The sequence below is a fragment of the Xyrauchen texanus genome, chromosome 2 (assembly GCF_025860055.1).
Source record: "Xyrauchen texanus isolate HMW12.3.18 chromosome 2, RBS_HiC_50CHRs, whole genome shotgun sequence".
NCBI classification, from domain to species: Eukaryota; Metazoa; Chordata; class Actinopteri; order Cypriniformes; family Catostomidae; genus Xyrauchen; species Xyrauchen texanus.
Window position 1 is genome coordinate 55,073,586 of NC_068277.1, and position 72,089 is coordinate 55,145,674.

General features: G+C 39.9%; 2 protein-coding genes across 2 annotated transcripts; both read right to left on the bottom strand.

Annotated features, from left to right (window-relative positions):
* Nucleotides 1–17,073: 17,073 nt before the first annotated feature.
* Nucleotides 17,074–34,376, bottom strand: LOC127659836 (carboxypeptidase Z-like). The gene is made up of 11 exons (XM_052149788.1): nt 33,975–34,376; nt 33,603–33,632; nt 31,963–32,337; nt 23,590–23,805; nt 21,894–22,123; nt 19,835–19,996; nt 19,548–19,700; nt 19,088–19,223; nt 18,290–18,429; nt 17,959–18,058; nt 17,074–17,646 (listed from the first exon to the last, which is right to left on the bottom strand). Exons 1-11 carry the CDS (start codon nt 34,057–34,059, stop codon nt 17,309–17,311), a joined length of 1,965 nt encoding a protein of 654 aa, XP_052005748.1. The 5' UTR covers nt 34,060–34,376; the 3' UTR covers nt 17,074–17,308.
* Nucleotides 34,377–36,710: 2,334 nt separating this feature from the next.
* LOC127659893 (G-protein coupled receptor 26-like) lies at nt 36,711–39,165 on the bottom strand. The gene is made up of 3 exons (XM_052149871.1): nt 38,194–39,165; nt 37,985–38,098; nt 36,711–37,120 (listed from the first exon to the last, which is right to left on the bottom strand). Exons 1-3 carry the CDS (start codon nt 38,937–38,939, stop codon nt 36,883–36,885), a joined length of 1,098 nt encoding a protein of 365 aa, XP_052005831.1. The 5' UTR covers nt 38,940–39,165; the 3' UTR covers nt 36,711–36,882.
* Between the last annotated feature and the right edge of the window lie 32,924 nt (nt 39,166–72,089).

The window sequence follows — 72,089 nt, forward strand, 5'->3', positions numbered from 1 at the left end:
TTGGCTGTGGGAGGCGTGGAATGCTCAGAAGCTGAAACCAGGATTGAGAGAGGTGGTTCCTCTGAAAGCGAATGTCTCCAAAACTATCCCCACATACTCCCTCCATGTATAATCTCCGGTCTTCGACAATTCCCTCCAAAGGCATGTTGGTAGTCTGATCCGATAGACTTCCTTCAGGGTAGTGTCATCAAGACTGGTGTGGATGGCTACAGTGGAGAAGAAATGGGAGAACCCGAATTGTCAATCCTGCCTGGCTTAGTTCCTTGAAGTATGCCGCTAGATCAATTTTTTGTCAGTTGTTCTGTAACGAATAGGAAGGAAGTTCAGGAGCTGGATCAGGGGCGGCAAAAGAGTTTAATGAACAGAAAAAAACAAGTACAAAATAACGGGTAAACACAGAAACAAATAAAACATCCACGATGGGAAACAAAAACATAAACAGGAGAAAACATCCACGAAGGGCATGTGCAAAACACGGTAGGTTAATACACATACAGGTACAACAACTGACAAAGAACAAGCAACCAACAGGGCATATATACAAAAAGACTAATGAGAAAATGAAACACAGGTGAGGACAATAGAAGACAGGGAATTATGGGAAGTTTAGTCCATGGGGAACAGATGACAGAGGCAAAACACAGGGCAGACAACAGTGAATCATGACAATAATCATGATATCAAAAGCCGCTAAAAAGTGTGACTTCTCATGAATTAGCATTCCCATAAGTCCTTTACACGTTCATTTGAATTACATGGGTTTAACGTGGTGGTGAGGAAGACAACCCTTCCTTCCAATGACCAGGTGCTCTGTCTTACCACGTCTGATGTGAGGAAAACTCTACATAGAGTCAACCCACGGAAGGCTGCTGGACCAGACAACATTCCTGGCAGAGTGCTCAGAGGATGTGCAGACCAGCTGGCAGATGTTCTTACCGACATTTTCAACATCTTTCTGAGCAGTGCCGTCGTTCCAACGTGCTTCAAGGCCACCACCATCGTCCCCATGCCAAAGAAATCTTCAGTGTCCTGCCTCAACAACTACCGTCCCGTCGCACTCACACCCATCATCATGAAGTGCTTCGAGAGGCTCATCATGAGGCACATTAAGACCCAGCTGCCCCCCTCACTAGACCCACTGCAGTTAGCGTATCGTCCCAACCTTTCAACAGACAACACCATTGCCACCACCCTCCATCTGGCCCTCACCCACCTAGATAAAAAGGACACGTTCGAATGCTGTTCATAGACTTCAGCTCAGCTTTCAATACAATCATTCCTCAGCACATGATTGGAAAGCTGAACCTGAAAATTATGTTCCTAAAACTTCAAAGCACTTTAACATGTATTGGTAACTGCCAAACAATGTTTCATATTGCCTAATGATTTGAAGCACCCATATGCCTTAAAATGAAGATGGTGTACTTTGTAGGATACCATGTGTTGACTTGGTTCTGTGCCACAAACTTGTTAACTTCACAGTGAACATTTTATCGTGAATGCTTTGTAGAATTCAAAACTATTCATTCGATTTCACAGAAAGATTTGATGTCAGAAAATAACAAACCACAAAGAACGACAAGAATAAGGATAATAGGCAACTCAAGGAATATCAGTAAAGTGATGTTCCTCGACTGGAAATGTATAGGTAATCGATGTCTTTTTGTCTTAAATCAAAAGCATTATGTTCTCTGGTGCTAAAACATGATATGAAGTGTTTGCTGGTAAATGCAATTTTTTTCTGAATATGACTGTGGCAGGGTGGAGGGCGGGGTCAGGTCGTAATCCTACACACCCGGTCCCGTATTAGGCTAATTATGCCTCCGTGAGGGATAACGGCTGACTGCAGGGGATTGTGCGGGAGAGAGAGATCGTTAGCTGACATGTCCGTCATGTGTGTGTTTGTGTCTTCTTTTAAGTTTATCATTAAACCATTATTTATATTATCAAGCCGGTTCTCGCCTCCTCCTTTCCATTGATCCCTTTACACTGGAGCCGAAGCCCGGGAAGGAGGAGGGATACGCCGTAGTAGAGTTCGCGCCACTACCGTCCACCCCAACGGAGCAGCCGCGGCCATCTGCTGGGGGACGAGGAGCCCAGCTGCCTGAAAGAGGACAATGGCCGCCAACCGCGAGGGGAGAAGGGGCTCCTAACTGACCGCCTGGAGCGGTCAGGGCCACTGCCAGGGGCGCAGGAGTCACCTACCGGCAGCTGAAATGCAACGGGGTTTAAGACTGCAGAACGCAAGCAGGGAGGGGCTCACTGCCAACCCCCTGGAGCGAGAGAACCGCTGCCAGGGGCAGGGGAGACCCCTTCTGTTCCCCGAGAATGCGGCGAGGCGTTCTGTCCGCCAGGGGCTGGAGGACTGCCTCTGATCCACCCGGAGAGGCGAGTAAGAGTTTTATTTATTTTTTCATTACTCTCTCCTCTCTCTCTCTCACTGTCACTATGCGTTGGCCTTTACCCTCTTTTACATTTTACAGTTTTTTGGGGGTACTACTCTGTTACAGGAAGTAACATTTTAATTATTTCTGTTTCCCTCCCCTTGTCCCCTCCCTCGTCCAGGTAGATGGGGATGACCTGCCGGCAGACTAGACGTAAAGCACGCCCTCCCCCAGGGAAAGGGGGGGGGGTGTACGTCAGACTAGGGGCTCCCCAGCCTGAGAGAACGAGGGAGGAATGTTACAGGGCGGAGGGCGGGGCTGGGTCGTGATCCTACACACCTGGTCCCGTATTAGGCTAATTATGCCTCCGTGAGGGATAAAGGCTGACTGCAGGGTATCGTGTGGGAGAGAGAGATTGTTAGCGGACATGTCCGTCATATGTGTGTTTGTGTCTTCTTTTAAGTTTATCATTAAACCATTATTTATACTATCAAGCTGGTTCTCGCGTCCTCCTTTCCACTGATCCCTTTACAATGACATGCTCCATATCTAACTTTTATGTGTATGTGATTTTAAATTAAAAACATCAAAAAAGTTTTAAGATTTAAAAATGTTTTTAGAACGTTCAAATGTTCAAAGATTTTAAAAGGTGAGATTCTGCTTTCCTCTGTGGTCTAGCATGTAAAGGAATATTGGGTATGTAGCCTCTCATTAGCGAAAGTCTTTGGTCTTTAAACACAAATTGATTCAAGGTGAGAAATTTGTGACTTATTTTGATTGATGTGACCAAAAAGGGGATTAAAAATTCATTGTAGTTGTTTATTTTTTCCTATAGGGCAAAGTTAGGATCAAACTCCATTCTGTTCACTGAAAGCATTGATGAGGTTAAGTTAGCAGATTGCACTGCAAAAGTGAAAGTGCTATTGTAACACAGTTAAAGGATGGGAAAGGAGGAGGCGAGAACCGGCTTGTCAACATAAATTATATTTTAATGAGAAACTTAAACTCAAAAACACATAAACAAACACACATGACGGACATGTCCGTAATTCTCTCTCTCTCGAACCATCGTCACCGGCCGCCTTTATCCCTCGCGCGCCTCATCAGGCTGATTGGGGACCGGGCGCGCGATATTCCGACCGGCCCCGCCCCCTCCGCTCCACAGCTATTTACACAACAAAGATCTGACAGTAAATAAATCCTTGCACATGTAATATCTCAATTGAAGTTGGAAATGTCTTTGAGTTATGCTCAAATGACAAAAAGAAAATACTTTTAGTTCCATTCTTATTATACAAGACAATAATAAATGACAATTTACAAACAACAAGTCTTGGTTTCTCTCAATATTTGACTGCACCCTACAGTAAAGTGAGTTTTCATCTAGTATTATTTGCAGTGAAATGAGCATTGGTGTAAGTTATGCCACTGCCCAAACCTTTTAAATAAAGCATCTTGGTATTTTTTTCTAGCCCTGCACTTAGCATATCTTCTAGTTATTCCAGTTGATGTGGTTAATTATTTGCCTCACGCTTATGTATGTGAAAAGCATTTAAAAGAAATGAAGGTTTCTCTTTAAAATTTGTATAACTAAATATAACAGAATATTTGTACATAATGCAATCGACTGAAATGCTGGGTTTCATTCTCAGAGTATTGTTAATGTTAATGTTTCTTTGCGTGGGAGTTGTCTCTTGCCTATTTCTAGCAAAAACGTCATGGTTACTATTGTACGAGACGTTGTGTCAATTGTAGTGACACAAGGGGTCTCTTCTGAGAGCTTGAGAAAAGGCCAATGTCAAGTTGGCAGACAGAATTTGCATGCCCAGCCCCCAGACATACGGGTATAAAGGGAGCGAATGCCAGACAGGTTTTCATTGAGGAGCCGAGAATATGGTTACGGCGCATTACTGTGGTAGGAATAGTGACGTGGCAAGGGGAACACAACGTCTCGTTCCTTCCATCATGGAACGGAGGTTACAACAGTAACCATGATATTCCCCTTCTGTCACTCACTCGACATTGTGTCGATTGTAGTGACACAAGGGGAGCCACTTAAAAAACGCCATGCTCTAATCTGTTACGTGGCTGCTGAGCCAGGTGCAAGCAGGCTGTTGCGTGCTAGAAGCAGCTGGGTCGGCTGCACGTAACCCTCCCCAATGCCCCCAATAAAAGATGTCATATACCGCACTTAGGTTCCCCGTACCTTTACGGTAACAGGCGACATGACTTGCATGGCAGCCAGCCGGCCTGGGGCTATCTTAATGCTATAGATGCGTCAGGGAAGGTGTCCTTTTCTGTTCCTATTCTTTCAGGGGGAAAAGGCCCTGCGGAGACCACAACCTGTGAAAACGGTAACTTGTGGCGAATACGCAGAGGGGTTGGCAAGCCACCCGTGGACATGGTACGGTGGTAGATCCTGCCTAACAAGGGAGGCACTGACCGTACTGCACATCTCTGTGGGTCTTCAGATCTGGAAGAACACCAATTTGTGAACAGAAGCCACTTGAGTGCAGGTAGATGGATCTCTGGCTTGGTTGATCGTGTCTACAACTGCAGGTGGTAGACCACTTAAGTCTTCCTCTTCCTGTCCAGGGGCAGATGGTGCCCCATTCCTGAGAATTGAGGTCCTTCCTCAGGGAAATTTGCCAGGGGGGTGCTGTCGCGAGGAGCGTGAGATCCGAGAACCAGGTCCGAGTGGGCCAGTCAGGAGCTACTAAGGTGACCAGCCCCCGGGGCCAGCTGTGTGCCAGCACGTCTGTGCCGAGAGGGGCCTCCGTTAGGGAGTACAGTGGGAGTTGTCTTGGGGGGCAAAGAGATCTATCTGTGCCCTGCCAAAGCAGTCCCAAATCAGCTGGACCACCTGGGGGGGAGCCTCCACTCTCTGCAGAGTGCAACCTGTCATGACAGCATGTCCGCCATCGTGTTGCGGTCGCTCGAACGTGAGTGGCGAGCGGCGACCTGGGTCACGGCTGACTCCAAAGGAGGAGATGGTGGGCAAGTTGTGACATGTGACGGGTGCGTACGTCGCCTTGGCGATTTATGTATGCTAGCAAGGCGGTGTTGTCTGAACAGATCAAGACGTGCTTGCCCCGAATCAGCAGGAGAGATCTCCGCAGGGCACGTACTACACCCCAACCCAGTTGAGAGACATCTGTGGTGACCACGACACGTCTGGACACCTGCTGTAGGGGGACAGAGGTCTGTCCAAGGGTAGAAAATCTGACGGCAAGAAGGGGTGATTAACACAACATCGAGAACTACATCCTGAAAAGGAGTGCATAGATTGGGTTTTGCACTTATAATTTTACTATGCTAATTCTGTACAACTGGAGTCTATCTTAAGCTTTGAGAACCTGTTTAAGTCTAAAGTTATTTTTCTTCAATAAAAAATAAATAAAATAAAAAACCTTTCTCAACATGTAAAATTTTGTTTAATTGAGAGGCATTCAAAAGCTAAATAAATTTCATGCTTGATTTAATATCTAATGAGACTCAGGAACTCTACATTGTCATACACAAATGTATTTATTTAACTAGAGCTTAATTCAGGAACATCAAAATACAAAGAAATAGGAAAATCAATAAGGGTGAGTAATAGTTATGTGAATGTCACAGTGGCCATATAACATGTTAAACATGTGAGGTAAGATAACCTGCTGTTTGACACGCAGAACAGTTGTGCTTGTTTAGACTAATTAGCTCAGTCCTGTCATCTCCATTATGAGCAGCAAGAACAAGAAAACATGAGTGCAAAGCATCCCTAGGGGTCAGCGTCCACAGAAGCCTGCATGGATTAAAGCACCACAAGAACCCAGGAAGCATATATGAATCTGGGCAGACAAATTCTGCCAGATTTAGTTTTGACATGACCATATATTATGCACATCTATGAGTATCTTCATCAGAGCTATGGACTCTATATTAACCACAAAAGCAAATAATCACATCAGTGAACCCAAATGGCAATTTTTTTTTTTAAATGGAATCTGCATACTAAAAGGTCATGTGCAGAGGATTAAATTAAATTAACATCTGTACTGTATATGGTGCAGAAAAATCCTTCGGGCTCTTGTTGGTGTTTATTGTTCAGTGTTTGCACTTCATTTTAAGCATATTATCATGCCATGCTTTAAATGAGTAGCAATGATAACATAATAACATTAATAATAATAATAGTAAAAACAACAACATCTGACTGTTGATATCACAGTATAAAGCTTTTAAAGCCCAACCTGTCAACCTTGTTTGATTAGCAGAAATGTTCATATAAATTAATTGACATTTTTAAAGTTCATATGTATAATCACATGCTTATGTGAATGTGTTTGACAATTAATAGTCATTCACGACCAGTGAGCTAAAGGAACTAACCATCTGATACTGGTTATAACTATTTTCATACAATGGTCTTTTGATTTTTAAGACACATTATTATTGGCTCAGTGTCAGCAATTCAATGTAAATTTGTTTGTGTGAAACATAATCCCATTGAGCACAATTGCATCATATATATTATATTATTTGAGTGGTGGTTTCTATATGTTTTCACATATGCCATGATACAGATGATATCATGATGGTGCTTTGATCTAGACCTACTATTTCACCATGGTACTGAATGATAACCGTACTCCATGGAACATGTCCAAAATAATTTATTGTCATGGTACTTTTAGTACTTTAAGTGCATTCCTGTTACTACTTTTATTGTACGTGTGTATGTACGTACGTATATATGTATATACTCTTTTTAGTTGGAAAAGGTATTTATCAAGATGTATTTACATAGTCGTTCCCAAGCTTCACTGATGCAGGTATTGAACTTACCTAAAGACCATCGTCTAGGATGCATTTAAACAGGGGTGTAAATTCTGGGGTGGGATGGAAATTATTATTGTAGTGGGCCAGTGGTGGCTCAGTGATGAGTGAGTGTAGGTGCGGTGAATTAGAAATCAGGTAAAGAGGAGTGGAACGCTGAGGGAGGTGGAGAGCCCGAGAGAGGTGTGACAGCACTTTTGACCAAAAAAATAAAAGACCAAACTCCAATGTTGTGTTTTAAAATGTTCTCATTTATTAAGTTCTCATTTGATTAAAATTATATGAATTTCATTAGACAGTTCTTTTTATTAGATAACATGAAATTCAACTTTAAAACCCTGAATTCAGGGAAAATAAAACAGAAAACAGAATTTGGAACAGACTCCAACAGTTATTCACAGTATTTGGTAATAGCCAAGTTCTTTGACTTAGGGCTGTTCACACCGAACTCGATATTGCGTCCGTTCCCACTGTTTTTCAGTTGTTTTTCTGTAAACATGCGCTTGCAGGACGTGTTTGACCATTGCGCCGTGTCTCACTTTTTTTCAGCATCTCGCACAGGAGCGCAACGTTTTTAGACGTGATGTCAAGTAAAAAAACGAAACCTGTCTCAGGAGACATCGAGGACCTGAAGCTGTCTTGAGAGAATTTATCATGAGCACTATCTACTCCACTTGCTCAAGTTCAGTTGCATTTCTTTAAAAGGTTGGTGTTTTTTTAGCATCAATTATCACTGTACCACTAGCTTTACTACAGCAATTTGTCAAGAATGTTTAGTGGCGCATGTGCAAGATTTGCTTTGACAGTATGCATACCCAGTAAGTGTTTTTAGCCCTATGCTAGTGCAACATTACTGGAACAATCCTTAATGCATCAGGGCATCAGACAATTTGTGATCCCAGCAGAACACTTCACATACAATTTCATGTTGCATCTTCGTCTTCCCACTGGCCACCCCATAAGCTTAGTTAAGCAGAATGTCATGTTGATTCCTTTTATGGTTTTTAATATCACAATTTCAGTGTCAAAGTATTTCTCTCTCCCCAAGCAACTGTTTGTATCTCTCACATTGTCCAATGAAATCTCAGCAGTACTTGCCTGTCATCTAGTATAGCACTGAAAGCCCATTCTTTGTTCTGTCTCTGATCTGTGATGCTATTCGATTATAAGACATCCTCATTCATAACACTGCTTGGCATCAATGAGAATTAAAATTATTAATTAAAGATCAAGTTACAATAAAACATTTTTTTTTTTTCAGATTTGGTTAACCAGGGTGCAATTAAAGAGCTTAAACTGGGCATCTGTTTATCCAGCGATGGAACTAAAATGAAGCTGAGAGATGAACATAGAAATGCTTCCAGGCCCCAGGGATCCATCCCCTCCCCCACAGCTTCCTGGCTGATTTTTAAGTGTTTTATCTGAGGGAAAGGCCAGTGGCATTTTTTTTGTGTATTATTTGCGTTTCATGTATTATTTTCACCTTAATCCCTCCAAGTCAAGACACTGCTGTTCAGAAACACAAAACAGGTCAGTTTTTCAAGGGACTATATTTTTTCATAATTTAAACAGAAAGCAAACCTTAAAATTGTATTTTGTATTGAAAAAAAATATTTTTTAAACAAATATCTACAACATTTTATGTTTTCTGGTTTACGTATTTTAGTCACTCTCTATATATTAATACTCTGCTGATCATCTTAAATATATTTTTATGATTATCATCTAATCTGATGGTATATCATATGTATGGTAAACCGTATGGTGTGGAAAAATCTACATAGTGCACCTAAGAGTTATCCTGGGAAATACGTAATGTTCTTCTTATGTAAGCAGGTGAGATGCTCTAATCAGGACAGCAGGAACAGCAGAAGCTTGCAGGCAGCATCTAATTGCCAGTGTTAGGTGTAATCTGATTACAAAGTAATTGGTTACTGTAGTTGAATTACATTTTAAGTCAAAAAGTTGTATAATGCATTATATTTTAAATTCCAATACTCAGATTACAGTTACAACAGAAATTAAGAAGTATTATGGGCTAAGGAGAGAGGACATTTATGCATACGTACATAGTCTAATCAGAAGATTAGATAGCACAGAGAAAGCTAAGCATTTTTAGAGCCCTGAAATTATATTCACACTCACTGAGCACTTTATTAGGAACACCAGTTCACCTACTTATTCATCTAATCAGCCAATAATGTGGCAGCAGTGAAATGCATATAATCATTTAGATATGGGTCAGGAGCTTCAGTTAATGTTCACATCAACCACTAGAATGGGGAAAAATATGATCTCAGTGTTTTCGACCGTGGCATAATTGTAGGTGCAAGATGGGAAAAAAAACATCAAGAATGGCAGTTCTGCAGATTGAAATGCCTTGTTGATGAGAGAGGTCAACGGAGAATGGCCAGACTGGTTCGAGCTGACAGAAAGGCTAAGGTAACTCAGATAAAAACTCTGTACAACTGTAGTGAGCAGAATAGCATCTCAGAATGCACAACACGTCGAACCTTTAGGTGGATGGGCTACAACAGCAGAAGACCACGTCGGGCACTTTATAAGGACCAAGTGTTCCTAATAAAGTGCTCAGTGCTCAGGCGCTCCTCCCCCTCCACAACCTGCGAGAGTAAGGCGCCCAGTCCTTTATCTGAAGCATCCTTCTGTAATGGAAAACCATTTCCCGGCAGCTCTGCAGAATTAAGAGCTGGGTATGAGTCTTCTTTTGTATGAGTGTCCTGCGTCACTCTTTACAACCGCCCATTGATAATTGTGAAATAGGGATCTGAAAGTGGGATGTTCGGGTGGAGTTGTTGACCATCAATTACTCTCACTAAGTCAAAGGCGTGCTTGAGGGTTGTGTCTCCGGCCCTGCCTCTCCCTCCAAAGCATCAAACACTTCACATCTCGTCATTTTTATGCAGTACCATCCGTGCATATTCCCTTTAATACACTTTTAAACTCAGGCCAATTAGTCCCCAAGATCAGCAGATGGGTGAGGCGGGAACTAACCGCGGCCTACCCTCTATGCTTTGTTCCCCAAAATGTAATTACCAGGCTTCACCTCGAACGTTGAACTGGGTGTGATGGCAGGGCTCCTCGCCTCCGTGGGGAACACACAGGGGAAGGAGAGAGAGAGAGAGAGAGAAGAAGAAGAGGGCTCTTTTGCCCTCGGGTACGTCGCCATATGGTCCTCTGCTATTCGGACAGCTTACTCCAGCGACGCCAGGCGGTGGCACTGGACCCACTCCACCATTCCCTTTGGCAGCCGAAGGATAAGTTGCTCCAGTACCACCTGGTCTAGAACTCCCACAACGTTGCGGTTCCCTGCCAGCAGCCATTTCCGGCACCATCTCGGAGCCGCTGGGAAAAGGCAAACGGGCGGTCGGACTTCCCCATCTTCAGAGACCGGAAGAGCTGCAGGTATTGTTCCGGGCTTCGACCCACCTGCTGCAGGATGGCTTTCTTTAAATTGTTGCAGGCCAGGAGGTTATTGCTGGCAGTTGTTGGGCAGCAAGATGGGCTTCCCCGGACAAGAGCGGGAGGAGCCTAGCCGCCCATTGATCACGCGACCAGCTCCAGACCAAAGCCGTCTGCTCAAAGAGGTCTAAGAATGCTATTGTGTCTTTTTCCACCCCCATATTGAGGAGAGTGGGTGGAGGCAGGGGGCTGTGGTTGTCCGGGGTCACGGCAGGGGCTCTCTCCTGGCCAAGCAGGCTCCGGATCGCATGCCGGTCCTCCGCTTGAGCTCGCAGGATCTTGAAGAAGCGACGATCCTGGTCCTGGCAAAGCTCAAGCAGGGATTGTTGATGAGACTGTTGAAGGCTTGCGAGGCACTGGAGGATCTCGGCCAACTGCTAGGACTCCATGGGACATACTTCGGATTGCGGGTTTCGGCACCAGTGTAAAGGTAATCAAGAGACGGGAACAGTGAGACAGGTAAGGCTCTTTATTTTCTGCCTTCAGTTCAAAACTTAGCTTCACAAACACTTTAGAAAAAACTTTAGCTTCACAAACACAGACGCTGCACTCTACTCTGGCTCTCTCTCACCCTCTGGCAGTCTTGGCTGTTTATATGCCGCACTTCCCATGCTCACTGGAATTAGAGACAGGTGTTAGACATAATTTAGCTCAGGTGCAGGCGTCATTACCACCTTCCCTCTCCTGACCACGCCCTCGCTACCACATGAATATGTTAGGCCTTCATGTCTTTAATTGTAAGTGACTTAGGCAAAACCAGTTGGTATCTTTTGGATTAAAGGATCTCTATGCTTTTTTTTATTTATTATTATATTACTACTATTATTTTAAGGGAATTACCTTTACTCAGTCAGACCTGATTTGTTATAGATGAGGGATTTTTGACAATGACAATCTTTTGGTTATGTAAGGACTCATGGACGACTTGCTGCATTGCTTCACATATTTTACTTAAGTTTGCTCAGGGCTGTAACAAATAGAGTGGCTTATTATCTCCTGCTGAAGTGGTTGTCTGCACATGTACATTCCCATAATTGCTTCCACTGGACAAGTAGACTGAATTGGAGGTGACACTAAACATTACTGAGGAGTCAACACTGTTTTTGGAATGAATGACTAGTTTGACTAAGCATAGTAGATTGCCCTTGTAATTCTAATAAAAAAAAGTCACAGGTTGCTAGGGCAGGGTTCTGCTAAACACCTCCAAATGGATTGTTTCAAAGAAATATCTAATGTCAAAGGTTACCTATGATTACGAAAAATCTAAGCAATACAGTTTATTATTTGAATGTTTTATTTCTTTCTTGGGGGTCCATTCATACCGTGTATAAGAGCTTGAGTTTGGAATCATTGAAGTGAAAAAAGTGGAAAATGCTGAGCTAACAATTGACTAAATGTGATCAGCCTGACACTAATTCAGCCCGGCAGCACAGAGCAGTTCCACACAACTTTCTCAGCCTGTCTATGTAATTGGTGACCTGGTGGAACCCCACCTAATGGTTCAGCTAGGGGAGAGCTTCTACCCCAAAATACACAGGTCAACCTATCTCATGAATGTCTTTCTAAACCATGTGACCTTACAAGCTCACATCATAAACAGAAAAGTTTAGTAAGTGATTTTATCACACTTAAAACATGTTAACATGCATATTGTTTACTTTTGTCACTTGTGGCTATCCGTCTCAGTTACTGTTGTAACCTCCATTCCCCGATGGAGGGAATGAGACAGTGTGCCTATGTAGTGATACTAGGGGTCATTCTTGAGGGCCCCAAACTCTCTGGTGCCTGGTGGAATTTGCATTTCCCGGAAATACAGGTATAAAAGGAACTGGGCCACACATTCAGGTTTTGTGCTGAGGAGCCGAGATGATGTCCCGGCCATTTCAGCGGCTAGTACATCGTTGTTGCAAGAGGGACACAACCTCACGTTCCCTCCATCAGAGAATGTAGGTTACAACAGTAACCAAGACATTCCCCTTCTGTCACTCACTCAACGTTGTGTTGATGCAGTGACACTAGGGGGTCCCTATAGCAAAAACGCCACAACAGCTGAACCGTGTTACATGAACTGCTGATGCAGGTGCAAGCAAACTGCTGCGTGCGTAATAAAAAAAGGCCCTACAAGACATCATGTAATTCCCCCCACACTGAGGGGTGAAGCGACAAAACTAGCATGGGAGCAGGCCGCGCCAGCCGTGGCCTTTTCTCTCTCAGAAAATGCTTGCAGGTCCCCAACCCTCTTGATGGAGGTAAGCGCAATCAGGAGGGCCATCTTCAAGGAGAGGGCTTGCAGCTCGACTGACTCTAGCTGCTCCAACGGGGCCCAGGAGGACCACTGAGAGATCCCCTGAGGGGAAGAGGTGTGGCATAGTAGGATTGAGCCTCCAGGCGTGTCTGAGGAACCTGATGATCAGGTCGTGCTTTCCTAGGGACTTACCGTTCACCACGTCATGGTGGGCTGCTATGGCGGTCACATATACCTTCTAGGTGGAGGGGGACAGCCACCCCTCCAGCCTGTCCTGCAGGAAGGAAAGCACTGACCCGACTGCACATTTCTGGTGGTCTTCAGCTCGGGAAGAACACCACCTCATGAACAAACCTCACTTCAGGGCATAAAGCTGCCTCATAGAGAGAGCTCTGGCCTGACTGATCATGTCTACCACTGCCGGTGGTAGGCCAGCTGTGTGCCAGCACGTCTGTCCCGATGGGGGCTCCCGTCAGGGAATACAAGAGCAGGCAGTGGGAGGATTCCCAGGTGAACAGGTCTACCTGTGCTTTGCCAAATAGACTACAAATCAGCTGGACCACCTGGGGGTGGAGTCTCCACTCTCCTTGAACTCCCCAAATCGCCTCCAGCGGCAGCCAGGCCGCCCTCGTACACATAGGTAGAAGGCGCAGCGTGGGGGGGGGGTAGGCGGCTGGAGTGACTTTCCCCCTGGAAGAAGGAAAGCCGCGACTGCAACGTTGCCATGGTCATGTTCTCGCAATGAGAACACGAACCATCCATGAATGCTGCCTCACTGTGATCTCAGCCCTGACATGTGAGGCAGCCCGTGGCCGGAGAAATAACTGCCATATCCATGAATACACAAAAATGGAAAGGCATCTTTAAAAAAAAAATAATACCAATGTGCTGCTCTAATAGAGGAAAATATAATCTTTGCAGAAATATATACGCTCTTAGTAGCGCTGTCGAAGCGCCAAGGGGCGTAATCTGCACTAGGCGCGCAGAAGGAGAGCAAGCCGCTGGAATGTGCCATATATCCAACAGCAAATGCTTCTTTCTGAGGAGAATGAAACAACAGTGGGATTCAGCTCGTTGATACACAACCGCTCAGCTTCGAAGAAAAATTCTGAATGAGTTGCTCATTCCAGCTACTTTTATACCCATATGTGTGTGTGGGGGGGGTATAAAAGTGAGAAAAATCATTTTCTCAAAGATTAGAGCTGTTTGGGTAACGTAATACATGTAACGGGGTTACGTATTTAAAATACAAATTCCACTTCAGTTACAATTTAAATAATTTGTATTTAGAATACAGTATTTAGAATACATATTTAGTCCTTTCAGATGGAAAACATTTGCGATCCAAAGTGCATTTGAACAGCGGTGAAACACTTTCTTATGATGTGTTACATTCATACGAGCAGACAGACAAGTAATTTGAAGTAGGTTCGGAGCAGAAGAAATAGAAATAAACCTTGTGTTTAGCTAAGCTAAAATGTTATTTCTAGCATATTCTTGATAATCATTTTTGTATTGTTTTCCTGAAAAAATATCTAAACATCCTTAAAATAAGATCAATATGGTTTATCTTGTTTTAGAATCAACACTGAATAATATATTTAGGTTTTTCAGAGAATGTATTTTTAACATGTGTATTTTGTCATACTGCACTGACAGAGTTTTTATAGTCAAAACAAGTAAAAAAATCTACCAGTGCTGAAGAAGTAATCCAAAGTATTTAGAATACGTTACTGACATTGAGTAATCTAACAGAATATGTTACAAATGACATTTTACGGCATGTATTCTGTAATCTACATTTAAAAAGTAACCCTCCCAACCCTGGCTATACTTTAAAAACTGTGAGTATTTTAAAGTTTATGGATTAGCCCTTTCACTTCCATTGAAAGTGCCTCCCTCTAACCCAGATATTTGCATTTTTTTAAGAAAAGGAGGGACAGGTCAAAATGTTTTTTTTGCTGTGATCAACAATATGCCACAAATGCTGTTGACTGAGTGAATATCAAGCTTATTGAACCCCTAATATTCCTTTAATGGCAATGCTTTGTACAGTCAAATGTAACACTAAATTCAAATTTACTTCACGTTGTTTGTCATGCTGGGTCTATGTTTAAAAGTTCTTGGCAATCATAGTTTCCTCATTATTCAAATATCAGCACTTACATCTGTATTGTGGAGTCATGGTGACTGAAGGATGTTTGTGCCTCCTAGTGATGGCTGGTTTTTCTTTTCAAATCAATTTGTCTCCAGTGAGAGTAAATAATTGCAAAGCAAACAAATCATCTCTGCCACACTGAACTTTCTTCCATACTCAGCCTCATCTGCCTTGGTTTCAAGCTCACTTTTTCATGCTCAGTGTCACTGTGGTTATGCTGTCCTTCATGGCAATAACAAATTTGTGAGAAATTGCAAGCAACAGGTTTACAGTAAGCCTCAAGTAATTATTGTTGGAATAAAGTAGTGGATAATATCATTATATGAAAGAATAATTCAAATAATCCTAAATCAAACTCAGGAAAATAAAAATTAGGCTATTGTCACTCATTATGTTTAATATTAGGACCAACACCAGGCTCTTTCTCTTTCTCTAAATATATATTGTGATATATGATATTTCAAAATAAATAAATAAATAAAATATCTTCTGTTTCTGTAGAAATATTGAAATATAAAATTTTAAATGTATGTCAATAAAGTAATCTTTAAAATTCAAAGTTACATTTCGACTCAGTTCACGTATTAGCACATTAGAATAGTTTGTACCAAAAAATAACTGTAAATACATTGGCCTAATTTAAATATATGACGACTTTCAGAGGTGCAAAAGACATTATTTGGTCATTTTTTCCTTAACAACTTGAACAGCAGCCTATAAAAAGCACAGTTTAGGTTGTTAGTTTTTTATATATATATATGTGTGTTACAGTTCATTGGTGCATTTTTCTGAGATTATTATCGGTACTTACCACAAATGACAAAATTACTTAAAAAAATAAATAAATTAAATGCAACAGATTAAAATATCACAAATTTAGTCGGCTACTGTAGATCATTTTATTAAAAACAAATGGCAAGTCATAATGATTATAAGTTTATCACATTTTAAGTAAAATTGCATCATTACTTGGATTTACTGCTTAAGAGGAGGGAATCATTATCAGGTTCATGAGCTTGGTGTTGCTTAGTCATGAAAATGTTACAGATACAACGGTGCCACTGAAGTAGATTGACTCAACCTTCTGAATCATGAGACAAAACTGACTCATCTACAGTAACTGGGCCACTGTTGTGATTTAAATGTGTGTAGAATGTGAGTCAGAACAATAAAACATGTATTATGTGCATATTAGTATTTATGCAATAGGGTCAGGATATTGGCATGTTGAAAATATAGTCAAATAATAATGTAGGCTTAAATAGTAGGCTATACATTTATCCCGTTCCCACGATATTTTCATTGGTTTATGATTTGTACAGCAGCGACCTCTGTCGTTAAACAAAATTTTTTCCAAACGCACATTTTTTACCCTTTTTTCCTCCTACCATTCATGTTCATGTAGGCGAGTAACGGCGCGTCCCGGTACACTTGCGTTCTGTAACATTACTGCGACGCTGCCTCTGGCGTTTTTAGCACAACAAGGCGTTAAGTTCATAATGTAATTAATATTCATGAGTTAAGTAGCCTACATAAATACACTTTTTTTTTAACACACTTAATTTGTATAATTATTAAAATAGCTCAGGTAGAGTTTGATGTCTCATTTATTTATTTATTTTTTTGTATATAATATATATGAATTAATTGTATATATTAATTCACCCTAATTACACTTTGTGATTACAGGCTAATTTTCTCAGGTCATTTATTTATTTAAAAATAAATGTGGCTACTTTTATATATATATATTATTATTTTTCTTAGCTGTTAGGCTAAATATCAAAAGAACATCGATTGAAATCTAGAATAACCTCTGTTGCTCAGTTATTGTTGGGGACATTCATACTTTACAGACATTGCAGAGTTTATGTTACATTACAAATTCAGAACATGAATACAGTTACTTCAATTTTTCAGACCCTTAAAATAAGAAGCACAGAAATGTTTTATCAACTTTAAATGTTAAAACATTTATTGACAAGCATTACAGGTAATATTTAGCAACTGTTTGGAATTATTTTGGTCTTTAATGAAAGATGTTACAATAAAGCTTGATTTTACAAGAAGTACTTTAACCACATAAGAGTTTTACTCTTGATAAAGTGTTTTTACTATTTCTTATAAACCATTATTGATAGTGAATCTGATTTAATGTGAAGTCCTGAAATAAAGATTCAGAGGCTCCATATGTTTTTAAACAAACCAGCAGATGGAACTCTAGTGACTTCTAAGTAGCCAGGTGGGTGATTGGTAAGAAGAGCGTGTGAAATAAGACCACCACCATGGCTTTTCCTGTCTCTCCTCTTCTCCCTCCACTGGGTCCCTGATTTGATCTTGAGCAAACTGGTTGAATGGGTCAAAGCGCTCATAGGCATCAACAGATGTGTCAATGTCTGATTCTAGTGGGGCCCTTTTGAGCACAAAATCTACACGTCCGGCTTTCTGCATTTGAGCAGGGAGGTGGACCCTTTTCCTAGCCTTGGAGTACCCTGGTGCAGAGGCTGTCAGGATGTGGATTCCAGGCATCAGAAGTCTCCAGTAATCCCCATTCTCAGCTTATAAGTGAAGGAGAAAATTAGTAAAATCATACATTCGGTGATGCTGCCTAATTTAAATTTACCTAATGTACGTTATAGCTTATTTGCTTTAAAACAACATCAATGATGATAATAATAGGCTTTATAATATATTTAAAATTATATACTTATATATATCATATATCATATATATATATTTTTTTTTTTCACAATAAATTACAATTATTAATGATGGTTATAATAATAATTAACTCTTAATATATTGAATTACCAGTTGATTTAATGTGTTCCTACATATAGAGCCTGAAACAAAAAGCTTGACTGGCACACCTGTTTTGATGTCATGCCTTATCCCCTTGACGGACACAGTAGCTCCTTTGATCCTGTTCCCATCTTCATCTTTCACAATACCTTTAATCCCCTGATGCACCTGTAAAACAATCACTTTGTGGTGTATCATTTACACTTCAGTCTGGCTGTCACAGGCATGAATGGATTGATTCCTCATTTGTTCATTTTCTTTTCACATTGAAGAGGAAAATGAATAAATGGCACACAGAAGGCATATAAACTACATATGCGGTGTAAAGGGCTTGAGGAACCAAGTGTTTCTCCATTAGCATGTGCTCTCTCTTTAATCTGAAAGAAAGAATGAGCTCACCGCCTCCATAAAACTCAAAAGAGCCTCTTTATTTTCTTGCCAGCCTGTGTAAAGATCCTCCTCAGCTGGAAATTTATCACAGCCCAAATCTACTGTGATCTCAAAGCAGTTTGTGTGGAGATAGCTGAAATCTGACATTCCTGCACAAGATTCAAAAAGGATATGATAAACATTCAAAAGCACTCACCCACATAGCTTAGATGGTGAACCAACAACTATGGTCATGCAAAATCTTTTCTTAAAGGTGTCACGTCATGAGGAATAAAATGTTTTTACATATACAGTAAGAGGTCATTCTACTATAAAACCACACTGTAAATTTCAGATCTCAAAATGTCCTCCCCAATGTAATAAAAGCATGCAAAAATGTCTCTTTCTCTACTTTCGTGACTTCCCCACATCACTAGGGGGCTCATTAATTCATAACCATAAATGTTCGCCATACTTATTTAAAGGGATAGTTCACCCAAAAATTTCAATTCTGTAATTTACTCACCCTCATGTTGATCCAAATCAACATGATTTTCTTTTCCTTGGTAGAACAGAACATAAAACAAAATGTTAGGTAGAATGTTCATCCTCAGTCACCTTTCATTTTCATTGTATGAAACAAAGATGCAATGAAAATGAATGGAGACTGAGGCTAAAATTCTGCCTAACAGTTTGTTTTATGTTCCAACAAGGAAAAAAGTATTACGGGTTTGGAACAACATGAGGGTGATTAAATTACAGAATTGTCATTTTTGGGTGAACTATTCCTTTAATAAGCAAGGCAGGTGTAATGTCATCTAACCTTACCTCCTGCAATGCTATACCATTCGGCCCCATTGACTATGCCACCTTTATCTGCAAACATTCCTCCACACCTCCCTGTGTCTTTGTGTGACATGATGGCATGAGCATCTGCATATGTTCTGGCTAACTTCTTAAACACCTGAAAGTGAAATTATGCACACTAAACATCTTAGAAGTGTTGTTTTTGTGCTTTGGATATAAAAACATTGAGTGTTGGAGCCAAGGGAAGAAATATAGACAGTGCACAATATATTGGCAGGGTATACCGTATATACCATATGTACAATGAATTTATGCCAGAAATGTAGTTCTTTGTTTTAGACTTTTTATTACTTTAACAAATATTATATAAGATGTTTTTTTATAGTGCACAATACAGATTTAGCCTAGAGATGTACATTCTGTACAATGTTGTTAAGTCATACCTGCACAGTTGAGATGATTACAATTTAAAAGCACTGACCTGTTCATCTGGAGTGGGAGAGAACATGTTATTTTCTAGTTTTGAAAGGTCATATGGGTAAGAGACCACCAGATCTCCACCATGAAGATTAGCTGATAGGACAAATGGAATTGAGCGTATCCATTTCATTACAGCATATGTTTCTGGAGCAATCTGTGTAAACCACACATAGCAATGTACAATGGAGTTGTGTCTATATTTGACACAATAACAATCTATCATTAAACTGTGTTTGTGACTGTTACTGTCAAAATTTAGATGTCATTTGTAACAATGTGAACTCCTACCTTACCAAACCAGTAAGAATTGGGGATGGGAATGTGGTCAGTACGGTGTTGTTTGTATCTGAGTCGGTTGTGGACAATAGAGGTGAGGTCAGGGAAGTTTCTATTGAGGTCTATATTGTGTGCATTGGCTCGGCCGATGAAATCCACTCTGGGTCTGGCAACCTGCATAGTTCACATTTGAAATGAGAAGGTTGTTATATAAATACTGTATGTATGTATATATTTACACTGGCGGCCAACATTTTGGAATAATGTACAGATTTTGCTCTTATGGAAAGAAATTGTTACTGTTATTCACCAAAGTGGCATTCAACTGATCACAATGTATAGTCAGGACATTAATAACATCAAAAATTACTATTACAGTTTGATTTTTATTTTACAGAACATCTTAAACTATTTCTCATCAAAAAATCCTCCATGTGCAGCAATGACAGCTTTGCAGATCCTTGGCATTCTAGCTGTCTGTTTTTCTAGATACTCAGGTGACATTTCACCCCACACTTCCTGTAGCACTTGCCATAGATGTGTCTGTCTTGTCGGGCAGTTCTCACGCACCTTACAGTCTAGCTGATCCCACAAAAGCTCAATGGGATTAAGAACCATAACACACTTTTCCAATGATCTGTTGTCCAATATCTGTTTCTTTGCCCACTCTAATGTTTTCATTTTGTTTTTCTGTTTCAAAAGTGGCTTTTTCTTTGCAATTCTTCCCATAAGGCCTGAACCCCAGAGTCTTCTCTTTACTGTTGTACATGAAACTGGTGTTGAGCAGGTTTAATTCAATGAAGCTGTCAGCTGAGAACATGTGAGGTGTCTATTTCTCAAACTAGAAACTCTGATGTACCTTATCCTATTGTTTAGTTGTACATCTGGCCTTCCACATCTCTTTCTGTCCTTGTCTTTGAAGACTGTAGTGTACACTTTTGTATGAAATCTTCAGTTTTTTGGCAGTTTCAAGCATTGTATAGCCTTCATTCCTCATAACAATGATTTACTGATGAGTTCCTAGAGAAAGCTGTTTTTTGTTGCAATTTTTGACCTAATATTGACCTTAAGACATGCCAGTCTATTGCATACTGTGGCAACTCAAAAACAAACACAAAGACAATGTTAAGGTTAATTTAATTAAATAGCTTTCAACTGTGTTTGATATAATGGAAAGTGATTTTCTATGACCAAATTAGCAATTTAGCATGATTACTCAAGGATAAGGTGTTTGAGTGATGGCTGCTGGAAATGTGGCCTGTCTAGATTTGATAAAAATTATTTTTTCAAATAGTGATGGTGCTGTTTTTTACATTAGTAATGTCCTGACTATACTTTGTGAGTAATTTTAAACTCTAGGCAGGGAAAGTTCATTTCATGCACAATGGTAATTTAAAGTGATTTAGACATGAAAAAGTGATTTAGACAAGGAAAAAAAACAAGAAAGAAAAAATTAATTAAAGTTTAATAATAAAAAAAGAATAATAAAGGAAATAAAAATAATACATAAAAGATGTAAACAGAAAAAAACATAATGCAAGTACAGTGCTTAGTCCAGTCTAAAAGATATCCAGGCCAACTCTATAAAGATATCATCAAAGAAAACTCTCATCCCAACCATGGACTCTATATCCCTCGTCCATCTAAAAGTGCAAAAGAACTAGCAGACTCAGGAACAGCTTTTTCCCCTTAGCTATCAACCTGCTGAACGCAGTAGCCAGGCACTACCCACCCCCACACACACTCCCACCAAACAAAACTGCTGACTGCTCTATTGCACATTCTTGCCCTTTCTTAATACTACTTAATACAATACTTCTTATAATATATTACTAATCGAATCTACTCAGAGAATATTCAGGTAAATATACGTGTTTTCAGTCTTGACTGGAAAACGTCTGTAAAAGCAAAATGCTTAGGGTATTCAATTTAATCTGAAAAAAAAAAAAAACGTATCAGTCTGAAAAACAAAATGCTTAAGATATTTTAAATTTCAATAAAACATTTATATGATGTTCCTTTTCTAGAAAAAGAATAATGTCAAGACTTCCCACAACTCATCTGTCTTTACCTCATCATAATCAGAATCACTTCCACTCTGCACCTCAGCAGAGGCCAGCTCGTATCCATCAGGATTCATGGATGGGAGGATGTGAATACGAGTGGTGTTGATAAGAGTCTGGATCCGGCTGTTACCAAGCAGGTATTCAGAGCACAAGTTCTGGGCAAGATAGATCAGAAGCTCTTTGCCCATGGCCTCATTCCCATGAATGTTTCCAATGTATTTGACCTCTGGTTCCACTACCCAAAAAAACACAGTAGAGGGAAAAGTACAGTAAATGGACTGTTTGTAGTAGTTCAGATTTAAAGGTGCACCCAGTCATTTTTTCCTCATTAAAAAACTTTGAACTCCTAAAGATATGAATTGTAATTTTGCAATATATGTAGGAAATCATGAACACTCACATTAAATTGAAGACTCCCTTAATCTCAATAACCGTACTGTTATTTGACACTTTCATTCATTGATTAAAGTAATCATGACTGACTGTGACAACTAAAATTCTACAATGGCATCTGTAACTGAAACTATTGATTTAAAATTATTCTTCATCCAAGCTGCTAGGTATCAGATGACACAAAGACAAAAGTTTAGTGCACCTTTAATGACTTTGAGAAAACAATTCCAATAAAGAACACATTTCTGGAAATTACATGGCAGAAACTCCATGTCACCATTTGTCAGTAAACTTTTGGATAATTTATTTTCTCTTTAGGAAAATGTGTGTGAATGTTTAAGGGGTAATGTTTAGAGACTGTAATTAAAAACAATTGTTGCCTGAAACTGTATAAACAGTGTTCTTATTTTATGTTCAGCTTCAGTGCTGTAAATCAGAATGTGGAAGAATCCCCAGAAATTTGCTCAAAATGAAAATTCTGTCATCATTTACTCACTCTCATGTTGTTCCAAACCCATATGACATCGGATTTTCTTTCTTCCATGAAACACAAAAGGCAGAATGTTAGCCTTAGTTCCCATCAGAAGTAGACCGTAGAAGTAGATATATCGGTTTTACTGATTCATCTCTTTTTGGAACAATCGGTTATCGGCAAAAATATATGCCGATAGTTGCCAATCCTCCAAAAGATTCGACATTTCGAACAACTTAATTCTTAACAGTGGCCCCAGAGGTGAAATAAAAACAATCACTGACTAACAATATTCATCTATACATTCATCCTCACTTAAATGCAAATTCGGTTATTTTGATTAGATAAATCATGTGATCTAAATTGAAGCAAGGGCATGAAAAGAAAATGAAACTAAAAACTTGCACCGTCAGCACATGCATCATGTCTCCAACTTCATATCTTGTGAATAATAATCAAAAAACCACATCTAATGAAAAATTCTCTGATTTTGGTTGCAGAACAAACTGCATCTGGGATTTTATTCATTTTTCACTCTTGTAGCCTCTGTATCTGTGCCCATCATAGTAAGGAAATCTAAGAAAAAAATGTACATTCAAAAAATGTATTAAAAAAATTATCGGCTGATTAATCAGTTATCTGCCTTTCCACCACCTGAGATATCGGTATCTGCAAAATCCACTATCGGCCGACCTCTAGTCACCATTCACTTTCATTATATGGAAAAAATATGAGGATGAGTAAATAATGACAGAATTAAATTTATTTGGTGAACTATCCCTAAGGAATTGTTTTGTCTGTTTTTTTTGCTAATCCTGTAGATAGAAGTTACTCACATAGTTCATGTTCTCCAGGGTTGCTTGAAAACTCAATCACAAGCAGATCTTTTCCTTCAACACTTTTACCAATACTGTATGTTCTGGAGATGTGGGCACAGCGTGCTGCTGTTATCTTCATAATATTAAACATTTGTGTGATGGAGTGATAGGTGAACTTTATAGTTGTCAAAGGATCCTCTGGTGGGACACTAGCCATGAACATCTCCTGCTTCTCTGCAGATGAGAAATGACTAAATGTTAGTGACTGTAACCATAATAAACTTTTCATTACAGGAAAAGCACAAACAGAAAATTGTGTGACATTTTTCAACACCAAATTCGATTCAAATGAGAAGCCAAATATATGACTAACCAAATCAGAACTAACAACAAAGTACTCACATCAAAAGGCTGCAATCTATCCTCTATGAAAATAAGTAAATACAATAAAGCCTCTAAACGTTTAGACCTTTTCAAGTAGAAAAAGACAACTAATTAGGCTAATTGTGATCACACTAAACTAAAGGTTGCAGAACATCTGCAATACCACAGTAAACATTTTCTATAATTCTAAGAAATGTCAAGCTGCCTAATCACCCTTGGTTAGAGATAGAAAAATGTTTGCTGTAGCCTCAGTTGCCACAGACCAATTACCAAAAGATCAAAGATGAAGAATAATGCTTTGTTGATCAAAACTGTGTCTAGGAAACATTATGATATGGAAATAATTAAAAAAGATTACAGGCTGTGCGAAACATCTGTTTATGTTTTGGGTTGCTTTGGGAATCAGTGGCATACAATAAATTCTGCAGTAAAAGAAAAAGACAGCATGTGCCAAAAATTAAACAAGCCTTTAACTAAAACCTTAAAATAAAGATTGTGCCACTGATTTAACATTTATTATTGTATTCGCACACATCATAGCCCACAACACCATTGTGTTACATTTCCAGGAACAGTAAATAAGGTATTTCTTCAACTTCAACCACTTTTGGCACTGCATGTGGACATATAGAAAGTAAAGTCTTGGTAAAACATTTTTCAAACTCTCACAATTTTTTTCAATTTGCCTACTAACAATTTCCAACAGTGTATGTACATGTGCCACAGGATATTTTCAGTTGTTTCTGAAAATCTTTCTGAAAGATGAAAATGTCATCTTAAATACTGTATTGTGTTCAATAGAATTCTGTTTTGGAAATGACGGTGATGGAAATTAAAATTGTTTTAATTGTTGCTAAGGATAATTACATAGCTTACATTTAATGCATCATAAATACACAAAATTAAATAATGTTTTCACACTTTCTGCACAATTTGGCAAAATTATAGATAAAAAAAAGTTATATTTACCATAATTTATCTTTTTTCAAACTTTGCTTGTCTCTTATATCACCTCAAGCAGGCTCTTTGCACACTAACTTTAAAAAAAAAATTGTATGGTGTGGTGGAAATGATGACAACTGTGGGACAGTTGTAATTTTTGTAAACGCAATAGAAATCACTTTCACAAAACTGATATTTCACTTTTAATAAACCATTATTATTTATTTTTTTAGATAATCATTAGGGCAGGCTATTGATACAGATTTCCTGATTCTATTAAATTCTGATTCATTTATAAACTCAATTCAATTCACTTTGATTCCAATTTCTATTCGATTCCATATTGATTCATATGGGTATATTTCAGTTATAATGCCCCTTTTACTTAAATATGAAAGACACTCTCTCCCAGCTAATGCTGTTAATTATACAGGAACCTTCTAACTAGGTTAATTTGACAAAATATTTTTTATTCGTTTTTCATCATATTGGTCACATATTAGCTTTTTTAAAATAAATAAATCCAAGTATCCAATCAATAAATATGATATTATATTGCATATGTAAATTTTTGATACATGTTTATTGTTTGATTGCATCTTTTGTACTATTTATAAATATTTACATTGATTTGAACACACGCTAAAACTCCGTACCGGTACTGTCTCTTTAAGATAACGAATCGGTTACCTAACATAACCTCGGTTCTCTCTAGATGAGGGAACGAGTATTGCGTAAGCTAGCTTACGCTACGGGAAAGATTCATCTTTTCTGAGATATTGAAGCCAAACAATTCTCCTTAATTTTGTATCATTTGTCAACGCAGTGCAGCAACTGCAGACCTTGAGCGGGCTAGCTAGCGAGCTCATTGGTTGCTCTGCGGCAACTGCTGCAGCCTATAGACGAACTTGGGCGAACTTCGCGTCCAATGAGAAGCGTCCATGCGCTACTGCATCAAAGCCCGCCAAAATGGGCGTGGCTAGAGTGCATATAAGCGTAGTTCGTGAGGCTGGAACCCTGGTTTTCATTGAATGAAGCGAAAGTCAGCTCGTGGCGCGAAGCACGGCCGGCTACGCAATACTCGTTCCCTCATCTAGAGAGAACCGAGGTTACGTTAGGTAACCGATTACGTTCTCTTACGAGAGGTTCTCTCATATTAGCGTAAGCTAGCTTACGCTACGGGAACCCATTGTCAATGCCGTCGCGCTCAAGCATCCACTGCATGAGCCCGGGGTGGGGGACCCGGGGAGCCCTTGTGAGTGGGGAAATAATATTTGGCCGGCAAGAGTGCGGGCCAGTGTGTGTGTAATACATAAGCACATAGTGGGAAGGGAGCGGCAGAGCGGCGGTGCCGGTCTGTGTGGAATGAGTCCCATCAGTGCAGCTCACCAGGGGAGCTGTAGCGTATTAAACCGCTAGTAGTTTTGCCTGCAGGGCGGGCACTTCCAGATTGTAAAATCTGACAAAGGTGGAGGGAAGCCCAGCCCGCTGCCACACATATGTCGTGAATGGAAATCCCGCTGGACCATGCCCACGATGAGGCCATGCCTCTAGTGGAGTGAGCCCTAATGCCCAACGGGCATGGCAGGTCTTTTGACGCGTATGCGGCAGCAATAGCGTCCACTATCCATCTAGACAGTGTCTGTTTCGAGGTGGCGAGACCTTTGGTGCGCCCTCGAGCGAAACGAAAGCTGCTCAGAGCGTCTGAAAGAGGCGGAGCGCGCAGTATACAATCTCAGTGCTCTGACTGGGCAAAGGAGATTGGCGTCGCGTTCGCTATCGGATGCTGGCAGCGCCGATAGGAAATGACCTGTGCTCTGAAAGGAGTACCGATCACCTTGGGAACATAGCCGTGTCTAGGCTTTAAAATGACCTTGGAGTCACTTGGTCCGAACTCAAGACACGCAGGCTGACAGACAGCGCGTGAAGGTCTCTCACGCGTTTGACTGATGACAGGGCAGTCAGAAAAGCGGTTTTGAGTGAAAGGTATTTCAAATCCACGGATTGAAGCGGTTCGAAAGGGGGCTTTCATAGTTTCGAGAACTATAGAAAGATCCCAGATAGGAACCGATGGAGAGCGCGGGGTTCATCCTTCTAGCTCCCTTGAGGAAGCGGATGACCAGCTCGTTTTTCCCAGTGACTGGCCGTGCAGGGGTTCAGCGAGCGCCGCGGCGGCCGCCACATACACTTTGGCGTGGATGGGGATCTGCCCTTATCCAGCAGCTCTTGTAAAAACACGAGCAGCGGCGACACCCCACATGTCCGTGGGTCCAGGTCTCTGTCGGTGCACCATTTTGAAAACACAGACCATTTTGGCGCATAGAGTCTTCTCGTGGAAGGGGCTCTAGCGTGTATGATGGTGTTTATTACCCCTTCTGGCAGAGCGACGGGTAGTCGTTGATCACCCGCGTGCAGCGCCCAGCGCTCTGGGTGGGGATGCCAGATCGTGCCGCGAGCTTGAGAGAGGAGATCTGCTCTCACTGGGATGGGCCGCGGCTGTCAGTGACAGCTGCGTAAGCTCCGGGAACCATGTCTGATTCTCCCAACGCGGGGCTATGAGGAGCACCGAGTGGCGTGTTTCCCTGATCCTCTGCATTACCTGTGGCAATAGCGAGGCGGGAGGGAAGGCGTAAAGCGGGCGGTTGGGCCAGTCCTGGGCCAGCGCGTCCTCGCTTCGAGAAAAATATTGGGCAGTGAGAGTTCTCTTCTGGCGCTAAAGAGGTCTATCTCTGCTCTGCGAATATGCACCATAACTTCTGGACTGTTTGAGCGTGCAGGGACCATTCCCCTGGAGGAATATTGTCTCTGGACAGTCTGCCTGGGCCGTCGTTCAGGTGGCCTGGCACGTGCGTCGCCCTCAGCGGCGCAGGTGGCACTGGGACCAACTCAGTATGCGTTTCGGTCAGATGGAAGAGGTTCCTGGATCTGACACCGCCCTGGCGGTTTAGGTAGGATACCACAGATCTGTTGTCGAGCGGACCAGGGCGTGGTGACCCTGAATGACCAGGAGAAAGCGCACAAGCGCGTACTCGACCGCTATCATTTCCAGACAATTTATGTGAAGGAGCTTTTCCTGAACTGACCATAGGCCAAAACCGGAGAGCCCTCACAGACCGCGCCCCAACCCGTGTTGGGCGCGTCTGTCGAGATGACTTTTCGGCGAGATACAGCTCCCATCGTCACTCCCGCTGATACCATTCGGCCACTGTCCAGGGCTGCAGAGCTGAAATACAGGTCTGAGTCACCTTGATCGGCTGGCGGCCTGTGGCCCAAGCCCGGCGAGACGCGCGGTGTTTAGCCAATGCTGAAGCGGGCATGCAAAGTAAACCTAGCTGAAGTACTGCTGCGGCTGAGGCCATGTAACCTAGCACTCTCTGAAATTTTTTCAGAGGCGTGAGGCTGTTCATCTGAAAGGACGCGGCTAGTCGCTGAACACGCGCGCTGTGTAGATAAGCGAGCCGTCATTGCCACGGAGTCTAGTTCTATTCCAAGGAAGGAAATTGCCTGACTGGGCTGTAGTGAGCTCTTGGTCCAGTTGACTGCAAGACCCAAACTGTTCAGATGGCTGAGGAGAACTGTTCTGTGAGACAGAAGCTCCGTATGTGACTGTGCGGCGATCGAACTGTAGCAAATAGCCCTGTTTTATTGTGCTTAACACCCATTTGGATATCCCTGGGATAGCTTCCCACGCTTTGAAGCGTAACGCTAGAGGGTGAATGGCCAAATCGCCCTGATTGTTGCACACAGCGCGCTGAACAGAATGTGTGAGCGTGCTTACTGTGCTTATGCATGACTGCTCGCAGACAGCAGGGACAGGCTGTTCTGTGAGTGACTTCCCGATTGAGGTGAATGGGGAAAGAGTCACATCTGTTAAGTGATCTTGCGAGCATAGTCACGAGCACGGGACTTACATACAGAGAAGTGTTTGCTGGCCGTGTGACAGAGCGGGCAGAGAATGGGCGCCGCGCGTATTCGTGAGCGTGTTTATTGACTCTAACACTCGGCGGGCTGTGTCCGCTTTATGTGAGTGGGCTCTGATCGGGACACGGAAGTGTAATGCTTGTGTGTAGAGGTGAACACTGGATTGTGGGCACATTTTCTACACATAAGGCTGGTCGTGTGACAGAGCGGCCAGAGAAGGAGCGCAGCGCGGATTCGTAGGCGCGTTTATTGACTCTAACACTCGAGCAGGCTGTGTCCGCTTTATGTGAGTGGGCTCTGATAGGAACACGGGAAGTGTAATGCTTGTGTGTAGGGGTGAACACTGGATTGTGGGCACATTTTCTACACATAAGGCATGTTTGCTCTTTACAAGATTTCTTTGGGTCGGCGTGAAAATGGAGTTTGAGTGCAGGCAAGCGGGCAGTATCACCGGCTTGTTGGCTGCTGAATCCACCACTGTAGTAGCCTGAGAGAGGGGACTGACAGGGGCGAAGCTTTGACGGTGGTCCGGCCGGCGGGACTGAGCCGTCGTTTTTTCAACAAGGCTAGGAGGACTTCGGTTGCTCAGGTTTCAGCGCAACCTTAGACCGAGGCCCGCGAGGCGGCGGTCTGCGGCGGCTGTCTGAGCCTGATCGAGGCGGCTGCCCTGTCGACGCTGAGAAGTCTGACTTTGTTGAGCTGGGCGCTGTGAAGAGGCTGGTGCAGGAGGCTGGTCACGTGGGCGGCCTGCAGAGGAGCTAAGCGACGCGGCAGGAAGAGGTTCATGGCTTGGGTGGCTTTCTGGACTTCTGAAAGCGGTCAACAATGCCACTCACCGCGGAGCCGAAGAGACCCGGTCGGAGAGAGCGGTGCGTTGAGGAACGTGGAGCGCTCTGCTTCTCCCATGTCGGCTAGCATTAGCCACAGGTGTCTCTCGGTCACAGTCAGCGAGGCCATGCACTTCCCTAGAGCTTGGGCTGCAGCTTTGGTGGCCTTGAGGGCGAGGTCCGTCGCGCTTCTTAGATCTGTAACAGCCTCTGGGTGCCTGCCTTTCTCATCCCACTCCCGAAGAAGGTCCGCTTGGAGGATCTGTAAGGCGGCCATGGAGTGCAGAGCAGATGCGGCTTGGCCGGCGGGAATAGGCACGGCCAACATAGGCGGAAGTCGCTCTGCAGGCCTTAGGCGGGAGCACTGGCTTAGACCGCCATCTCGCGAGGGCGGGCAAAGGTGTGCTGCTACTGAATCCTCGACCGGGGGATGGAGGAGTAGCCCTTCTCGGTGGCGCCGTCCACCGAGCGAGAAGGGTGGAGGCGTGGGAACAGATCCTGGCCGAGAAAGGCGGCGTTGCGCTGGCGGCGGCTCTGAAGAAAGCAGCCGTCGAGTCTGTTGGGAGCCTGCTCAGGGGCGGTGACCACTTCGAGCCCAGGCGGTCGGCGGCCTGTGTGAGGGCGTGTTAGTTCCCCGCCGACTCGGCGTGGGTCCTGCTGGATTCCTGGGCGAGGAGGAGGCGTGGGAGCCTGACCACTCCTCGCTGTCGAAGCCATGATGGAACAGCCCTTATCCTCCGCCTCGATCCTCCGAGATGGCGCAGTGCGGCGGCTGGCGGCAACTCGCGAGTCGGGGGCAGGGAGGGTGAGGCGATGCTTTCGAGGGAGAGGCTCGGCGAGGCAGTCGCTTCTATCACCGGTTCTGGCAGCCTTTGGGGCGGCGCTTTTTCCTGCTTGCGAGCGGAAGGCGGCGGCGGCTTCGGTTCTGAGTGCTCGAGTCGAGCCCGCGGGGTCGACATCGAAGCTCCTCGCAGAGGTCGAATCCGCCTTCAGCGAGGCGAGCTCTGCATGCCCCAGTCCCAGGCAGAGGCGCAGATGATGTTGCGGTCTCCGGCTGAGAGGGGCGTGGCATGAAGCGCCAAGTGGTGCGAGGCATCTTAAAAAGACGCTCGTTACTCTTTTGTGAAGTGTTACTCTTTTGTGAAGTTCGTTAAGAACTAGCTTGCTCTAAAAAGGATACGTCGCCGGATGGCGTAGCTCGCAGGATGGCTGAAGGTGGCGGAGACGGCCGGCTTCTTCGGCGCTGTCCAAGCTTGCTAGATGCCCCTCGAGCGGCAGCGGCTTCCAGTTCAGAGATGCGAAGAGCTTCGCTGAAGAGATGAAAATCAGGGTTCCAGCCTCACGAACTACGCTTATATGCACTCTAGCCATGCCCATTTTGGCGGGCTTTGATGCAATAGCGCGCCGACGCCTCTCATTGGACGCGAGTTACGCCCAAGTTCGATCTATAGGCTGCAGCAGTTGCCGCAGAGCAACCAATGAGCTCGCTAGCTAGCCCGCTCAAGGTCTGCAGTTGCTGCACTGCGTTGACAAATGATACAAAATTAAAGATAATTTTTTGGCTTCAATATCTCAGAAAAGATGAATCTTTACCGTAGCGTAAGCTAGCTTACGCAATACGAGAGAACCTCTCGTAAGAGAACCGGCATTTCTGTAAAGAGCGTCTGTAAATGAGCACATATTAACGAGAGAGACTCAAATGGATTTATCTCATCCATGCTATGCATGATATGAATTAAATGTTTACTTTTTGTTGTTTTTGATGAACAACTGACTGTAAAGAACAGAAAAGATAATAAAAGAGACATTATTCAATGACAAATGGGGTTGTGTGAATCTCATCTTGGACATACATTCAGTATATATACTTCAATACTATTCAATGCACAATTACTGGCGAGTGAAACATGACTCTTTATCAGCCACTTGCCAAATATATACATTTTTAGTCACATATGTGAGTGATTTATTGACATTGTAGAGGGTGGCCGCAAAGCGTAAAAGATTGATCTTGGGATTTAAGAATCGAGATTGTTCAAACAAATATTGCGATGCATTGGAAAAACTATATTTTTAACCAACCCCTAAATATTATAGTTTTAAACTTAATAATTTGTTTACATTTGTAGAATTTTAATAGTTTAATATTGAAAGTATGAGCCTGTAAAATCTATTCATAAAAGGCATTTGAAAAGTATCAAAATAATATGAATAAATTAAGGCCTAGTTAAAAGTTTACAATTCAGTTTTAATGAAACATTATAAGAAAAAGAAAAAATTCTGCTTCTGGTGTAAGCACTGTATACACTACATTTACCTCTCAGGCCTTCCAAAGGGTCATAACAGCCCTCTTCTTCACTGACAAAGAACCGATCACAGTCTAAGAAATAGGGCCAGGCCATGTTGATGCCCTCAAATGCATGCGCACAGCTTTTTTGCACTAACTCACACGAGCTGCGGCAGGGTTTAATGATCGTTCCTTTCTCACAACGTAGGGCGAGCACTGAGCAGCCCAGCATGCGGATGTCTGGGCTGCACTCTCCATTCAGTAAAGAATGGATCACACTCAAGAGCAGGTACTCTGTGCTCAGCTCAGCTTCATCACGTGTCTTGTGCCCAAGGATGTTAGGGAAAATAGTCTTGGTGTAGGACATGTCATCACAGTATCCAAGAACAATGTCTGTGCACTTGGCTGAGAGTAAAGAGAAAACAAACATACTATAATGTCTGCAGAGTGTAACAAGTGTTGCAAAGGTATATTTAAATGTAATGTCTACAAAAAATACTTCAATTGAATATCTTGCCCAAAAATTAATTCATGAGTTCATATTGCTTCAAACTTGGATGACATACTTTCCTTCATGGAACGCAAAAGGAAATGTTTGGCAGTGTGTTAGTCCCAGTCACCATTCAGTCATTGCATTTTTTTTCTCCATACAATTAAAGTGAATGGTGGTCTTTCTGCCTAATATCTCCTTTTGTGTTCAACGGAATAAAGAAAGTCACATGGAACAACATAAGGGTGAGCATATGATGATAATATTTCCAATTGTGGCAAATATATTGATTTTCAATGACTTTAGACATGACAGTGGGTTGTTCATGTACCATATGACTCAATGGTTATGATTAGTTATTTTGCCCTTTTTTTCTGAACTATACACCATACAATTCAAAATCTTCATAATGCATGCTCGAGTGTGCCTTATGATATATGTCATGTGATTGTGAGCTAAAGTGAAGAGTTCAGCCTGTGATATAGACCTTTATTAAAATGTTTTTGTATATGTATAAACAATTAATAAACAAATAACTCAAGGCTGGGTGTATATTTAGAATATTCTTAATAGACTATTCCATTGCAGTTTTTTTTAGATTAATATATCAATATTTCATTGTGCAATAGATCATTGAGGCAGTCATCTGAGGTTCTATCCTGCAGAAAGAGCTCATCTTAAAATAGAAAATAACATTGAGTTGTTTTTTTTTTCTTGCTACCTCCTTTTATATGATGATAATATCGTATCATTCTTCATACAATATCGAGGGTGTGTGGAAGAGTTCAATTACTACACCATTTTCCAAATGATTAAAGGTCTATAAAATGGCCTTCATCTTATTTAATATAACAAAATATCTCCTTGTATAGGAGTGACCTTTGAACTCCTATTGATTTGTTTTTAAATTATTATTGCAAACAGTTGAGTGCATACGTTTGCATCCCCCTTGGAGAATCTGCTGTTTATTATTAAAAAATTAAAATAAAAAAAGAGGGATAATAAAAATATTTAGTACTGTTCCGATGAAGCAATTTGACTACAGATAATACATATATTCTGTATATGTATTATCTGAGGTGTGTAGAATACTTATGAGACAAAAGGGCATGAAAACTTATTCACTTAACTGTATGTTAAATTGATGTGCTCTTGATTTAACAAAAATCGTGACACTTACGTTTCTCCTCAACTGGAACCTTGCATGGTCCTGTCAAAGTACAGAGTGCGTCATTGTGAAATAGCTTATATGCAACACTTGATGGCGCTACTGCAGCGACTAATGTAACAATTATCTGTAGTTGCCCAAGTATTGACAACGTGTTTTTAAACAACGTTTACAACAACGTTCTAACGCATTTTCCATGTATCATTTAAATGTACGTTTTAATAATTAGACATAGCAAAATCTTAGTGAAAGAAGACTGTTAAATCCCCAAATTTACTGTTGTATATTACTTATATGGAGTTTGAATAAGTATATGAAATTAAATATATTTTCAATAGTAGCCTAATAGTAGTAGAAAAGGCATGTGTGAAAGCAACTGCTTACCCTGAAAATAGTTGCCAGGTTCGCAACGAGACGGCACACACCGAACCAGAGTCACAAAAACGCTCAGTGTAAGAACTGCCTTCATTTTTATATCCAGACTTCGTTGAAGCACTCTTGCGATGGTCCCTTTAAATGGAACTAAAACTTTCTGAAAAGTTTATCATGTACGGGTTCCTTGCTTGAACTTTGTTCCGTCACCTATCAAATTTGAATGTGCACGCGGGCAGAAAACATCAAGACGAAACGATGAGATGGCGGAAGATGTTGAGCTGCCTCATTCCTGGCGCTGAAAACATTACATTTTATCAACCCTCGGTGTAACCTACTGGAGAAGGTAAACGGCACTTTATCTCCAACGTCCACTCCAGTGTTTACGGTGTACCAGGGGAAGTCTGGATATGGATAATGATGAAATCCTCCAAACTGTACACTTGTTCGAGGATTTTGCAGAGAGCCCACTGACTTTTAAAGGAATATCCTGGGTTCAAAACAAGTTAAGCTCAATCAACAGCATATGTAACATTGATTATCACAAAAATTTATTTTGACTTACCCCTCTTTTATATATATATATATATATATATATATATATATATATATATATATATATATATATATATATATATATATATATATATATATGTATATGCTAAAATCTGGGTTTCATTGAAGCACTTACAATGGAAGTGAATGGGGCCAATCTGCAAACGTTAAATTACTCACTGTTTCAAAAGTATACCCACAAGATGTAAAGTTTAGTGTGACAAAATCACTTACCAACCTTTCCTATGTAAAATTAACTTAATTGCCATGACGATGTAATGTCAACAAACCCTAAAACCCTACGACGACTGAAATAATTACGTTTTAAACAACTTTACAGCTCAAATAATAGTTAATAAATAATAGTTTTAACAGAAGAATTAATCTGAGTGCTTTTATAAAATTATAAGCTTCACATTTCTGCCTTACAACCCTCCAAAATTTGGCCCCATTCATGTCCATTGTAAGTGCCTCACTGTAACCTCATTATTTTTTTTTTGTGCATTTTTTAAAGAAATGGAGGGATTCGAAAAATGTTTTTGTGGTAATGATGCCCACAAATGCAGTCGATAGAACTTAACTTATATTGGACCTAGAACATTCCTTTAACAACATCTTCTCTTGAGTTTCAACTGTTCTCAATTTCTTATTTCTCTTCCTTTGTTCTTTATACTTCTATGAATCGTGCATTAGCCTAATGTGGATTAACATAAAAATAATTTCAGTTTTGTTTATAAAAACAAAAACTAATTTTGGTTACGGTAAAGTGTAATGGAAGTGAACAAGGCCAGTCTATAAACATTAAAACACACACCGTTTCCAAACATTATAAGGCTACATGATTTTCGTGTGATAAAATCATAGATTCACTGGGTTTACTTTAGTTTTTGCTAAACTAAAATCATTGGCAAAAAAAATTGATGTTTAGCTCTTGTGACTTTTCCTTTGAAACTGTGTGTATTGTAATGTTTATGCACTTGCACCATTCAATTCCATTGCAATTGCCTTACTTTAATAGCATTATTAGATTTTGTTTTTTAATAAACAAGGGATGAGTCTAAATTATTTTTTGTGGTAATCAACATTTTGCCACCAATGCTGTCGATCGATCAGCTAACTTGTAAGATAACTTGTATTGAACCCAAAACATTCCTTTACATTTTTCCTTTATGGTTAGAAGATCATGAATATTGAAATAAAATGTAGGAAGCATTTATGCATAAATCAAGGTAATTCCAAAGAGTTTTAAGATAACTAAGATAGTAAGTTCCATCTATAAACCTTTCAGAAATAAACAAAAAAGTATGGAAATCAGGGCACCAATTTAGTGAAACGGCATACATCTCATTTAGAGGTTTTTTCAAGTATTTCATGACTTGAATATATATATATATATATATATATATATATATATATATATATATATATATATATATATATATATATATATATATTTACAGTAGATATCCATCTTTATTGCACCATTTTCACAAAACAATAACTTTAACAAATGTTTACAAATCTGGCACTAATACAGCTGTAAAAAGCACTTCATTAGTTTGAACTCTGGTACTCCATAAACCTCACAACTGCTTAACTGAGATCACTTTAAATACTACATCAAAAGTCTAACAAAGTCACCTTTAAAAACAACTTGCAACATTCCACCAAATAGAACAATGTACTATGAACAGCTGTTACAAGCATCTAGTACATTCAGTTACAATAAAAGCTCAGTAGTAGAGATATTCAACTTTGGCTGTTCTGTCGCTAATATCAGATACTAAGATATAACAAAGTGCATCACTGTCCAGTGACCAATAGGCTTGTGAGTGAAAAGTCTTTTAACAAGAGAGTCCACTCTAATGGCAACCTTAAACACTTCAGTCAAAAAAGTATGTAATATCTAACTTGAGAGGTATATGAATGGCATTAGTAGGTTTGCAAAGCTTCAGTCCAATGAGGAAATTCCTATAATGTAATACACTTTTATGTAACAAACCCTTCTAGATTGAATCTTATTAGCTGGGACACGTTAGACCAAAGGTATATACCACTGCATATAATGCACCATGATGTCAAGCTAATATGTGGTGAGATATTACCCTGCAGCCAAAAAGAAAGTGAGTTTGTCTGTGTATATAGTATGTTTATATTCTGTACTTTGCTGGAGTCCTTGTTTATCACAACACAATCTGGTTACATTAGAGTGGGACATCACTGTTAACATTACCAACTGTGACAACACAATCCCTCTCTCTATCTCTGTCTCTTAGTCTCACACATACATACTCACTCAATCTTAAATTCTAACACACAATCAAGGCATTGGTATTTTTTAGTTTGTGTTTCATTTTGTGTTACATTAGCTGATTCTTTGAAGACTGTAGTCATTCTCTGTGTCCATAGAGCTGCTGTGTCCAGAGGATGGGTATAAATCACGCTTCAACAAGCGGTTGGCCCCTGTTACCAAGACCTTCTTGTACTGCTGGCGCAGGAGGGAGTAGGCAAAAGGGTCTGAAGCTGCCTTGCTGTATGTTAAACACTTGCTGACAATACCCCAGTGTCTGTTGATGTCCACTAAGGGAAGCAGCTCAGCCAGCCTTGGAGACATAGAAGAATTCATTAACAACAAAATTTAGACTGTAGCGGCCACACTGTAAAACATTTGTGTCAGGTAACCTAAACAAATTGGCTTGATGTTGTAACATCTAAATGAACTAGGTCAAACATTTTTATTTAACCTGACAAATTAGGTTACACCAACGAAAGTAACTGTTATGGGTTTTTAATTGTCAAGTAGAAATAGATCCTTGAGTTGACAATTGCAGGTTCCCACTTTTTTTCAGGGCAGATTAGCATCACATATAAACAAAACTAAATATAAATTTACCATCATTGCATTAGCAGTGAATTTGTTGTTTGCCAAAACCGATGGTCTTTTCTAAAATACAAATAAAGCAATATAATGACATGAAATAATGGTATGTTGACATTGGATTCTAAAGGGATGAGCAGAAGGGAATAGTATGTGTTACAGATATGGATATGTGAAGAAAATGGAAAGATCAGATCAGATGAGCCTTATTACAAGATCATGTTCCAGTCCTCTGAAAAACGAAAAGTGTTTTTGTGTCCTGTCACCTCTGGCGCATAAGAGCTATTCTTAGTAAGATTTTTTTTAGTCTTGTTAGCGTCATCTCACGACTCAATTAAATGACGCCATTTCGATAAAAACGTTTTCTTATTTATTTTTTTTACTTTTTAATAGTATAAAACATTTCTACAAGCGAATGAAGTTCATAATAATAAATGAAAGGATGTTGAATGCTTGCCTTTGTTTTGTCTATCTTTTATCTAAAGATCACTTATATTTCATCCATGCGTAATACACAGTCCCTCCCAGATTATTTGAAATGTGACAGCGTTAATGTAAAATGTTATGGTGAAAATAGCACATAGCCTACCTTGTAATGACATAAGGGGCGAAACAGATGATGAAAGACCCAATGAAAATGCTGATTTTCTTAGTGGCACGCTGTTTTCTCCTCTTTTGTTCTGCAAGACAGCGCTGCTTAACACTACAAGGGAGTAAATGTCAATGAGATGGGGAAACCATGCTCAAACAGCCCTATTCTAATATTTGACGCTTATTAGAATGAACTGGCATAAATACCTTGGGTGAATATCTACTAGTAAGAAGAGGGTCTGCATGGTTATAATGTCAATCCTCTTGCAGTGAAAGCGTGCAACTTTTAACACCTTTAAGTATGTAACGCACAAAATCAGGAGCGAAAGCATGAAGCTGGTGGCATGAAAGACAATGGTGAACACAGTGAATTTAATCCGCGCGCTCTCGTCGTTCAAATGCAACGTGCAGGATGCGTAAATGGGATTGTAGTCAAACCAGGAGAAAAGCAGCGGGATGAGGGAGAACGTGAGCGAATGAAGCCACGCGTAACACACCATGACCAGCGCGTCCCGGTAGCGCATTTTGCTTGAGTAACTCAGCGGGAACACCACAGCGATCCATCGGTCTATACTGAGGGCTGCCATGCTCAGCATGCTGTTGGCTGTCAGAAAGGTCTCCAGAAAGCTGACCGTGCGACAGACGCAGTCTCCAAAAGGCTGCTGGTGTTTCACGATCCCCACTAAAGTGAATGGCATGTTCAGAACCGAAATTAGTATGTTGCAAAATGACAAGTTCATGGTGAACACCCCTGGCACCTGTCGGCGTATTTCGCTGCTGTGAATGAAGCATAGCAACACCAGTAAGTTCGACAACAAAGAAACAATCGCGACCACAACGATAAAAGAAGCAAACAGAATTTCCGCAAAGTCCATTTCTCTCTTCAAAAGTCCACTTGCGGTGTATTTGACCCTGTTGATGGTAGATATGTTATCAAGAGCATGACTTTTCATTTGTTAAACATGGTGTTCTTTCAGCAAAATAACTCCAGTAGTAATTCGCAGAAGGCGCAACTTGCGTGCGCTGTCCAGAGTGCTGAAGCACAATCGCGTCTTCTTTACGCGCCTGCACATTTCGATCTTTACATTTGTAACAAAACGATGGAAATCATTTCGAATGAATACACATTGCACTTTTATGGCAGAATACAAGCCATGTAATTTCCATCATCCATCTGAGACGCTCAGTTCTGCGCTTCGCTGCGCTCGTGCTGCCGGAGCTCAGGGACTCGATCACGCTCACTGCTGCTTTTTTCTTGGATCATGCGCACAAGGAAGGCGAATGTGGGAGGCTGTTTTGTAGAAATTGTGAAATAAATCTTGTGGCTACGCTTAACGATTATATTTTAAAAAGCTATTTTAAACAAATGTGGCAAAGTTACCTGGAAACCTTTGTCATTATAAAAAGTGATAAAGCAGCTTTTTCTGCCTGATTTAACCCATGAAATTAGTTTTGTTGGTGTAATCTAATGTATTCATGTTGATTCAAGGATGATAAGTAATATTTTTCTCTTGAATAAAACTAGTTAATTTAGATGTTTCCATATTTAAGTTGTTACATTTATTTTTCAGTGTATTTCAAATTAATGATTGTTTAAAAACAAAGCAGAAATGATGCCTCTTAAATGGTGTGCACTTATATAGTGCTTTTCTTTAAACCTTAGAGGTTACCAAAGCGCTTTACACTGTGTCCCAATCACCCATTCACACACACATTCACACTCACACTCATACACAGCCAATGGCTGGCGCTATTGGGAGCAAATTGGGGTTCAGTGTCTTGCCCAAGTACACTTCGGCATGTGGAGTCGTGTGGGCCGTGAATCGAACCGCCAACCCGCTCTACCACTTGAGCCACAGCCGCTCCATAATCATGATGGAGATGAAGCCAAGTTCCGTCAGGGGCCACTTTCCTTTAAAAGAAAGATGCTCCTTTGCATAGCAAAGGTTCCAAATTTCCAAAAAGTTTTTTTTTTTTTTTTTTTTTTTTGCAGCAATGTCACTGAAGAAACCATTTTATTACATTTTAGAACCTTTCAGTGAAAGGTTCTAAAAAAATTTAAAGACCCTTTTAAAGTATAGAGACTCTACTCTAAAGAATCCTCTTTTTACTTTTGTGCAATGAGAAGGTTCTATAGATGTTAAAGGTTCTTCATGGATCTATAGATGTTAAAGGTTCTTCATGGAGTCTTACATGCCGATAAAGAACCTTTATTTTTAAGAGTGGGACTTAGTGAAATGAATTGTGCTGTATGTGATTCATGAACAGATTTAATGAATTTAAAATTATCTAGAGAAGTTTGTCAAGCATGTCTGCGCATTGCTGTATTCTGTATAACACAGCTTCATTTAGAGTGACAACATCATACTATTACAAATTATTGATTTGGTGATTACGAGCAAACAAGAGGGCATTAAAACCTCTAATTAAGTGTCATTACAGCACCTGTTCCTCAGTGAAGGGCTTCCCCTGGGAGCACATGAGCCAGAACCAGGGCTCACTATCAAGTCTTTACAAATGGCACATCAAAAAGGAGCTAGACAGTAGCTAAGAATCAGCACCAGCTGCACATCTGGGGACAGTGGGTGTCTTCTCTATTATAAGTCTATCGGCATGATACAGGCTTATTATCCCACCTGTGCCTATCTCTGAAATTTGAGCCTCTGAACGATCTATCTATCTATCTATCTATCTATCTATCTATCTATCTATCTATCTATCTATCTATCTATCTATCTATCTATCTATCTATCTATCTATCTATCTATCTATCTATCTATCTAGCTATCTATCTATCTATATATCTCTACAAGATGTTGGAAACTTTACTTTGAGATTCTAATCCATGTTGACATGATTGCATCACCTAATTTTTGCAGATTTGTCAGTTGCACATTTATGCTGCAAATCTCCCATTGAGAAGGCCACTGAAGAACAGCAAACTCCTTGTCATGTTCATGAAACCAGTTTGACAAGACTTTTGCTTTGTGAGCATTATCATGCTGGAAGAAACCATTAGAAGATGGGTAAATTATGGCCATGAAGGTATGCAAATGGTCTGCAACAATCCTCAAATAGGCTGTGGCATTCAGGCGATGATTGATTAATGGGCCAAAAGTGTGCCATAATACATTCCCCACACCATTACACCACCGCCACCAGCCTGGACTGTTGACACAAGGCAGGTTTGGTCCATGGATTCATGCAGTTGGTGCCAAATTCTGACCCTATCATCTGTGTGCCTTAGCTGAAATAAAGATTCATCAGATGTATTTCCAGTCTTCATCTGTCAAGGTTTGGTGACCCTGTGCACACTGCAGCCTCAGCTTTCTGTTCTTGGCTGACAGAAGTGGAACCCGACATGGCCTTCTGCTGTTGTAGCACATCAGACTCAAGGTTCAATGTGCTGTGCATTCTGAGATACTATTTCTCACACCACAATTGTACAGAGTAGTTATCTAAGGCTAAGCGACCGTAGCCTTTCTTTCAGCTCAAACCATCTGGCCATTCTCTATTGACTTCTCTCACCAACAAGGTGTTTCCATCCACAGAAATGTCTCAAACTCACTGGATGTTTTGTTTTTGGCACCATTCTAAATAAACTCTAGAGAATGATGTACATAAAAATCACTTTTAACTTATAAGGTTATTAAAATATTATTTTCACACTAAAATTATGCTTACACATAATGTTTATTTACATCTTGTGGCTATTCTTTTGAAATATTGTGTATTTTAATAAGGGACAAGTTGAACAGATTTTTTGAAAATTCCTTTAGTATTTATACAATATTAGGGTGGAATTGTAGAATCATCACAACTGAGGCTCAGTCACTTCTTAAGATAAACATTATTTGGCATGATGTAACATGCCTGAGCACTGTAGCATCTGTCTGAAGTCTAGAGGGAGTAGGTTAAATTAATTTTACATATAGTCACTACCACAGCTTCCCCAATGTCTTCTCAGCATTTATTAAAACCCACAAGAAGTTCTGGTCAAAATGGCATTCCTTCCTCTAGAGCTCTAACCAAGCAATAACATAGGAAAAGGACTGACAATGTTTTAGCCTTTGTGGTTCTATTTCTATCAAGTAAATATTCTTTACAGTCTCAGCACATGCACACACCCATTTACTCATCATAATGTTTAAACATCTCATTAATTTCTTGTAAATCTATATTTCTCATGTGAAATGGCTTGCACACAGGTTTGAGGGCTTCTCTCATCATAGCTCAAGCTGCATATGTCAGCTGCAAAAAATATTCCTCTGTATGCTCTAGTGAGATTTCCATTGAAGTATCTGATACCCAGTAGCACATTAAAGAAAGATGACTTACAAATGAAAATAGCACAGCCATATTCTTTTTTCCCTTGAAGCTATTTTAGAAGACTGGAGTTGTAATCAGTAACAATATGCAGTTCTGATATATGCTAAATATAAGTCAATTGAACTAATTTAATCTAATAATATAACTAAAGCAATGTCACACCAGCAAGAGTGCTGTATGTCCATCTATAAGCATGGCTGTGATTCAGCCAAGTGCCACAGGCAATAAAAGCCATGCTGATAGATGGACAACAGTTCGATTGCGAATGTGATATTGCATTTATACAACAGTTCAACGAACAAGTAAATAAATAAGTAGGGAAAACTAAGGACTGTCCAAAAAAAATGCTAATTTTCTGCCGTTTATAGTTCGAAAGATGCGCCGAAGCCTTCGTTAAGGCAAATGAGCATGTGCCTGTTGCCATGATGACAGTAATTCTGAGCTGTTAGTTTAACTCTATTCATCAGCTGGAGTGTGGTTGTAATCCTCTTTAAGTGAATGTGGAGTGAAGCTACCATACATGCAATTGGAATTATAATACAAGATATTTTCTCATGTTCAAGTGATTTGATGTCGGAGAGAAAACATGGAGGAAGCCAGTTTCATTGTTGTATATTTCTTGGGGAACTCTAATTTTGACACTGACACAGAAAGCATTCTCCCCTCTCCCATGTTGAAAGTTCTTGTCTTAAATGTCACAGCGATGAATGTTAATTCACAAATCCAGCTGCTCTTACACATCTGCACTGCTCTTACACATTAGTTTGGAACACCACAAACAAGTAACGTGGCATCTCTCTTCCAATCAGTTTCGAGGACCGAAACTAACTGTTGTATAAAATATTATAAACACTATAAGGGATTCATCACATGCCATTTTTGTCAAGAAAATGTGCAAATTAAGATTGGCGATTTAACGTGTGTGGCAGGGCGGAGGGCGGGGCCGGGTCGTGATCCTACACACCCGGTACTGTATTAGGCTAATCAAGCCTCCGAGAGGGATAAAGGTCGACTGCAGAGGATCGTGCGGGAGAGAGAGATCGTTTACAGGCATGTCCGTCATGTGTGTGTGTTTGTGTCTTCTCCCAGGTCGAGGAAGGCGGGGATGACCTGACTGGGCACAAACACACACACATGACGGACATGTCCATAAACGATCTCTCTCTCCTGCACGATCCTGTGCAGTCGACCTTTATACCTATTGGAGACTTGATTAGCCTAATACGGGACCGGGTGTGTAGGATCACGACCCGGCCCCTCCCTCCGCCCTGCCACATGTGTTAATTCAGTGCGATTGATTATATAAAAACATAACTTGTTCAAACAATTAACACAAATAATCATGCCCTGTGACCATATGGAAATTCTGTAATAAGAAATTTTCTTACAAGAAGAGCAATTCAAGCTTAGAGTGCCACCTTATATTTGTGAGTCTGAGTCATCAGGGGGCAGTCAGCAACTCCAGATGTACAGGCAACAAACCGGCAGCTGTTAAAAGACATATAGACATTGAACTCAACAAGGCGTCATAAATATGTGGCATTTGTGGCTAGAGACGTTGAAATCCAGTGAAATGCAATGTATGCACACTGAGATGCTCCAAAAGCAGGAAGAACACATCATTTACCACAATGTAATGACTGAATTATCTGAATTATTATATTTATTATATTTTATAGAAAGTGTTGGGGAGTAACGGAATACATGTAACGGGATTACATATTTAAAATACAAAATATAGCTAATTGTATTCCACTACAGTTGCAATTTAAATCATTGGTAATTAGAATAGAATTACATTCAAAAACTATTTTGATTACTGAAGAGATTACTTTGCATTTTATTGTCATTTGTTTCATTGTTTCAATATTTAGTCCTTTCAGATGGAAAACATTAATGTATATAAATTATGCGATCCAAAGTGCATTTGAACAGAAGTGAAACACTTTCTGCAGACAGAGAAGTTTGGAGCAGAAGAAATAGAAATAAACCTTAAATAAAGCTAAAATGTTTTTAATCTTTTAGACATGCACATGTTACCAGGCACGATCATATTTGTTTATCAAGAAAATTTTCGTTGGATCATAATTAAATTTTTCTAGTAAGACCTTTGATATTAGGGCAAAATTTGTTTTCTTGATAATAATTTTTGTATTGTTTTCCTTTAAAAATTTGTAAAATCCTTTGTGAAGCAGGGCGTGGTCATGTGTCTGTCACTGGTGAGAGAGGAAGCGGTAAGGCCCATCACCTGGTGATTAAAGATGCTTAACACCTGTTTCTCGTTACAGTGATGACGGAGACGGGCTTGAAAAGGCCGCAGAGAACGGCAGTGAGGGAGAGAAATTTGCGTGAATCTGAAAAGCCTTCTCTTTGTTTATGAAGCTGAAAAGCTATACTTTGTCTGTGAAGCTGAAAGCTTGAATAAAAGCTGATTTACCTTGACTGGAGCTCTCGCCGTGGCTTTATTGCTCGCCCATTAACACTGTAATCAGCCACAGCTGGGCAAGATAATCCGCTGCAGGTGTCTGACCCGGAATAGCTCCGCACAGTCGCCGCTCTTACCACCCCACTCTCCACAACTGTCTCACCTCCTTTATAGACTTGGGCCGTGAGCCCCGCCTGCCTCAGCGACCTCAAGATGATGCATATGACACTGCTAATCACTACTGTATATAATAATATCATTGAAGTTGGCAGCGGCATACGCAGCGTGTGGCCAGAGGATCTTATCCATGAGGCACGTGGCGGGAGCCCCGAACAAACCGAACGGAAGAGTGAAGAATTGGTGTAATCCGAACGGTGTGGAAAAGGCAGTTTTTTCTTGGGATAATGGAGTTAAGGGGATCTGTTAATATCCCTTAGTTAAATCCAGTGTCGAATAAATTTGAGCCGCACCCAACCGATCGAGCAGTTTGTCAATTCAGGGCATTGGGTATGCGTCATTGACTTTCTGGTAATCAACACAGAACCGGACTGACCCATCACCCTTAGGTACAAGAACCACCGAGCTCGCCCAATCGCTGTGCGATTCTTCTATTAACCCCATCACAAGCATTGCCTCTAATTCGTCCCGAATCAAATTTTTCTTGTGTTCGAATATGTGGTATGGCCAACTACGCACTACCACTCCTGGTGGGGTCTCGATATGGTGTTGTATCAGGTTAATCTGACCGGGAAGAGGAAAGAACATGGCCGCAAACTCGTTTTGCAACCTGGCCTCCTCCGTGAGCTGGGACGGTGAGAGGTGGTCTCCACAAGGGACCGGGTGAATGGATCAGCTTTTAACTTCACCTCTGGCCCCAGCTCCGCCCTCTCCGGAACTACTGTCACCATGGACACAGGGACCGCCTCTCTCCACAATTTAAGGAGGTTGAGGTGGTAAATATGAAGTTAATTTAACTTCATAATCGAGATCTCCGACTCGCAGTGTAACCTCAAAGGGTCCTTGCCACTTGTCGAGTAATTTTGAGCACGATGTGGGTAGTAATAAAAGTATTTTTTCTCCTGGAGCCTCTCCTCGACTGGAGCTCTCGCCATGGCTTTATCGCTCGCCCATTAATGCTGTAATCAGCCAGAGCTGGGCGAGATAATCTGTGCAGGTGTCCAACCCGGCCTCACTCCGCACAGTCGCCGCTCTGCCCGCCCCACTCTCCACATCCTTAAAACAAGATCACTTTAATTAATCTTGTTTAAAAAAAAATACACTGTATAAGATATTTAGGTTTCTCAGAGAATGTATTTGTAACATGTCTATTTTGTTTTACTGTTCTGGACAGAGTTTTTATTGTCAAAACATGTGATAAATCTACCAGTGCTGAAGAAGTAATCCAAAGTATTTAGAATAAGTTACTGACCTTGAGTAATCTAAAAGAATATATTACAAATTAATTTTTACCGCATGTATTCTGTAATCTGTAGTGGAATACATTTCAAAAGTAACCCTCCCAACACTGTTTATAGAACAGTTAGTTATGGTCCTTGAATCTGATTGAACGAGAGGCCTGGGAAGCTCTACTATTTGTGTCACTACACTTGTTTCTGGGCATTCCAAACTAACGTGTAAGAGCAGAGCAGACGTGTAAGAGCAGCTAGATGTGTGAATTTCTATTTATCTCTGTGACATTAAAGATTTAAGCCAGGGCAGGTGTCGGGAAAAAAAATTGTCTTGTATGTGCTATGACTGAGCTGATGTTGACAAAATGCGTTGTCAGTCAGTGCGGGAGTTTCTTTGAAGTGTTCCGGAATTGTCTCCACTTGATGATCGCTCGGATTACTACTACACTATAGCTGAGAAATAGTTAAACTAACAGCTTCAGCATTACTGCCAGTCACAGCTGAAAGTCACAACAGACGAAAGTAATCAAACACGCTCAGGACGCTTACCTGATACCCAAGTTTCCGAGTTTGGAGAAGACGTAAACGTTCAACATGTTGGAAGAGAGAACACTTTCTGTGTTGAGTCAAAATAAGAGTTCCCCAAGAAATATATGAGAATGAAACTGGCTTCCTCCATGTTCTCTCTCCAACAACAAAACTCTTGAACGTGAGTGAAATAGTTGTAGGATATTTCTGATAGCACGCATGGCAGCATCACTCCATGATTGCTTGAAGCAGATTACTATAACACTACTGCTGAGGAATAGAGTTTAACTAACAGCTGCAGCACTACTATTCATCACTGTAACAGTGATAATCACAGGTAATCACGTGCTCATTCTTGCCAATGTAAAAAAATTGTGGAAACTACATAACGGAGAGTGGGCTTTTTCCATCCAGGCCATTAGATTTTATTAGAGAATTATTTGTATTATATTACCACATACAGAGAGACTTTTCTATGTGTTTCTATGTGCATGTTGGATGGCATCTGGCTTCTCTCACCTCTCTCTCTCTCTCTCTCTCTCTCTCTCTCTCTCTCTGTACATATACACACAAATCCTTGTTTCTCCAATAACTTGTTAGAAACAATCCAAGCTGTTGTTAGTGGTTTTAAAGTGTGATTTTAAATTTAGTAACAGAGGCATTTTTTTCAAACTAGCAATGGCAGAATTTGTGATGTACAGTTGAAGTCAGAAGTTTACATACACTTATAAAATAAAATAAAACTCTTTTTTAACCACTCCACAGATTTCATATTAGCAAACTATTGTTTTGGCAAGTCGTTTAGGACATCTACTTTGTGCATGATACAAGTAATTTTTCCAACAATTGTTTACAGACAGATTGTTTCACTTTTACATGACTATATCACAATTCCAGTGGGTCAGAAGTTTAAATTCACTGAGTTAACAGGGCCTTTAAGCAGCTTAGAATATTCCAGAAAACTATGTCAAGCCTTTAAGCAATTAGCCAGTTAGCTTCTGATGAGTCAATTGGAGGTGTACCTGTGATTGTACTTTAATGCCTTCCTTCAAACTTAGTGCCTCTTTGCTTGACATCATGGAAAAATCCAAATAAATCAGCCAAGACCTCAGAAAAAAAAATTGTGGACCTCCACAAGTCTGGTTCATCCTTGAGATCAATTTCCAAATGCCAAAAAGCTACAACGTTCATTTGTACAAACAACGTTTTTTGTTTACCATTAAAAAAACAAACAAAAAAAAAAGGCTGTGGAAATTATGAACAAGAACAAAAGAACTGTTTTTGCTCAGAACGAACCGAATTGAAAAACATATTGTTTTTAGTCCCTGCTCTCAAGTAATCGTTCTGAATTGCTCTTGAGTCCTTTATTAGAGCCCAACATGACTAATGGACCTGAAAGCTATCTCATTACAATTAAGCTGAGCTTTTAACTACAGTACAGATAACTGTTTCAGGCCAGGCAGAATGTTTTTTATAAAACCATTTTAAATGTAAAACCTTAGAAACAGTCATGTCACATTGAGCAAATATTGCTACAATATCTACATACAAGTACTAATTATTTTTGCAAATTTTATTTGCACAACTGAGACATGCAGATAAATCTATGCAAAACTGTGCAGTGGGTGTCCATGCATTAACTATTCAAGTGAGGATTATTTTCCAGTAACTCTGTAACGTCACAGTGTGGTGTAAGCATAAGTAAAATATTGCAGCTGTGACATAATTTATCACTGACTTCCCTCTCTCTGAAATGAGCATCTAGTCACAGGTGGCACACCAGCGGCTCATGCAGCCAGAGTTTGTGTATGTGTGTGTGTGTGTGTGTGTGTGTGTGTGTGTGTGTGTGTGTGTGTGTGTGTGTGTGTGTGTGTGTGTGTGTACTGAATCTAATAGATCATGACATCTCAACGCAGTCTTTGTAAATCTCATGCAATCCACTCATTATTTGAAGAGATTCAACAATTATATCCAATTATACCCAAGTCAATAGAATTGCACCAAATGGAATTAATTAAAGACTTTGTACAGCAAGAAGAGTTATAGTTGACAGTTTTTTGAAACCCACAATAGTTCTTTTGTTCCCATTTGTTCTTTAGGACATGTAAGGAAGGTGGTGGTGTTGAAAATTGAAAAAGTAAAGGCGCTAAATAGAAAGCTGTTTGGCAACAGAGACAGCGTGAAATGACTGTTGTGAGGCATTCCCGGCTGGCACAGGTACGTTCAAAGAGTCATGTTGTCATGGAAACGCTCAGTCTTGTAAGGTATTTTGTTGTTGAAATGGCAGTGGATTAAAATAACTTGTCACAGCATTGCAAGTAGACTTGTTGACTTGTGTCACAATAACTGACAGATATGATTCTTTAACTCTTGCATTACAATATTTTAATGCCAATGTGACACAAATCCCAGTTCTTGAAATATTTTAATAGCAGTGAAAATCAACACAGTTCTTGAAATACTTTTGGAAGTTTTCCTAATGTTTCTGATGAACTGTGTGTGTGTGTGTGTGTGTGTGTGTGTGTGTGTGTGAGCGTGTATTTATCACTTTGTGGGGACCAAATGTCCCCATAAGGATAGTAAAACCCGAAATTTTTGACCTTGTGGGGACATTTTGTCGGTCCCCATGAGGAAAACAGCTTATAAATCATACTAAATTATGTTTTTTGAAAATGTAAAAATGCAGAAAGTTTTCTGTGAGGGTTAGGTTTAGGGGTAGGGTTAGGTTTAGGGGATAGAATATAAAGTTTGTACAGTATAAAAACCATTATGTCTATGGAAAGTCCCCATAAAACATGGAAACACAACTGTGTGTGTGTGTGTGTGTGAGCGTGTATTTATCACTTTGTGGGGACCAAATGTCCCAATAAGGATAGTAAAACTCGAAATGTTTGACCTTGTGGGGACATTTTGTCGGTCCCCATGAGGAAAACAGCTTATAAATTATACTAAATTATGTTTTTTGAAAATGTAAAAATGCAGAAAGTTTTCTGTGAGGGTTAGGTTTAGGGGTAGGGTTAGGTTTAGAATAGAATAGAATATAAAGTTTGTACAGTATAAAAACCATTATGTCTATGGAAAGTCCCCATAAAACATGGAAACACAACGTGTGTGTGTGTGTGTGTGTGTGTGTGTGTGTGTGGTTGGTGGAGATGCCTTTCTCTTCTGAAACTAACCCAGTCGCACATCCCACATTGCTTAAAGTAAACAGCACTTTCCAATCCAAACAGTCCCACACAACGGCTCAGGATGAGACAGTTATGCAATAGTTCAAAAGTGTTTGGAAAATCTCTGCAGTTTTTTATTGGAAAAAAATTTACAATGAATTGGGGAACACACACTATAATCTAATGAAAAAAAAAAAGTTTTTAAAAATGTTTTCTATTATCCTAATGGACCTCCAAAAGTGTAATCTTTGAATGGTATTTTCTGTGTCAAAAGGGCTCAATTAAGACATTGTTAAGCTGTTTATTGGCTGTCAATGCTTGATATAAAAACATCATGAGTAGTAACTTATCTGATGTTATGTATCTTTTGTGTAGTAATTCTTCAGAGAGTTTGGAACACAGCAAACATTCTCATTTTTGTGTACGTACAGCACAGTATAAAGAAGCCTCCACTAAAGATTGAATGACTTTGCCCACTGCAGGGAGCCACTGGCTTTGGCACAGTCAACCTTTGCTGAAGTCATGGGGGAGCTTCTTTCATCCAGGGACCAAAAGATCTGGATTAAGAACAGAACCAGGAGTTCGCATCAATAAAGCCTTTACACCTCACTGCTGGGCAAAAAATATAATGGACCCTGTTTGACCAACAACAACAAAGGATTCACATTTGAAAATATACTTTATTGTGTTATTAATGGTCCAATGCACTTATTCATCTAAACGTTTATCTATACTGATTATGTAACATCTCAAATCTAACTTTAAAATGTCAAAGTGTAGCAGCTCTCAGTATATATGCTTTGGAACGGGATCAAGCCAGAACTCTTCATGTTAGTTGGAGAAAGAGAACCTTGGCACCATCTCCAAAGAAGTATTTTGAACAGTGTCTGTCACATTTGCAATGTTGATGTACACTGAAATATAGATGAAACACCAGAAAACAAAGTGCTGAACTCCAGTGTGATAGCTCTATATGTGGTGCTACCTTTGCTGCCAAGGCTGTTGGCTTATATATTTTGTACTGTTCACTACAGATACTTCATATGAAGAATATCATATGTTACTGGCCTGTTGACTGAGCTAGTAGAGTGGTTACCAGTATTGGGTAGTAGTTAACTAAAAGTAGCAACACTTAACTACATATTTCAGTTGCGTGACAGTAGCTCAACGAATTTCACTTTTCCAGTAGCAAGCTCCATTTTCCATGAGGAGCAGTGTAGCATCACAAAATGCTACATTTGATACATTAAAAGGTAAACGCAATGGGTCTGAGGGATCAATCAAACACGCTCATCTAAATCAATCTATCTCTCTCTCTCTCTCTCTCTCTCTCTCTCTCGCTCTCACTCTCGCTCTCTCGCTCTCACTCTCGCTCTCTCGCTCTCTCTCATGTAATGTTAGGAAAACCAATTAATTTAGGTGAATCGGTTCTTTTAGACAGTTCATGCATATGAATACTGATTCACTTGAGCCCCACACAGCCTTAAAGGGACATCTCCAAATGTTCCTAGCTGTTTATCACGATAAATCGATTCAGTTATATAAAACAGGGCATGCCAAACCACACACTTCTGCACTATTAAACACCATTTTAAGTGAAAGTATTTTGAGTATTATGTTAACACTGAAAATGCAACAAAAAGTAATACCCGATGATGCACTTCTTCAATGAGTGTGGAATCAGTGTCATGTTTGGCACTTCATGCACTCAGCTCTCGTACATAGAGGAAGGGACGGCATTACCTGGCTGCTATGCTGGTCTGACAAAATAATTATAAATAATGGAGAATGTAGCAACTAGCAAAACTTAAGTGAAGACGGCACCCCCAAAAATTAAGTTGAATGTTTGAGGTACAAACATGGAACTGAGCTTGGCTAACATGCTAAAGCTTGCAGCAACACATCACATGCATTTGAAATGTCACTTGCTTCAGCTATTAAATGGCAAATGCTTCCATGTATTAAAAACATATTCAGAGTTCCATTTGTGACATCAATTTGGAAATTCATTTGGGACACAGATATTGTGTATATTAAGTGTAATTTCATGTTCAATTTAATGTTCTCAATGTATTTGTTTCAATCTTGGGAATATTAAGCATGGTTTTACTATAGTAATACTGTAGTTACCATGTACCTGTAATAGCTACCATGACTGTTGTAACCATCAAAAAGAGTAGCTTGACCTTCAGTTTGCACGTGCACTTTATATACAGTTCATCCGGAAAGTATTCACAGTGCTTCACTTTTTCCACATTTTGTTATGTTAAAGCCTTATTCCAAAATTGATTAAATTCATTATTTTCCTCAAAATTCTACAAACAATACCCCATAATGACAACGTGAAAGAAGTTTGTTTGAAATCTTTGCAAATTTATTAAAAATAAAAAACTAAAGAAATCACATGTACATAAGTATTCACAGCCTTTGCTCAAAACTCTGTTGAAGCACCATTGGCATCAATTACAGCCTCAAGTCTTTTTGTGTATGATGCTACAAGCTTGGCACACCTATTTTTGGGCAGTTTCTCACATCCTTCTTTGCAAGACCTCTCAAGCTCCATCAGGTTGGATGGGGAGCGTCGGTGCACAGTGGTGTCGGTGGAGTGCTGCTGTTACGAGGCGGAAGCCAAGGTTGAATCCATATGCAGTCGTTTATCAAAATCCACAGCAAACAAATCAAGAACGGCAGGCAGATAGCATAAACTTTAAGGCAGGAAGAGGTAAGACACAATGAGGCAGTCCAATCCAAACAACAGAGCAAAAGGGATAATCCAAGAGGCAAAAACAGATCAAAGCTGGCAATGGTCATACACGAGATAAACAAGACAATAACAAGAGAGCGCTAGGTAAGGCAGGTAGACTGGCAATACTTTGCGATGGCCTGTTAGCCAGGCCATGCTTAAATGTCTCAAAAACAGGAAGTAACCAGAGAAGCAGAGGGAGTGGCACACAGTCAGTACTCGGGAGAGGGCTCCCTCTGCTGGCGTGACGTTACAGAATCCCCCACCCTAGGAGTGACTCCTGGCGCTCGACGAGGACGTCCCCGTGGTCGTGGTGCTGGACGATCGGGTCTGGCTCGATGAAAGTCTTTGATAAGTGATGGATCCAAAATGTCATGGGCGACTACCCAAGATCTCTCTTCAGGTCCGACCCCTCCCAGTCCACCAAGTATTGGAGTTGACCCCCTCTCCTTCTTGAGTCCAACAATTCCTTTACCGCATAAGCAGGGGCTCCATCAATGTCCAGCGGTGGAGGTGGCTCTTGGTTCTCAATGTTGGGGTCAGCACCCAGGTGGATCGGTTTGAGGAGGGATACATGGAAGGAGGGAGAGACACGATAATTAGCTGGAAGCTCCAACTGATATGTGACCTCATTTATCTGTCTTATTATTTTAAATGGGCCTACATACCTTGGGCTTAGTTTCTTGCTTGGTAGCCGCAGCCTGAGGTCCCGTGTGGAGAGCCAGACCCTTTGTCCAGGTTGGTAGGGAGGATGTGGACGACGTTGTCCATTGGCCTGGATTTCCTGGTTCCTGACAGCCCTTTGCAGACGTACATGAGCAGTGTTCCACACCCTCTTGCTACGATGAATCCAGTCATCGACTGCAGGTACCATAGATGGTTCTCCTGACAACGGGAACATAGGGGGTTGGTATCCAAGCACGCATTGGAATGGGGTGATACCAGTGGATGAATGTCTTAAAGAGTTCTGCGTGTACTCTGCCCATGGTAGAAACTCTGCCCAGCGATGCTGTTCATGACCACAGTACGACCGTAGATACCTGCCAATCTCTTGATTCAATCTTTCCACTTGACCGTTGGACTGAGGATGATATCCTGAGGTTAAGCTGACATTGATGTCCAAATGTCTGCAGAAGGCCCTCCATACTTGTGAGGTGAATTGTGTTCCTCTATCTGAAACAATGTCTTCGGCTATGCCATAAACTCGGAAAACATGTTGAAACAGTGCTTGAGCAGTTTCCATGGCAGTGGGGAGGCCCTTCATAGGTATTAGACGGCAGGATTTTGAGAAGCGGTCAATGATAACTAGGACTGTTTTGAATTCAGTTGATGGAGGTAGATCGGTGACAAAGTCAATTGAAAGGTGTGACCAAGGTCGTTGGCAAAGGAATGGGCAAAGGTTGTAACAAACCAGAGGGTAATTGTTTGGGTGTTTTGGACTGAGCACAGATCGAGCAGGACTTGACATAGTTAGCCACATCCTTAATCATTGATGGCCACCAGAATGAATTTTGTGTGAGACAAAGAGTTCTTGAGATACCTGGATGACCTGAACAGAGTGATGTATGGATCCATTGCATAACTCTTGTACGAAGATTTACAGGAACATAGTGCTTGTTGGAGGGACAACCTTGTGGTGTTGGTTCATTCTGTTGTTCTCTTTGAATTTCCTCCATCAAATCCCATGTAACAGGTGCAATAATTACTGATGGTGGCAGAATGAACTCTGGCGTGGATTCTTTTTGGGGATGATCATGTCGCCTGGATAGGGCATCAGCCTTGCTATTTTTACTTCCTGGTCTGTAAGTTACAGTGAATTGGAATCTTGTGAAGAAAAGTGACCAGCGCGGGAGAGGGCTCCCTCTGCTGGTGTGACGTTACAGCTGCAGAGATGGTTGTTCTTCTGGAAGTTTCTCCTTTCTCCACAGAGAAATGCCCATCGGGTTCTTGGTCACCTTCCTGACTAAGGCACTTCTCCCCCGATCGCTCAGTTTGGCAGAGCGGCCAGCTCAAGGAAGAGTCCAGGTGGTTCCAAACTTCTTCCATTTACAGATGATGGAGGCCACTGTGCTCATTGGGACCTTCAATGCTGCAGAAATATTTCTGTACACTTCCCCAGATCTGTGCCTCGATACAATCCTGTCTCGGAGGTCTACAGACAATTCCTTGGACTTCATGGCTTGATTTGTGCTCTGACATGCACTGTTAACTGTGGGACCTTATATAGACAGGTGTGTGCCTTTCCAAATCATGTCCAATCAACTGAATTTACCACAGGTGGACTCCAACAAAATGTAGAAACATCTCAAGGATTATCAGTGGAAACAGGATGCGCCTGAGCTCAATTTTGAGTGTCATGGCAAAGGCTGTGAATACTTATGTGCATGTGAGTTTTCAATTTTTTTATTTTTAATAAAATTGCGAAGATTTCAAACAAACTTCTTTATGAGATATTGTTTGTAGAATTTTGAGGAAAATAATTTATATAATCTGTTTTATTAAACTGTATATAGTTGAACGATAATAAAAACCACTTGACTTGACCACTTGAAGAACCACTTGAACTTCTTTTAGTTATGAGTAGCTTGTAGCTACAGTTTCAAAATTGCTTCTCAACACTGCATTTCACATTACCAATACTAATGTGTCTAATATATACACTCAATAAGCACTTTATTAGGAACACCAGGGTCCTAATTAAGTGTCCAACGTGGTCTTTTGCTATTGTAGGGGCAGTGGTGGCTCAGTGGTTGAGGCTCAGGGTTACTGACCAGAAGGTCGGGGGTTCAAGCCCCAGCACCACCAAGATGCCACTGTTCGGCCCTTGAGCAAGGCACTTAACTCCAGGTTGCTCTGGGGGATTGTCCCTGTAATAAATGCACTGTAAGTCGCTTTGGATAAAAGCGTCTGCCAAATGCATAAATGTAAATGTTGTAATCCATCCGCCTCAAGGTTCGAAGTGTTGTGCATTCTGATATGCTATTCTGCTCACTACAACTGTACAGAGATATTATCTGAGTTACCTTAGCCTTTCTGTCAGCTTGAACCAGTCTGGCCATTCTCTGTTGACCTCTCTCATTAACAAGGTGTTTCTATCCACAGAACTGCCTCCCACTGGATGTTTTTTTGTTTTTGGCACCAAACTGAGTGTGGCAGCGCGGAAGGCAGGGCCAGGTCATGATTCCGCACACCCGGCCCCTAATTAGGCTGATTAGCCCTCGAGTGGGATAAAGGCTGACTGAAGATGGAAGTGCGACCTTAGAGAGAGATTTACTGCCAGCTTTCCGACACCTGTGTGCGTGTGTGTGTTTGTCTTTTGGTTAAGTTTATAAATAAAATATTATTTATATTGTCAAGCCGGTTCTCACCTCCTCCTTTCCATTAATCCCTTTACACTGAGTAAACTCTAGGGACTGTTGTGCATGAAAACCCAGGAGATCAGCAGTTACAGAAATACCCAAACCAGCCCGTCTTGAACCAGCAATCATGCCACGGTCAAAATCACTGGGATGAAGTTTTTCCATATTCTGATGGTTGATGTGAACATTAACTGTAGCTCCTGTCTCACATCTGCATGATGTTATGCCTTGCACTGTAGCCAAATGATTGGCTGATTAGATAATCATATGAATAAGTAGGTGTACAGGTGTCCCTAATAAAGTGCTCAGTGAGTGTATGTATTTCTACGTTTGAGGATTTGTGTCAGTTAGCAGCATTTATATAAAAACGAATAAACATTAAATATAAATGAGCTAAAAACACTAGCTGTATACATGTCTGTTCTAATAATGTTTTGTATTTTAATGTACACTATTTACTTTGTCCAGTTGCTGTGATAATAACCTCTGAACATATTTCAGAGTTGTCAGGACTGATCATTGCTTATGCCATCAAAGATGGAATGACCATATGGCTGATACTGTTGCTCATAATTATGTCTTTCTTCATTAGGCAGATTACAAAGAGAAACCTGACCAAACAGAGACTTTAATGGATGTAAGGTGCCTGAAATAGCAATAAACATTAAATAGTCATGATAGCCCTGAGTAAGATAGATAGACAGAGAGCGAAAGAAGGTGAGAAAAGCCAAATGCCCTCCAACATGCACATAGAAACATTCATCTCGCTTTGTGCATTTGGTAATATAATTGAAAACTTCTCTAGATGTAATGGCCTGGATGGAATAAAAAACACTTTCTGTTATGTAGTTTCCACTACTTTTTAAAATTGGCAGCCATTTTTACAAGTGTGCCGCACAATTACATATTCATGTTTTTACATGGAAATGTATAAATACGGCAAGTAATAACCACAAGAACAGCTTACCTAGAAATGATTTTGATAATGACAGCCTGTGCTGGTTAATTCTGCATCTCTATGGGAGGTTGAACAATAACTCTTATATCATATAAATATGTTGTGCTTATCAATTAGCCTCATTGTGTTCTTGATTAGAGTTTATTCAACCACTACACTTGAGATACTTAACATTTATCATGTAAGTCTGTAACATTACCCTTAAAGCCACCTATTGTGTATTGGAAACTGTTGGCCCAGGAGCGAGAAGCGTAGATATCTGACACGCATGGCAGTTACTATATCCATCACTGTCTGTGTCTAGTCTGTTTCTAAGGGATTTGGTGCTGTACATTTAAATCTGAGTTAGCTGTTACATAAGAGAAATAATACATGAGCCACACACTCTAGCTTAAGATGAGTACATCATTTTTGTGATCAAATGGCATACCATATGCCTCTTAATTAATGTATATTTCAAACACTGCAAGAAACTCCCAAATGCTTAAATATTCAATGTAGTACATTTTTTTAGTAGTATACAACATTTATTGACCTAATTTGATGCCTAATCATCAGTAGTGGGTAAGTTACTTAAAGAAGGTTATCCACAACAAATGACTAATTACTTCTGTAAAATTGCAATTAGGTTAATTTACTGATTACTTCATCAGACAAGAAATGGCATTACTAAATACTTCAATTTTAAGTTACTTTCAGTTTTTCTGCTCAGCAAATTCAAAATAATGTCTCTATTTCCTCCTGGATCATTGTTGCTCGTAATGCAAAAACTTCTTTCTCACAATGACTCAATGAGGGGATTTTTATATCTCTCTCAATATTTGCTTTATATTTCTATTATTTTAGAAATATGTGTAATTCAAGTTATGTACTTAAAAGTTATTAACATAAGTGAAAGTCAGTAACCGTTATCTGTTTACAAGAATTTTAAATGTAATACTTTTGAGATAACTGTACCTAATGTCTTTGTAATCAGATTACAACCAACTCTGCTGATACTTTTCCCAGAAAAGTTTAATTGCTATGTAGTATATGTATTACTAATGTGTTATTACAATGAACTTGATCATAAATCCCCAAATTGTCAAATATTCAGTATAGTATTAATAAGTTTTATATTGGTCTTTAACTAATATGTACTAACATTAAAATACATACAATACAAATTTTTTATTGTGCAACTACATGTTGTTCTGCAAAATTCTCACAAGATCCACATTTGCTGCTACTGTATGGGTAGGTTTAGGGTTAGATTTTAAGGTAAGGTTTGGGGTAGCGTTAGGTTTACGGTTATGGGTAAGTTTAAAAGTGTAACTACAGATGTAATTAAATGCTGTTAAGTGCAATGCAACAACACATATGTACATAATAAGTACATTGCATCAAATGCTAGTAATTAAAAACTTTCATAATATAAAGTGTTGTCCTAATATTTTAAGTATAAGACATTTGTTTGACCTTACCTTGCAAAGATATTTTAAATTTAGCTAAATGGTCTGTCACATATATTGTGGAATATATTGTACTGTAGATTATAGGTTGATGATAAAATGTAAGACTAAAAGTCTCTAAAAAGTATTGTTCTACAATATTATACTTTAGCAGACAGAATGTAAATGTAAAAACTACATTGTGCTTAACACTGTCTATGAAAGGGGTCATAACTCTCCCGTAGCTTCCGACAGTCATCATTATTTCAGAAGGACATGCAGTATTAAGCAGTATTACATAAGTCTAATCAGCGGTGCAAGTGAAGCTTCTAGAAAGCGTGCACATGAAGCGAACCCTTATTAATCCTTAATTAAGCACAAGGTGCATATTCGAATCATCTGTTCCTGACGAAAGCTATTTTGAGACAGTGTCACCCACTCAGAGACCATGTGGGGCAAAAAAAGAGCTTCTTAAAACACATCACCCCATCACAACGGTGTGTACAATGGTACTGCTATTAAGTTTGGAAACGTTTAATTTGGATGAAGTTTGAGGAGGCAAGTTTCTCTTTAAATGTATCTTATAATGGAACATAATTGATCTGTATTTGTATCATCAATAACAAAAAGCTACCCTGTTTGTACTTTTAAGGGAAACATATACAAGTTTAGTTCAACAATGTGATCTGCCTGTATTTTCAAGTCTTATACACTTTGGGGCAAAGTTAGCTAATCAGTGATTAAGCATAGTCCCACATATTCACACAAATAATCAAGCAAGACAAGTCTCCTTTGAGAATCAAAGAACAACTCAGCCTTAAGCATATCTGCCTTACAAAACAAAATGTTTAAATCTCATATGGACCAAAATAAACATTTGAGGGGTGTAGACAAGGTAAGATTGTTTTGAAAGTAGAGGGTTTTTATGAAAGAATTAAAAAGCACTCTGGCTAATGAGTATGAGGAGCAGTTCTAAGATGAATCATTAGTTAATCTTCTCCCCTTCCCAAGGGTCATATTTTTGAATTTCATGCCTCACAAATTTCATTACAAAGCCCTAGTGCTACTCCATGTAAACCAAACCAGCAACACCTCTTTCTAGGATAGGGGTTACATGTTATATGTATATTCTCTTATGTCAAGTCCTGGTGAATTCACAGATCCTAGTTGTGTTATGCCTGCTTGGTGTCACTCTAGATGACTTGGAAGAGTGTACAAAATAGTTGAGGCTGGAATACAGTAGCAGACATCGCTGTGGTTTTAACTGACACCATGTGTAGCAACTTAAGACAAAAAGTCTAACCATTTAGCTGTCAACATTCAGCTCTCCTTTTAGTCATAGATTTCCATTACCTCTTTTCTATTTAAAAACACTGTCAAGTGAATATGCGAGTGATTCTGAAGTACGCCAAGGGGAGAGTTAATAGATAAGCCATTCAAAGTATTTTATAAACCTCTGAATGCTGCCTATTCCTCTGATGTTTAGTTTTCTGTTTACAGAGTCCAAACAAAAACATACCGAAAAATGATTATTGGTGCTAAGATGTGATCTAAATATTTCCAACTCTTAATACTCATGGTTGTCCAATGTCAACCATATTTGCTACAAGATTAATGTGAATGTCTTTAATGTCTCGTTTCAGCAGAACTCGAGACTCAACATATCCTTGAATGTTACGATTCATCATTTTAACTTGCTAACCTCAGAGCATAGAATTGTGCTGTGGTGGGTGTTTTTCATGCAAACTGCTTTATATACTTATATATACCCATATGTATATAAAAGAAAAAACAAGAATGAGACTCAAAGCAATACTGACTTTGCTTACCCTGGGGAGGGGCTAAAATGCGCTGGTCATCTTTTGTGTCTAATATTAGCTTAGAATAGCAAAAATAATTTCCCTTTGGTTGCATCTTCAAAAAGGAAAGGGTTGTTTGCAAAAAAGCATGTACATAAGTTACATATATCAGTATTATTACAGTAAGGTTGTTGTTTACATTTATAACATTTGTATCATACCAACTCCTTCAAATACACTGGCCTCCATTTTTATAACTTTTCACCCCCAAGAATTTGCATTTTCTCATGTATTCTCACATCTGACTAATTTTTTTGTAGGAACATGTCACTACTTAAGAAATCACAACTCTCTTGTGGACTGTGTGCGGATGTCAAAGAGAACGCATTCACGAAAGGAGATGGGGTAAAATTAGAATTATGATACTTAACTTTAATACAGAGAGAGAGAGAGAGAGAGAGAGAGAGAGAGAGAGAGAGAGAGAGAGAGAGAGAGAGAGAGGTGCATTAGACGGTCCATGAGCTGTATGTGGAGGTGGCACAGCTAGAGTTGACGCTTGGTTAAAAAGTACTGGGAACAGCCTTATAGACTAGTCAAGTCACATCTGGTAAAAATCTTGAAAGAAAATAGCACAAATACCAACAATAATGGAGGAGGAATACGGAAGAGCTTCTTAAGGCATTATTGCATTATACGTATGTACTGCATATCTGCTCTTTTTTGCATTGAAACAAAGTTAATATGCTAGACTATAGCAAACATAAAAAACATGGCATCTGTGGAAGACTTTGCTTCATTTCCAGGAATTCCAGAGTTGTTGTTGTTGTTGTGTTTGTTTCCTTAACTTTCCATTATGACCAAAAACTGAACTGAGCTGCAATAGTGGGCATTCCACCAATGTACTTCAGCGCATATACGTCGACGTGAGTGATAGTAGTTGATGTTTAAAATTGGTGTGTATAAATGGTATACTATATAGTTTAAGTGCTTTTCCCTTTTACCACTGTACTCCTGTACTTTCCACTGTGTTGACTTGTTGATATGATTTATGGCACCATCCTATGACATTAGTTATCCAGTCTTTTTTACGTTTGTTATTTAGACTGACCACGTGCGGCACAGATTTTCTTGACACATGGACACGGTTCTCGTCAGTGTGCATCGTCACACCCTGCATCTGCCATTGACTGTCAGAAAGCAGTCATTGTGCATATGCATAAAACACATTCGTATTCTATTGTGGTCAGACTTTGAAAGGCATTGCGTTTTTCTGCATTCCAGTTTGGATTGTGCCCAGTCAACTGCATTGCCTTTCACAGAATACTCTTTTGACAGAAAGCGACGCATTTGACGCATGCGCACTGTGACTGCTATATAATACTCTTAAAGTACAGTCAACGATATGTGCATGTGGCAGCAATGCAGACAGATGAGGTCTGTGTCAGTTGAGAAAATCTGGGGTAATCGTGGACAAACCGCTGCGGATCCTGAAGGGAAGTGATCCACCAATCAGAGTATTTTGAAGAACAAAATGTGCCAAACTGCCCACTTACATAACCTGTGCACACTATGTATGACTCTCTACTCTCTCGATTCAACTCTGAGATGGTTGGTTTTGATCATGTCATATAACTATTTTATGAAGGATTATATAAAATCATTATGAAAGTAATAAACGGGGAGGAAAAGGACAGGAGCTAAAAACAGAATTTGACTTCATTCAATGATTCAATTTGTCAACAGCAGTAATAAAGATAAACCCAAATGTATTGTGGTAGACTGATTTGAATCTTAGAACTTGAACATGAGATTCAAAGCACAGTTCATCCTCTGCCCATCCTCAGCTAGCCTTAGAATGAAACACACACACACACACATTCACAGACACAGAAGACAGGTGGAGGGTCTTTGGGTGCACTTCATGACAGTACATGCTAGATGACAGCACGTATAGCAGGCGTGTGGATAGTAATAACCAAGAGAGATCTAGGTGTGTGGCACCTTGAGGCATTTGTCAGTGTTGTTCATGTAGCATTGTGAATGCAGTGAAAATTGTGCTTTTATGTGTACTCACTTTCCCAGTCCCCCTTTTTTCTTTTAACATTTTCCCAAGGAATAAAATGATCTACAGAATTTAGTGGACCTAAATGCTATTGCATTAGATAACAAAATATCAAAATCAAGTTACATTTTTAAAAGATAGCACAAGAATATTTTCCAAGCAAAGCATTTAAAAAAAGAAATGTGTTTTGTTTTAAATTATAAAACAATTGAATGATCAAAATTAAGACAAATAGTATTTGGACTCTTTACAGTTGTCAAATTTAGTGGATTAAATGTGGTTAACATGATGAACAAAGCCTAATCAGACTAGAAGACGGCATGTTGTTTCCGAGAGTTCCAGTCCCCTAGGATCAGCCACATACAGTATAATGCCAACTTACAGACAAGCGGCATCTCCTATCAGACATTGTTGTATCAGTTCTTGTATCTTCCCTTGAGGTGTGACAGGAAAAGTGTCACGTCAGCAGTGTGGAAGACCTGGGTTCTAATCTTGTGTTGAAAGGAAGTAATTGCGCTTGCATAATTAGTGACAAGTATGATTCAGAGGTTGCATTTTTTCCTCTAACATTAGATTTGTACTCCACTGACAGTTTGGTTTAGGGGGTTGGGGGTGAGGTTTGTAAAATACAGTATGTATTCTTCACTGATTACAGCCTGTAAAGCTGAAAACAACTCACTTCACAACCTGCTTTTGGCACACCTCCGTGGAAATTACACCCTGAAAATGGAGCACACACATGCCCACACACCCAACAACACTTACCGCTTTGACCACTGGAGGCAGTGTTTTGAATTTTGGTAAGTACAGACCGATTTTGCTACAGAAAAGTCAACCTAATGTTTCCGATTTCTTTGTTAGATCAGTCTGATGAACAATGGTGACTGCTTGGACGGCTGTATGAACTTGAGGGGAACTGACTTTGTACATCCACCAAAAATGACATTAGGACCAACTGGTTAAATGTAATTGAAAAAGTGGGTTAGTACAGTGAAGTTAGTTCAAAGCTGAATACACTTGTTTCAATATTTTGTCATCTAATGTGATTGAATTCATGCAATTTAATTGTGGCTTAAAGGGTTAGTTCACACAAATATGAAAATCCTCTCATGATTTACTTACCTTTAAGCCAGCTGTATGACTTTCCTTCTGCATCAGAACCGAAGTGAAGATTATTATAAGCACATTTCAGCTCTTATTGTACATACAATGGAAAAATACAGCTACCATCAGTCTGCTGGCTATTTGATAGTCCAAAAGTCATATTTAGGCAGCATAAACTTAATCCACACAATTCCAGTCGATCAATTAATGTCTTCTGAAGCAAATCGATAGGTTGGTGTAAGAAACAAATCGATAATTAAAAAGATTTGAACTTTGTTAAAATCATTGCTATTAGAAATAACCTAACTCACGTGACGTTTGTTCTTCTGTTGTATACAAATCCAGTGGACTGATGGCACCTGTACTTCTTTTTGTATGGACAAAAAGAGCTGAAATGTGCTTGTAAAAAACCTCACTTAAGATCTGCTGAAGAAGGAAAGCCATACACACCTGGGATGGCTTAAAGGTAAGTCAATCATGAGAGGATTAAAATTTTTGGGTGAACTATCTCTTTAAGCATCCAAATACAGTACCTTTTAGGGCTGACATGGGCAATTTATGGCCCGCGGGTCGGATCTGGCCAACCACATGGCTTAATCTGGCCCACATCTCATTTATCCTAAAAGCATTTTTTAATTGGATATTTGAGTTGTCTTGCATTGGGACCTAACGTGCCTCCACAAGGGTTGAACATGCTCAGTGTAGCCAGACAAGAGATGCAAACCCTCCAATTAGAGATTTATACTTGCACAAATTGAAATATTCCACCTAATGTTATTATTTTGTACAATCCGGCAACAATGCATGGGAGTGTGCTTTTTCTAGCTCTCGTTTTCCCCTTTGATCAAACTTGGTGATCTCTAGTGTGATATTCTGCTCCATGTCCAATTTTGAGGCTGTCTGTGATGTTTAGTGCTAATAAGTTTGCGAGCAAACCTTCTCGGTTTTGAACTTTAATAAAAAATAAACATAGATCTCGGAATCATTGAGACATGGAAGGGTAATTATTGACACGCAAGCAAAAGCAAGTGAGAGACGAATATGTATTTTTTATTTGTCCAATTTAGAAGTGTCAAAGTCCCTCGTGAGTCGAATCTGTATTTTAAATTAAAGGTGCTATTCTAGAATTCCCACAAACTGAGCCGTTGGATTGGCCATACCCCCTTTCCAAAACCTGCACATCAAAGTAACAAATTAGCAAAAAAAAATGAAACAATAAAATAAATAAAAACACAAAATAACAAAAATATCACTCTCAGCTGCCAAATAAAAATAGCTTTAAGCCAATAATTTGCTCTAACTACAATAAATGCAATGTGAATACGAAATTATTGACAGGCATAAAGTGTCATTGACCGTGGCGCACAGACACTTATTTGTTTGCTGTTTACAGAGTCTAGTATTGTCACAAAGGCAGGTGAGATATCTCAGGACACTTATTTCATTAATATCTTCAAAGAGTAATAAAAATCTTTGAAAAAAAGAAATGCAATTCTTGCAGGAATTATTATTTAGATTGTATATAATAATTGTCATTACAATTATTAGGCAATTGCAGAATAGTCTCATTAGTCACATACACACTTCAGAAAATTGAGTAGACACAATTTCTGGGCTTAAAAGATACAAAAACCAACCAACATTGCAGTACAATGTGGCCCCCTATGCACTACTTAAAGCCTGATGTGGCACCTGTACCAAAATAGTTGTTTTAGGTCAACTGTACAGTTTATGCAAATATTTGCTGAGTGGTGGTGGTGTAGTGGGCTAAAGCACATAACTGTTAATCAGAAGGTCGCTGGATCGATCCCCACAGCCACCACCATTGTGTCCTTGAGCAAGGCACTTAACTCCAGGTTGCTCCGGGGGTATTGTCCCTGTAATAAGTGCACTGTAAGTCGCTTTGGTTAAAAGCGTCTGCCAAATGCATAAATGTAAATGTAGATGTATTTGTATGTGTATAATTCTGACTGGTTTAGCTGACTTTGTACAATATTGAGAAGACAGGGAATGTGCCTCCTTAAATAATTTACTGCACAAAAATAAAGCATAACAATACACTCTATAAGCACTTTATTTGGAACACCTGTACACCAACTTATTCATGTGATTATCTATTCTGCCAATCATGTGGCAGCATTTCAAAATCATGCAAATATGAGTCAGGAGCTTCATTTAATCTTCACACCAACCATCAGAATGGGGGGAAAAATGTATCTCAGTGATTTGGACTGTGGCCTGCTTGTTGGTACCAGATGGGCTGGTTTGAGTATTTCTGTAACTGCTGATCTCCTGGGATTTTCACACACAACAGTCTCTAGAGTTTTCTCAGTATGGTGCCAAAAACAATAAACATTCAGTGAGAGGCAGTTCAGCGGATGGAAATGCCTTGTTGATGAAAGAGGTCAACGGAGAATGGCCAGACTGGTTTGAGCTGACAGAAAAGCTACGGTAACTCAGATAACCACTCTGTACAATTGTAGTGAGCAGAATAGCATCTCAGGATGCACAACACATCGAACCTTGAGACAGATGGGCTACGACAGCAGAAGACCACATTGTGCATTTTATTAGGACTATAGTGTTCCTAATAAAATGCTAAGTGAGTTTATTATAAAATATGTGTCTTAACTACAACATTTTCTAAAGTAACAATGTCCAACAGTGATACCAGTGTACAAGGTTTCAGAGTAAGATATGCCTCCCTTGAGCTATTTGTGTTTCATTGAAGTCCTAATGCATGTCATGAATTTAAGTACAGGAAAAATTCTATCATGATCACAAAGGAAATTGACCTGTTGCTACTAAATGTTTATGTTCCCTGAAATCAACCCCATTCTGACAATGGCAAAATGCTGACAAGCACCATCTCCCATCAGACATTTTTGCATCAATACAAATGTGTTTACCTTTCCCTATGGCGTGACTGATAGCAAGTTGTGTGAGCAACCTCCGAGACACAGATTCTGGTACCATAGAAACTAGGAAGTAATCATGTTCACCTAAAAAATGGCAAGCATGATTCTGAGGTTGCATATTCTATCTAAAATTATTATTTTTTACTTCAAAAAAACATTAATTGACAATTAGGTTTAGGGTTGATTAAGGGGGTAGAGTTAATAAAATATTCATTCTTTTTGGCACCACTTTGTGGACATTTCACCCAGAAACTCACACATGCCCACACATTCAACATTTCCAGCTTCATCCACTGGGGGCAGTGGTCCAAATTTTGGTAAGCACAGACCAGTTTCAGCAGCAGAACATTCAACCTACTGTCACCGAATTCACAGTGTGATCAGGCAAATTGTCACATGATACGAGGCAGGGCCTTCTTAGCACTATAATTAGCTGCCATTGAGATAATTCTGTTGGCAACAGAGTTAAAAACAGTAATTGAAATATGAGTTGAAGTGTGAATAAGTAGTTTTTTATCAACGGCTAAGCCTTCCACCATCATAACTTGCAGTGTTTACTGAACCTAACTTGTATTGAACCCAGAATATTCCTTTAACCTGAAAACAGCGTAAAAATCAAATGGAACTGGAACATGCATTTAAATTGGGCAAAAAAAAAACCTTAACCCAGAGAGGAAATTTAGCCTGCCAATTAGCAGTGCCAACAATCCCTGCTTTCCTCTGTTTTCCTCACAACAAACACACCCCACATTAGAGCCAGTCATGACCTCAATTCTCCTTTTTTTGCAGCTGTGTAGCCTAATGCAACTATTGCACAATGTCATTTATTTTCCAGTTCTTCAAATGAATCTGCAGTATTTTGTCGGTACAGTAGTCTTCCTTGAGAGCACATCTGTGACTCAGTTGTAACCTGATAAAAGAATACACATATAGGGGGAAATCTTATTCACTTACAGAAGACAGTCCACAGAACAGTGTTTAGTGCGCCATAAATGCAGGGCCTGATTCATTCACCCCTCTGATGACCCAGATTTACCTTTGATCGCCCATTTGTCTGACTTGCTTATTCTGTCAAGTGTGTGTAAAATTCTTAAGATAGTGGATAAAGGCATCAAGCCCACTGCTTTTTATATTAACAACTTAGTTGGTGAGGTTTTTACAGAGCGTAGGTCTCCTTACTGATTTAAGAGACCCTCAAAAGCTTTGAGCATCTTCTGTTGCATTATATGATAATGACCAAAATGTATCTCATGGTGCCCTCAACATTTTCCAATCTTTACTTACTAAAGTGTACTGAAAAAAAATATTTTGCGGTGAAGTAAATATAGCAGAAATTATTAAGTACTTTGTATATTTAAGTTAAAGTGTGAACTTGAAAATATTAAGTAAATTCTTGTTTTCTGCATTTTGTATGTGCACAGTTCTGGATCTTGTTTCTATCAACAGTGGAGCAAGGTGATGATGTCTAATAGACTAAATAGCATGCATTCTGCTTCCCAGTGGAAGGCTTTTGTATGTCATGTGCTACATGACCTAGTATGTTTAAAAAAGCATTGAAATGTTAATACACTTTTAAAAGCATGGCTTAATTCAGTGCTACACTACTTAACCGTAAAACGCCACCTGCATCAAATTTGATAAGCTATTTTCTAAAGCCTGTGCATCATTAACAATCAGAATTTTGCAAATAATCCTGTTGTCTGCATTGTACTAGATGTCTACTGCCACCTGTTGGACGTTTACAGGCATTTCTTATAGGAAGAATATTTATACAAATATTCTAAATATTTTCACTTATGTATTGTCTGAACTCTTTTTGTATGTGAAATATTTGATTTTAATAAAGCAAAAGTGACAGTAATGATTATATTGTTACAGATATTCTAAAATTTGTATTTGCTGAATATAAGCAAATTGTGCTTGGTTAAAATTTTGTATATTATTATATTGAAAAAGGCAGTTGAAATCCATGTATCAAATATGATACAACAGGCTTTTGATGTACAGTATATCCCAATCACCATTCCATTCATGCTTACCACAAAAAAACAAAACAAAACAAAAAGAAATCACAAATCAAAATTCTGACATATTCTTTTTATAAGATATATTTAAAGTGTATTTAAACTAATATTTTTGTGTATTTTCATATATGTAGCCTACACTGTCATTATAAATATCTCATTATATAATTTTATTATATTACAAGCTATTATGGTGTAATCTTACCATAAGAGACCCAGCCAAATAAGGGAAAACAATTTCCCTTTTTAAATGTCAATATAGTGTTTGGTGCATAAAATACATATAAAATGTGTTTATTGAAAAATGTACATTTTATTTATATTGTATTTGATGTGCTGAATTGAACTGTGATACATTTCAATCCATATTTATAGACCAAGGAGAGGAAGCTGTCACGGCCAAACTTTCAAACATTTGATATGTCTGAAAAGCCCAGGGAGTCCTCTGATAATACCCCAAGATTTACCACTGTAGCATGTGTGGTTTTGTAAATAAGAAATGTCCTACATAAAAATGAATTGCTAGGCCTCAGGAGGATAATGACCTTTAAAGCCTTAATGTATCAAATATGATACATAAAAAAATGGGAATGAAAACAATTTTATTACATTTTTAGGGTAAAGTAAAATGTACAAAAAAAGAGTAACATTTAAGTAAACCTTACTTGATCATTTCTAACCAAAACCACCAAGAACTGTGTGTAGCCTTTACCTGAAAATATGGTTTGTTGAATTTACTAGCAATTTCTGCATGTTTTTTTATGTAAAACCCTCTCCAAATATTTTTTCTGTGTAGGATGTAACAAAAAATGCTTATGATGCAGTCACAGCATAATAAAGACCATGAGGGCCACTCGATTAGTCATCTGTGTTTTACATGGAAACCTGGAACCATTAACAAATTGATTTCTCATCAGCAGGCAATAGACTGACAGACTCCTACAGGCTTGGAGGTGACCTTACATAAATTGCCTCATTAAACTCTATATAACACATTGAATGATCACATATCTGCACTGTGATTATACCAACAACACTGCATACATCTAACATTTTGGAAAAATAAAGAAACACATGGTGATCTATTTCAAATGACCTTTAACCAATCAATAAAAACATGCATCATCAACATTAGTTTGCCGCTTCCCACTGGAGCTATCTCAAACCTGAGCCAAGCTTTCTGTTAAATATAAACACTTTGAAAGCATAGTCTACCAGTGGGGATTTCTTTAAGACTGCAAGGGAAGCTCAGCTTCCCCTATAATGTCAAAAAAATAATGGTCAAATATGTACTATTGTGTAAACAATTTATTGACTAAAAATGCGTTAGAACACGTTCATCTCGAAGACGAGTTCGTTCAGAATCAGCTACATTACATATAGCAGGTCAGCTGACTCGATTTACTTCTCATACATTCCCGTAGCTTCAGTGCATTTCCCTGTTGAAACCGAGCGTCCATTGACTTCAATGGGGCTGCTCTGAACAGTTTTTTTCAGTGCTCCGAAAATAGACGGTCATTGGATAAATGCTGCGATTATGTCCCGCCCACGGACGCTCAGCGTCTCTGGGGGTGAATGAGGAGTGGGCTGGCCCGGACTCCGGGCTTCCGCGTGATGATTGGAGGATCTGTCGAAAGACTGCATCTCCTTTTGATTGACAGCGAATCTGTACTATAAGAAGTCACTGAAGCTATTTCGCGCTCAGTCCCATCGCGGATTTCTCAAGTGTAGTCGAAAGACAAACTGCTGCAACCTATTTCTTTATATTTGTTTGGCGAAATTGCTAGTCAATTTGCATAATACATTTCACACAATTATACACCACATTCCTTGTTTCAGTTTTACCAAGTTTAATATATTTTGTTTTAGAGCGTTCGTTCGTTCGTTCGTTCATTCACTCATTCATACAGTAGGCTAGGCTAGCGTCGTATGGGTGAAACTGCGCAAGATGGCAGACGGTGCTAATATTGTCGACCTGATTTTGGCGAAGCCATTTGAAAGTCTTCCTTACGAGGAAAAAATTTGAATTAAACAGCAGGGCAGATCAACACCTAAGATTGATTTAGTGCAAAAAATAGAGTAAATAAGTTTATAATGTAGGCCGAAAATGAGCTTCCCCTCTTTGAAAGACCAGCAGCCGCCACTGTAGTCTACCTATTCTACATATTAAAAACAATTACTTACATTTTACAAATATTAACATTTTAGTTACAGTTACAAACTGTAACTAATTAACTTTAAAGCAACCTCATAGAAATTCTATTTAGACCACATTTTAATTTCCCTTATCTCCATGTACTGACAGTTCCATTCATAGCCCTGTCCTCATAATTAACACATTTTTAAAGGGATCTGTATCCCATGGAGTTATCAACAACCATATGTGCAAAGTATGCTAATTAACAAAAACAAAATGCACACTAAGGCAAAAAGAAGGGCAGTCTTCATAAGGTGATATAAATAGGCCATACTGTGAAGCATGCATGGGTGAGGTGCCTCACAATGAAATAAAGAGATTATTTATACAGTAAGTCCTGTATTGTATGTTCTTATATTTATATTTGATAATTTATCAGATGATGTTGTCCTACTATATAAATCCTATGAAAATGTCTAGCTCCACTGGCAAATAAATATTTTTTTTAAGTGAGATTCCAGAAAATGGAGAAAGTAATGTTATTTATAAAATGTTAAACTAAGAAACCAGACTTAAAAATTAATCAAGGACAAGACAAAACTCATCTTTGTGTTAGTCAACGTTATTCCACAAATGCTGTCGATTGAGCTTAAATTGTATTGAACCCAAAATATTCCTTTAACATTCTCTGGTTCGCTAGCCTTTTGGATATAGTAGTTAAGATATTCAACAATGTGGTTGTGTCCCTTTAAAAGATGTTTTGGTTTTATTAAAAATCAGGCCAAAAGCCACTCAAATACATTTGCCATAAAATTGTACTATTAGCATTTTAATATTTAGTCTAATATTATCTTATGCATGTGCCAATTTTACTGGGCTGATTTCTAAATGATTGCTCTGTTTGAATTAATCAACACCAAAAAAGTGACCCTGCAGCTCTAAGAGAAACATCCTGTCCGCTGACATTTGAGCAGAGGGGCAGTGACCCACACATGGTCCAACCCCCCACGTGGCCCTCCAAATTATTCATGCCCCTAACATTTACACTGCACATGCCCTCTCTCAGCACAAGCCTTTTCATGCACCAGTGGAGAGCATTCCTGCCAAAAGTCGATGCATCTTTGTAAAGGGGTTTAGATGGGTGAGGAGGCGAGAACCGGCTTGACAATATAAATAATATTTTAATATAAAACTTAAACAAAAAGACACAAACACACACATATAAAATGACTGCTGCCCGTAAATGCTCTCTCTCTGTCTCACCACCGTCCACAGTCGGCCTTCATCCCTCTCGGAGGCTTGATTAGCCTGATAAGGAGCCGGGTGTGTAGAATCACAACCCGGCCCCACCCTCCATCCTGTCACATTCCTCCCTCGTTCTCTCAGGCCGGAGAGCCCCCGGCATGACGTTCATCCACCCCCCCTCTTTCCCTGGGGGAGGGCGTGCTTTACGCCCCTTCTGCTGGCAGGTCATTCCCGCCTTTCTGAATCTGGGAGGGGACAAGGGGAGGGAAACAATAATGATTAAAATAGGGGGTACTTCCTGTAACAGTGTTGTAACCCAACAAAAAAAAAACACTGTAAAATTTAAAAGAGAGGGAAAAGGCCAACATGGAGCAGCAGTGGGAGAGAGAGGAGAGAGAGAGAGAGAAAAAAAAAACATTTACTCACCGATTCTCCGTTACGCCGTAGCTTGGTCCTCGGCCACTTC

Coding starts and splice junctions, on each gene's coding strand:
- LOC127659836 (XM_052149788.1), bottom strand. CDS start 34,059: ATGAAGGCAGTTCTTACACTGAGCGTTTTTGTGACTCTGGTTCGGTGT. Junction 33,633..33,974: donor ACCTGGCAACTATTTTCAGG/GTAAGCAGTTGC, acceptor GTACTTTGACAG/GACCATGCAAGGTTCCAGTT. Junction 22,124..23,589: donor CCCTGGAGAACATGAACTAT/GTGAGTAACTTC, acceptor TTTTTTGGGTAG/TGGAACCAGAGGTCAAATAC.
- LOC127659893 (XM_052149871.1), bottom strand. CDS start 38,939: ATGAAAAGTCATGCTCTTGATAACATATCTACCATCAACAGGGTCAAA. Junction 38,099..38,193: donor CTAGTAGATATTCACCCAAG/GTATTTATGCCA, acceptor ACTCCCTTGTAG/TGTTAAGCAGCGCTGTCTTG. Junction 37,121..37,984: donor GCCCCTTATGTCATTACAAG/GTAGGCTATGTG, acceptor TATGTCTCCAAG/GCTGGCTGAGCTGCTTCCCT.